This window comes from Ursus americanus, chromosome 9, assembly GCF_024610735.1.
Source record: "Ursus americanus isolate L20-20 chromosome 9, mUrsAme1.1.p, whole genome shotgun sequence".
In the NCBI taxonomy this organism is placed as follows: domain Eukaryota; kingdom Metazoa; phylum Chordata; class Mammalia; order Carnivora; family Ursidae; genus Ursus; species Ursus americanus.
Window position 1 is genome coordinate 63,550,798 of NC_142135.1, and position 63,950 is coordinate 63,614,747.

The window sequence follows — 63,950 nt, forward strand, 5'->3', positions numbered from 1 at the left end:
TTCCCATTCCTTTCATTTCTCTGGCCCTAGAGGAGATGGTTGCTTCCTGCAGTTAAAAATCTCTGTGCGTTCTCAGTGTTCCCTTTTGCTTTTTCGAGCTCTTTGACCCCTGGATTTGCCTGCCAAGCCAAATGGATCTCTGTTGATCTTTATATCATGGCACTTCTGTGGAGCATTTTTACTTTTCTGACTGCTCTGTCCTTCAAGTGCTCTCTTCCCTTCTGCCTCATGAGACCATTCTTTCTTGGTTCTGCTTCTCACTCTTGAGCTACCCCTTCTCAGTCTCCCCCACATTGTCTGGCTACCTTTAAATCTTGACTGTCCTCATCTCCCTCCCTGTCTTCTTTCCTCATCCTGCTCTACCTAGACCATTCCGAGCCATGGCTTCAATCTCTTATTAAGGATTCCAGTTCTCCAGCCCTGCTTAGACTTCTCTCCAGAGCTCACATTCCTATTTACAACTGCTGGTTAGATATTTCTATCTGAATATTCCCTTGGTTCTTTAGTCTCAGTAGTTCCCAAATAAATCTTCTTATCCCAAACTGCTCTCCTGCTATGTTCACCATCTGTCCCATCACCCAAGACAAAATGATGAGATACGTTTGGATTTCTCCCTCTGCCCTACATATGCCTTTACTTGCACTTAACATTTCTTGAGGCTGTGACTTCCCTCTCCAGCTCCTGCCATAGTTCAGATAATGCGAGTTAACACTTATAGAGCACTTAATGTGTTCCAGAACCTATATTAAGGTCTTTGTATACAACTCATTTAATCCTCACAGCAATAACTCTATGAAGTAAGTCTTACTATTATCCCCATTTTAAAGATGAAGAAACTGAGGTACAGAAAATTAATATGACCTACACAGTCACACAGAGGGTGGGCTCTTAACCGTGCTTTGGACAGCCTGTCAAGCACCTTGGATGAATCCCTAGCTTGCCTGAATCAATTTCCTTCTGTGGAGCTCTTCCAGAACCTTCCTCCACCCACCTGTCAGAGTAGACTCCCTTCTTTGTACTCACAGAGCGCTTACTATAATTTTGTTAATGTGTGTTCCTTGATGGGCAGTAAATACTTCAAGGGCAACAGGGATTTTACTTGTTCATTTTTATCTCCAGCATCTAGCATGGGGGCTGGGACATAGTAGAAGCACAGTAAATATTTTGGGGACTAGTAAGAATTTCAGTATTCTCTGGCCAGTTGAATTCAGTGGTTTGAGCCTGAACTGGGGTCTTGCTCTGGGCATATGTGTATCGGGGGAGGGACACACCCCAGGATAGTCACAGAAACAGAAGTCACCAGTGTCAGGTTGAATTTGGCCAGGTGATCTTGGTTGCCTGACAGTCTCTAGGATAATATAAGAAAACTTTGACAAGACAAAGTGTGTGACCTGCTCTTGGCTTTGAGAATCCTACCAAATGGTGGGGAAGTAAGAAACAAAACTCACGGCAAAGGCAGCATGCTAAATCAGCTCCGTGTGTCTTGTCTCATGTTGCAAGAAAAAAAGAATCATGCAAATGTTGTATAATTGTTTGTCTTCATTATGTGAGCTTGTTCCTCACTTCATTATGCACAGAATTTGCAAGTTGCTTTCTGCTTTCCTCCCATATCAAATAGCTGATTTGAAATTTCAGGAAAGGTACATATTAATTAGCAGACCTCCATATAGCAAATATTAATTTAGAAACTGATATGAAGCATAAACATCAATGTAATATCTGTTATAGAATGAGAAACCATATGTTTTCAAGGCCCAGAGATATGGGAAGGTTGGAATCTATTTTGAGGATCTGGATAAGTGCATTTTTTTAGTAGATTGTCCCCCTTGCTCCTGGGAATGACAGCAAAAGATAGATGGAATGGGATATTCAGCATAGTTTATATAGAAGAGGTGTGAGAATTAAAATTAAAGAAAAACCAAGAGCAAACAGCAAATAACTATGGATAATGTCTAGGTAAGTTTCCAGGGATGTTCCCACTGAGCCCAGATGTTTTAGTTAGTGTTCTTTTGAGTGACATGAACACAAACAGTGTGATATTCCTCATAATCACACCTTATGGTTAGTGCTGAAGAAAGAGACAAACCAAGAGCATGGGGTAAATATGGGGTCTGTTCCTTCGAAACCATGTGACCCCACCCCAACCCTCCCCAGAGCTCCTGGGACACCTGAGTGAGAAAGAGAAGAAGAAGAGAACAGAGGAGCTCTTTGGGGATCCCAGCACACCTCCGTGCATCAGCTGGGAGACATCAGCCAAATTACTTGCCCATTCTGAGCCTCTGGTTCTTCACCTATGGACTGTAGCTAATAACATCTCCTTCTTAGCAGAGTTTCAGTGAGATTAGAAATAAGGAAGGTAAAGGCTTCTGGAAGAAGCATAAACAAGGGAAGCCATTATTACACTGTTCTTGACCAAAAGGGAAGTTGCTGCAGTTTCCCAAAGTTCCCAGAGGAGAAGTCTCAGTGGCTAGTTCCTGAGAACCTGCTCAGACCCTTTCAGGGCACCCTCCCCTCAGAAGTTTTCTGATAAAATCCCAGCAGATACAACATGGGCTGGCATTTTTGTATTTCATTAAAACCTCAAGGCCCCAATTTTCAGTCATTGCTTATGTTCATTCTTCTGTTGATTCTTGACCCAAAGAAGGTGCTCTGTGTTGGAAAGAGCTGACATGGTTTCTGGGGCCCTGCCATTACTTTGAGGATGTGACTGAGACTTGTGTAGACACAAGGGCCCTGCTTTGAGCCATCCCCTTCCTGGTGCTCCCAACCCCATCCTGACCAGTCTCACCACCCTGGCCCTGTACCAGGGGGCCACCTGTGTATATGAGAATGGAGGTCTCAGTGGCACCATGCTCCAAGATCAGGAGCTGCCCACATGGTTAGGCGTAGAAATAGGAGCAGGAGGAGCATGACAACTCTTTTGCAGAAATCTAAATGACCCAGCTTCAGGAGGTTCAGTAAAAAGCCTATTCTTTTCCATCTTCCCTCACAAAAAACCCTATGAAAAGTTCAAACACCTAGAAAAGCCACTGAAGGAGCCAAATAAATATATTTATGCATTTTCTAAATTTAGACCAGTAGAGAGAAATACTGTTTATAAGTGCTTGAAAGGTGTAAACAATAAGAAGGTAAGAGGAAGCTAAAGGGCTGCATAGGAAACTATATCTCAGAATATTTGATGGAACAGGATGAACATGAAATTATCAAGGAAATGAAATCTGGAAGAAGCCTGCTAGTCTAGGGCTGGCCTCCTGGGAAGTTGTGAAGGCAACTGTACCTGTGCTATCCCCACCTCCTCCCTCTGAATAAAAGAGGGAGGGGATCTATTTGGGGATTGATTCAGGGAAACAGATGAGTAAAGGGGATTTTTAAAAATTATGATGAATGATTATTTTCTGTTGCTTGGCCTTAGAGCAGAGACTAAGAATAAACAATAGTAAAGTCAGCCAAGAACATTTAGGGTATGGAGAAAATAAATGAACTCTCAGCCAGCTTGATGTTAGTGGTCATCCAGGTCAAATTCAGAGAATCTGACAAGTCTATAGCTGCCTGTGGGGCACTGAAGGCTCCTATTAGGAAGTGAAGGACTATCTGACCTTAGAATAGAAAAGAGATGTACATGTTCTTGTATTTTATTTTTTATTAGGAATGTTGTTGTTTTTAACCCCTCCTTATAAATGTAAAATTCCCCTTTGAGTACACCTACTTTCAGGTAAATGGATAAATGATCAGGCTAAGAGTAGAAGTTTCAACACAGAAATAATCCTTAAGTGAGCAGACATCTACCAAGTAGAGTAACACCAGCCAAACAGATATTTCCCAACTCAAAATTATGCTATTCCTAAGTAAAAATCTGTCTTTGTTTGAGAAGACAAGGCAGAACCTGAAATGCATATTGTTAAGTGAAAGAAATCAGTTTGAAAAGGCTACATACTGTATGATTCCAACTGTATATCATTCTGAAAAAGGCAAAATTATAAGGACAGTATAAAGATCAGGGGTTGGAGAAAGGGAGGGAGGGACGAAGGCACGAACAGGTGGAGCACAGGGGATGTTCAGGGCTGTGAAGTGATTCCGTGTGATATTGTTATGGTGAACACATGACAGGATGCATTTGTCAAAACTCACAGAATATACAACACAAAGAGTGAACCCTAAGGTAAACTATGGACTTTTATTAGTAATAGTGTATCAACACTGGTTCATCAATTGTTACAAATGTAGCATACCAGTGCAAGATATTAGTAATAATGACAACAATAGGAGAAAACTAAGGTGGAGGGAGAAAGAGTATATGGGAATTCCTTGTACTTTCTGCTCAATTTTTCTGTAAACCTAAAACCGCTCTTAAAAAAATAAAGCCTATCAATTAATTTTTTTTCTTAAATCATTTGGGTGGCTGAAAAACCTCTGGTATTAGAAAATTTTAGTGATTACATTTATTTTATTAATAAACATTAAGCCTAATAAATATTGAGCTAATGCTAGGCTTTGAGAAGCTGAGATTAAATAGAATCTGCCTTCAGCAGTAACAACAACCACATCATTAGCTCACAACAATAATACCTAATATTTATTGATTGCTTCTTATACTCTAGGCCCTGAATTCACTATTTCATTTAATCCCAAAACCCTATGAGGGACAAATAAAGAAAGCAACATTTTATATTGGCTTGACAAATATGGAAATAAGTTTGGAAAATTTAAATAACTTGTCTAAGGTCACCCACCTAGGAAATAATAGAGTCAAAACTGTATTGAGGTAATCTGACAACTGCCAAATCAGAAGTCTAGTGGGCCCTCACAGGAACAGAGAGACAGGTAACATTCTTTATTCTATTTATAAGGCTGCTTTGAAGAGTTTTATTATTAGTGAAATCCTCAAGTAAAGATAGTAGAACAAATTCATTATAAACAGGGATTGGATATGGTTCTGCCTCAAAAAGCTGAGTAACTCTTTTTACAGAAGAAATCTATCAGATTATATAATTATATTTCTCCATACAAATTTGAAAAATCCGTTTATTACAATTGTTGTTGCTGTGAAGAGTACATTAGCACAAGACAGAACTTTACAGCTATTGAGAATTAAACTACAAGGAAAACAAGTTGGAAAATGAGGTAAGCCTCAAATATCTATATTTAACTTTATATGAATAGGAGAATTAAACTTCACTGCTGCTCAAGGCCGTTAAAATCTTTTTCATTTTCCTGGGAACACTGTTTCTCAGATCACTTCTGAAATTCATGCAAAAGAGAACAGTGACTGTGGCAAATGAGACAGATCCTTTCTTTCCTACATATAGGTTTCATTTAACCATCCTTTCAAGGGTTTGTTGACTCACAATTGTGAGACCACCTTGAATTAACATAGTCCTTCTCTTAAGTAGGACATAGTCAATCTAACCACCAGCAAACACCATGTGTAAGCAGTGTACCAGGAGTTACGGATGGCAGAGTGGGAAGTAATCTCACAAAGAGCTAGAAAACAAACAAGCACATACACATGAGAAAATAACTGTAGATCCTATAATGAAAGCTAACATCACATTTCCCACAGGTGGATGACAGAAGCCTTGGAGATGAAAAGAGCTTGCAGCAAGATTCAAAAAAGGTCTACACCCACAACCAGGAACAACATCTTTGAAATACACAGCTCCTAAATGTTGACTGCTCATTGTCTCTGTCCACCCTTACACCCCTCACTACCTCCTGCCTCTTGAGTGACCACATTTTTTTTAGTGAAAAACCCAGTATCACCCATTGCAATCAGTTTTGTCTAGGACACTTCTGCCTTCTCATACCCAAAGAAGGTGCTCCTTTGCAAGGTGGGCCCCACAGATTTTTGACTGGGTTAAATTACTATAGAGACTAACTCCTTCTCCTCACTAGGAGGTGTACAAACAGACCTGACCATTTATGGGTGGTGAGGGAGGGCTCTATAGCTCCTTCCCAGGTGACCCTTCCCAGGGCAGATAATCCTGAGAAGCATTGGAAATAGACATCTCCCCATACCTTGAAATCCTCTCTTCAAGGGTAAAAGTATCGTCTTTAAAGTTTCTCTGAGGAGTGGTAGAAAATGACTCAGTAGCTCTAGTCATGTACTTTAATATGGATGCCAAAGAAAGTGTAGGTGGACTCTGCATAAAATGCCTTGACTTACTATATCTCCCAACTAGTCCTGCAGTATACTTGCTTTGTGGTCAAATAAGTCTGAGAAATGTCGAAGACTTGAATATTTACAATGCAGGAAAAATATTTTAAAATACTAGAAATTTCTGCAGTAAAAAACCTTTATTTACATCCCCCTCCTCCGTATTTTCCCTTTGTAACACCAGTAACTTCCTAGGAGAGCTCTTTGAGAAATCTTTCTTTAGAGTCAAGAAATGTCCATAAATATAAATACCTATGCAGGGTGCTTGGCTGATGGATTTCTTTCTTATGACCAACTATTGTAAGATGATTAGTTCCTGCAAATTGCCCTTCATGACAGAAAGTTCACACACATCTTCTCACTGCCCTCCATCCATTATCCGGAGCCTAAAACAGAAAATTCGATGTATTATGATGTAAATAGAAAGGTCAGTCATGTCTATCAAGGCAAGGGTTTGTTAGAGAAGCAGAAGCGTGCCTCCTTTCTGTTGCTCTGAGTCATCTCCCTGAGTTAGTTACTTCAACTTTTGGAAAAAATAAAGGAACAAATAACAAAATCATTGCCATTTTCTGAGGAAGGGAGACGAGGCACCCAGTGATTTCTGGATGCTGAGAGAATTATTGACTGATGGGGAACTGAAAGGAAGCCCTGACCCTACAGATCCCTAAACAGGAGTGTGGCTGCCCACAGGTAGTGTCCCAGGCTCCTGAAGCAATCATAAGAGACCCTGCCATTGTCTTGTACAGCTCTTGGCATCACTGGCATGTGATGTTCATGCTACAGAGGCCCAGTGGTAATGACCTGCAGACCATAAGTTGTTTATCTGCCTCCTTGCTCCTCTAATCTCCTCTCTAACAATCTACTCTCTACTTCTCTATTCAGAGAAGTCTTTCCAAAATACATGGGTGTTTACCTCCCCTCCTTCGGAGATCCCATTAAAATGGTACTATAAACCCCAAATGATAAAGTGAATAGGATGTGAACCATAAGCAGGTAAGAGGGTTTAACAAACTTCTGAAATAAGGAAAGCAGAGAAGATGAAGTGGTATCTGAGGAAACAAGGCAGAGGGCTCAACTGTAAAGGGTCTGCAAAGGGGTAACTGAGGAAGGAGAACAGAGAAGATGGAGTGGTGTCTGAGGTTAAGAGGTAAGGTAGTCATTGCAGAAGGCACACAAAGGAGCAGGCAGCTGAGTAATGATCCCACCTACAGAACCCAGGAGGGACTCAGGACTTAGAAATTCCAAGTTTCGCCAAAGGTAGGAAGGAGAAAAGGGATCAAAATAGGGAAAATACGAAAGTCTATACATGGAAGAGTTAACCCCCCTTCCAACTTTTCTCATCTTTGTGGAGAATGTTGAACATTCATATATCTACCTGTTAGGCAAAAAGCAAAGAAATAAACATTTGTAAATTATGTTGTTATTGGCTGAATTTTATCCCCCCAGCATTCATTTGTTGAAATTCTTACCCCCAGTACCTCAGAATGTGATTATATTTGGAGCTAAGGACTTTAAAGAGGTAATTAAAGTAAAATGAGGTTGTATGGATGGGACTTAATCCAGTATGACTGGTGTCCTTGTAAGAAGATGAGATTAAGACACATTCACAGAGGAAAGACCATGTGAAGCCACAGGGAGAAGATGGCCATCTGCAAGACGAGGAAATAGGCCTCAGAAGAAATCAACCCTGCTGACACCTTAGTCTTGGACTTTTAGCCTCTAGAGATGTGAAAAAATAAATTTCTGTTTAAACCACCCAGTCTATGACACTTTGTGTTGGCAGCTTTAACAAACTAATACACGTATTTTCCTCAACTGAAATTGAATAGTGTCATAAAAAAGTTCTCTGTAATCTGACATTGATGGATATTCCTATAGTAGTGACTGTTTCACCATCTGATCACCCTTAAGGGACAGCTGCTTGGTGACAAGGTCCTTATTCTTCACAGATAGTTCCCAGCCAGCTTTGTGTCACATAATTCTTAAATATGAGAGTGCCACCATTTATACATAGGTTGCCTTAAGAGATTTAAGGGAAGTCTCCAACATAAAACAGAGAAATCAAGATAAATAAATTTTTTAAAATGACCATGGATGGAATAGATAATTCAGAGAAAGAAGGTTAATGTTTCCTAGTTAATATTCTTGAAGAAAGTTGAGAAAAGATTACACTATAAAGCAAAAATAAGAGCTATGAAGAAAGGATGGAGAAAGAATAAAAAGCCTGGAAGTTGAATATATGGCTGTAAAATAAAACTAATTGAAGAGCTGGAAGATATTTAGGAGCCCTCCCAGAAAGTAGAACACAAAAGAAAGAGCCCTAAAAGGGGAGAATATAATTAAACACAAAGGGCCAACAGGGAAGGAACATTGTACAATAAAAGTCCCAGAAAGAAAGAACAGAAAGTAGAGGAAATTATCATAAAAATAATGCAAGAAATTTTCATACACTTGAAGAGGAAGAATCCCCAAATTCAAATGGATAAATGAAAAAAGACCGAGTATCATTGTGAAATTTCAGAACATCAAAAACAAAGAGAAAATACTAAAATCTTCAAGTGAGAATGAGAGAGAGGAAAAAGTGTCCTATAAAGAAATGAGAATCAGAATGACATTGGATTTCTCATCAGCAGCATTGGATGATAAAACACAGGGAGCAATACTTTCAAAGTTCTAGAGGAAGATTGTGTTCAACCTGGAATTGTGTACCTTGGTAAAGTATCATTCAAAACAATTATATGGGTAAAATAAAATCATTTTCAGAAATGCAAGAATTCAGAAAATCTACTTACCTTACATCCTTTCTTAGAAAGTTAACTGTGGATGTGCTCCAGCAAAATACATTCAGAAATCAGGAAGAAATAAATCATGTGATTTTTTAAAATAATTTTTATTATGTTAGTCACCATGCAGTACATTCCTAGATTTTGATGTGAAGTTCCATGATTCATTACTTGCGTATAACGCCCAGTGCACCATGTAATACGTGCCCTCCTTAATACCCATCACCAGCCTATCCCATTCCCCTACCCCACTCCCCTCTGAAGCCCTCAGTTTGTTTCCCAGAGTCCATAGTCTCTCATAGTTCATTCCCTCTTCTGTTTACCCCCCCTTTCTTCTTCCCTTTCTTCTCCTACCAATCTTCCTACTTCTTATGTTCCATAAATGAGTGAAACCATATGATAATTGTCTTTCTCTGCTTGTCTTATTTCACTTAGTATTATCTCCTCCAGTGCCGTCCATGTTGCTGCAAATGTTGTGAAATTGTTCTTTTTGATGGCTGAGTAATATTCCATTGTATATATGGACCACATCTTCTTAATCCAGTCATCTGTTGAAGGGCATCTCAGCTCCTTCCACGATTTAGCTATTGTGGACAGTGCTGCTATGAACATTGGGGTGCATATGGCCCTTCTCTTCACTATGTCTGTATCTTTGGCGTAAATACCCAGTAGTGCAATTGCTGGATCATAGGGTAGCTCAATTTTTAACTTTTTAAGAGACCTCCACACTGTTTTCCAAAGTGGCTATACCAACTTGCATTCACACCAACAGTGTAAGAGGGATCCCCTTTCTCCACATCCTCTCCAACATTTGTTGTTTACTGCCTTGTCCATTTTTGCCATTCTAACTGGCCTAAGGTGGTATCTCAATGTGGTTTTGATTTGAATTTCCCTGATGGCTAATGATTTTGAACATTTTTTCATGTGTCTGTTAGCCATTTGTATGTCTTCATTGGAAAAGTGTCTTTTCATATCTTCTGCCCAATATTTTGATTTGATTATTTGTTTCTTGTGTATTGAGTTTGAGAAGTTCTTTGTAGATCTTGGATATTAATCTTTTATCTGTAGTGTCATTTGCAAATATATTCTCCCATTCCGTGGGCTGCCTCTTAGTTTTTTGACTGTTTCCTTGGCTGTGCAGAAGCTTTTTATCTTGATGAAGTCCCACAAGTTCATTTTTTCTTTTGTTTCTCTTGCCTTTGGAGATGTGTCATGAAAAAAGTTGCTGTGGCCAATGTCAAAGAGGTTGCAGCCTATGTTCTCCTCTAGGTGATTCTAAATAATGAACTCCATTGAGAATTCAATTCTGTGCATCAAATTTACAAAGTGACCAGTCTAAAAGCAGCATGTGATAGTGCTCAAGGAGAGGGGTCTTAAAAAAGAGAGGGAGGCTGGATAGATTACTTGTCACGATAGAAAATCTGAAAAAAAAAAAAAAACCAGGAACAAAATTAAGGCAGTGATTCTAGGAAAAATCAGACTGTTGAATATAAAAAAAAAGATTATTTGATAAAGCAAAAACAAGAAAGGAAATATAATCAGAGTCTATGACTTTGTTATGCAGCAAACAACTTTTTCATAGTCAATGATTAAAAACTATATTGCATTTTAGCTTTTAGATCAATCTATAGCCAAAACACAGAAGATTTAACTATGATTAGAAAAAGATTAACACTGACAATCTAGAAGTAAAAGTACCGGGAAGAAAGCCTGAGAGATCAAGGTGCAGGAAGCTGTTTGAAAAGCTGAAGTGATACTAACATTCTCATTTACCATCTGTAAGTTAAGAGATATTATTTATATTTGAAAGATCAGGAAATGATTCTGTAGATGTATTACTTAAAGGTACAAGGGCAAGATGTAGAAGAAAAATTACAAAGCAGGTCATTAGTTTGGTGATCTACAACGAGGAATGTATAGAAATTGCAGTACATCTCCTTGCAGTCAATAAAATGTCATTTAGATATAGGAAAATGTTTGGGATATTTTAAATGAAAAAAAGACCATAACATTTTAGTTATAAAATATTCATCTAGCTATTTCTTGGTGGTAGGCTTATGGGTCATTTTCTATACTTCATTCAACACATTTTCTGTAGTTCATCCATGTAGAAGGTGTATTGGTTATCTACTATGTTTTGTCACTGTGCCAGGGGCTGTGAGTATTGAATATGGAAGTTTTTAAAGACACTCAAGTCTCTGCCACACAGCTTACAGTCCAGAAAGGAAGATACATATTGTACCAGTAACTATTTAAAAATGTGAACTCTATAATGGAGGACATTCATGATGTTAGGAGAGCATTGAGCACAGGTCCTAAACCTAATCTAGAAATCTGGAAAAGATTCCTTCAACCAACGACTTTAAAGTTTTAAATAAGAGAGATTTGTTTTATTTTTTTTTAAAGCAGAGATTCAAAATTAGAAGCATATTGTTATCTCAATTATATAAATATATGTGCTCAGGAAAAATTCTCAAGGGACACAAAATATTAACTGAGATTATCTTTCAATTTTGGAATCTGAGGAATTTTATATTCTTTATACTTTTCTGATTTTTCCAAGTTTCTACAAAGAGGATGAGAGGCTTTGATAATAAAAGTTAGTGTTACCGATGAAGTAGTTAGGTATTTGTGCTGTTTGAGATCCTCTCCCTAGTCCTACCTATGGAAGCTGAAGGCAGTTACTAATCTATTCGAAGCACAGTTACCAAAACATCTGTCTACCCTAGGCATTTTTAAAGACTGTCATTGGAGATGGTAGGTTCCTTTCCACAAATGTTTCAGTTAGCAAACTTTGAGACTGTCTTTCTTTGCCATGCATTTTGCTAATAGAAGCACATGTTGGGATACTCCTTGAAAGTGCAAGGAGATGCAGATGACAGAGATAAACCCCACAGTTACCTGTTATTTCTGGTATTTCTTTATTTATTGGACTACTGTGCCATGTCTTTTAAATTTAACTATATCCTATAGTATGTTTTTATTGAAAAAATGTGGTTTAAAATGTAAAGTAATCCCCGTTTTTATGCCCATGTTCCTTGGGTTGTGTTTTTAGGTTCTAAAAGCATTTAAATTGGTTCTCCAATGACTAGTTATTCCTACATGTAGGATCAAATCTATCAGTGGTGATTTTTATGGACTTGGACATTTAGTTTACTGCACATTAAAGTTCTCTGCATCACATTATTTCTCCAATCACACATTTATATAATTATTTTGAGAACCACATAACTCTGTATTTTATCCAAAGATCTTTTTTCTCCAACATGAACTAAGGTAGAAGATCAAATTAATGCATCTTAAGTTGACAATACATTTACAGACCTCATGTTATAACTACAAAATTCAGCTGAAAGGTAAATTGCAGGGTGTGCACCTCTGGGTGCCAGGTGCCAGGGCATCATCAGCATGCACAGAAAATCTCTGTGCTCATGCCTTATATTAATTATAAGGAAAGTCTAGGATTGGTGTGTGAATGTATCGCTTTATCTAACTTCATCTTCTCACTTCTATTTGTTTGTGTGTCTCTGCTAGGAAAGGGGGGAGGTACAAAGGATATTGTTACATTACAGAAATAGTACAGGCTGCTAGTCAAAAGAACTGGATTCTAATTCTGACTTTACCATTAACTAGGTAACTCACTTAACCTCTCTGGTTTTCATTTAAACCAGGTCATCTCTTCAAGTCATTTCTAATGTAAATGTTCCATAATTTGATGAGATCTTACTTTTGGATAAATCGTGAGTAAGGGCTGCTCCGCCCAGTTCCTCCTCCTCTGGGATTCAGGCCTTTGTCTTCACCCCCATTCAGAGCCACTCTGTCCCCCACCAGCTACCTACTCCAGGAAAATCTCATAGCAAGAATTCAACAGCGATGAAACAACATCCTTCATATGGCCCAAAGGAGAGAGATCTGAAGGAGTGTGGGGTTAGTCAGAGTCCAAAACACGTATCTTCTCTGGAGGAACCTCTTAGGCCTTCCCAGCTTCACTCATGGTCTTATCCCTTTCCTAGTTCTTCTGTATCCATTTACCCAAACTTCTTCCAAATCTACTTCCACCTCCAGATTGACCTCTAAGCTGATTCGACCACTGGGGACAGTGAAGGGGTCATAAAGGAAAGTAAGGAAAAAGTTAAGATCCATTCAAAGGGAAAAAAAGCTCACAATAACAAAAAGCAAGTTTCTGTATGCCCCCTATCAACATAAAACACTAGTTTCCTATAGAAGCTCAACCATTTCCTATAATTCTGATTTTCTATTAGCAACCTACATCTTTCCCAGAAGACACATTTCTTTGTTGTCTTATGTACATTTCATCTAAAAGTACATTCCATAGCACAATGATCCAACTATGGGCTGACTTCTTTGGAAACTGCCAACATTTCTCTTTCTACCTTCCTTTTGTTTCTAAGAGCAATTGTGGAATAGTATAGACCTAAAATGGGAGTTGAAATGTGTATTGCATCATTTGTCGCGTAGCTACAAAGGAAGCAGCAGAGCTAACCAGATATGAGCAACAGGAGATTTCTGATAAATAACTCATGGTTATCTAGAAGCTGAATTAAATCACAGACACCACAGTTTGGAATTGCATTTTGAACTGCAAAATTAGAGGTAACTGCCTCCTACTTATATGATAGTGTCATTTTAATTTGAAATGTGAGTACGATTTTATAAGCTTAGCATTCCATTCTGTGGTAGTGCAGAAAGCATTTATGTATTTATCAGGTTTTCATGCATTTAAATTTGGAAAAAGAGATGACCAAAAAAAAAAAAAAAATCTGGGTGTCCCTGATGTGGATAGTATAATGGATGTTGATAGTATTTAGAAATAAAATGAATGAGATTACCTTTTTATGGGCTCAATATTCATCAATGAAAATATGCAACTGATGAATTCAGCCCTGTTATCAGTTTAAGACTTTCCCAATATAGAATAGGAAGTTAGAATGGATGCTTCTCTCACTGGGTTTGCATCAAACAGACCAAATGAAGATTGTACAACTCATGCACCTCTCACTTAACCTTCCTCTCTCTAATTTGGGAATAGAAAAATCCACAATTAATTTTGGATTCTGACAGGAGACAAAGGAGGAGCAGTGAAGTTCTGGGGGAATTTAAAATCTTGCTGCATCTCCAGCTGACCCTAGTTTGGGCCACTTCATCATGGAAGCATCTCCTGCCAATCATTTTTAAAAACTTGAGCCTCATTTCAAGAGACTTACTGGTCTTGCTTCTGCAGACTCATAATTTCTTTATTTGCTCTTGGGAAGAAAAAGCAGGTAGAGGTTTAAAAGCTAGATGTCCATACAATCCCATCTCCTTGTCATCATTCTTAACCATGCAGAAAGCTGATGGGACACTTTGTCTCTAGCAAAGGGGTATTTTCAGATACTGAGGTGTTGCCAGAGACAACTGGTTAGAGAAGTTAGGAGGGAGAGGAAAGAGGAGGATCCAGATCCAACCCTTATAACTGGTTGCTGCTTCCCCCATAGGACTGTGCATTGATAGACCTCCGGTCCCTCACACTTTCTTTTTCCCTCCCCTCTCATTGGATGTCTCTTTCTGACCCCAAATTTGACCTTTCATAGTAAGAGGTCAGTATGTTTTCACACTTGGGAAATCTCATTCAAGAATTTTTGTCAATGGACAAGTCATAAGAAGCCCTTCCATTTTAGGGCTCGTTGACGTCACCAAGGAGGCGATAAATATCTGTTGATATAATTGGATGTGAGATTCAGTGTTGAGATAGCAAAACTCTGCCCCTCGTTCCCTGGCAGGGCCCTATGATTTATGCAGGAGCAGAGGCAGCACGCAATCGAGCTGTCAAGAGAGCGTCAGCTTATTAGGCAAATGCTGCGTGGTTTCTGAAGAGGGTCGACGCTATAAAATCCCACTCCAGGCTCTGGTGTGGAGAAACTCAGAGCCCAAGTCCGTTGAGAGACTGAAGAGAAAGATAAGAGGGGAAGAGAAAGAGAGTGAGGACAGAAAGAGGGGAAGAAAACCCCCGAAAAAGCCCCGGAGACGTTCCTCTGCAGAGAGGCGGCAGCGCCCCACTCACCTGCAGAAGCACCTCAGAAGGTAGGGAGCGCCTAGACGGAAACGCGCCTCCAACTTTGCATTGCCTGAGCGGCCATGGTGTGCGCGGCAGAGCCGGGTGTCCCTGTGAGGGCATGTGTGTGAGTGTGTGTGCGTGCTTGTGTGTGTGTTTGCTGACTGTGTCTCAGGATTCCGGTAGTAGCCAGGATGTGTCAAAAGCAAACTTAGACGGCTGCTAATCGTTATTGGAACTGCCAGTTACTCCTCGCTGGCATTGTAGAGGAGTCCCCGCCATCGATCCGGACCCCTGAGAGAAGGACGCAAGGTCTGGGATGGAGAAAGAGGAGGAGGAGGCAGCAGTTCTCAATTTGGAGGACAACGCTGAAACATCCGGAAAGGGGAAGGGGGAGGGGGGTAGATGAGATCTAAAATTTGTAGATCTTCTGTAGAGCTCGGGGAATCAGTTTTTGGGGATCGTTAGGGGACTCAGAGACCCTTCGAGGGTCTCTAAAGAAGAAGGGTCACTCCAGCCTGACGAGGGGCTGAGCTTTGGTGCTGAGCCCTGTAGGCGTCCCCTTTCCTGTCCCCCCTCATTACTCCAACTCTAGAAGTCCTTGTTCGAGAGCTTCAGCACCGCGGACAGTGCCTGCCCGAACCCCTGAGGCACGTCTGTGGGTGTCATGTAGGAAGACCCCGAGCGCACCTCCCATTTGAGCTAAACTCTGACCAACTCTTTCTTTCTCTCTTCCCTTCTCTTATTCCGCTCTCCGCCCACCTCTGTGCAGCAGCGAGCGCCCCTAACATGCGGCTGCCGCTGCTCTTGTCCGCGGGCGTCCTGCTGGTGGCTCTCCTGCCCTGCCCGCCATGCAGGGCCCTCCTCAGTCGGGGTCCCATCCCGGGAGCCCGGCAGGCACCGCAGCACCCCCAGCCCCTGGATTTCTTCCAGCTGCCGCCTCAGCCCCAGCAGCCCCAACAGCCGCAGGCTCGGCCCGTCCTGCTCCGCATGGGGGAGGAATATTTCCTCCGCCTGGGTAACCTCAACAAGAGCCCCGCTGCTCCCCTCTTGCCCGCCTCTTCACCTGTCGCTGGCGGCAGCGGCAGCCGCCTTTCGCCGGACGAGGCGGCCGCCAACTTTTTCCGCGCGTTGCTGCAGCAGCTGCCGCTGCCCCGGCGCCCGCTCGACAGCCCCGCCGGTCCCGCGGAGCGCGGAGCCGAGAACGCCCTCGGCAGCCGCCAAGAGACACCGGAGAGGGAGAGGCGATCCGAGGAACCTCCCATCTCGCTGGATCTCACCTTCCACCTCCTCCGAGAAGTCTTGGAAATGGCCAGGGCCGAGCAGTTAGCGCAGCAAGCTCACAGCAACAGGAAACTGATGGAGATTATTGGGAAATAAAACGGTGCGTTTGGCCGAGAAGATGCAGCATTTAGCACAAAAAAAAATCTAAAAAAATTAAAATAATACAGTATTCTGTACCATAGCGTTGCTCTGATACCATTTGTTTATTTTTTTATAGCTTGAAGCCTAGACAATATACAGCAAGAGAGCCTATACTCCTTAATTAGCATGCACAAAGTGTATTCACGTGCAGTAACAGCAACAAAATGTTATTTGTATTGTCTACTTTTAGTTTCCATTTCCAGGTGTCTTTAATGGTGTTTAGAAAGTATAGACCCAGAAGGAAATGTTTTGAAGCAGACAGAAGTCACCCAATTTATTTTGTTGTGGTCTTAGCCAAAGAGAATGTCATTCTCTTGGGTGGGTGAAACAAAATCTGTAAGCTCTTTGAATCAACCTTTCCTTGTAAACGTTTCAGTAATAAAACATCTTTCCAATCCTTGGTCAATTTGGTTGTGTAAGAGAATGTTGAATATTTATATTTTTAATAAAAGCTGCAAAGGTGATCATGACTTTATTTTTCCTTTTCAATGTTCATAGGAGTAAAACTCTCAGCTCCTGGCTTCCTTCACCCTGACTTCAGCACAAGAGAAAACAAAACTCCTTGCATTAATTTCGTACTAAAAATACAAACATACACCAGTGGCTTACACAGATACTGCAATTGCCTCTCTGTTACCTCAGATTACTTCTCTGAGGTTAAGATAAATAATTTGGGAAGTTTCTTCCAGCTTTAAGACTTGATAATTCTATGAGTGGAATATCAATTCGTAATGGAAATAATAATTAATCCTGATTAACTATAAGATGTTAAATAATTGTAGAGGGCGGGGAAAGACAAAAGGCAAAGAGGAGAAGGGTTCGCAGGGCATTTCTCCAAACTACAGGGCCAACACTGCTTGTTTTGTTTTTGTTTTTAGTATGAGAAAGACTCACTTTATCAAGCTACTACTTTGGTACCATAAAATGAACTTTTTCTATGCTATTTTCCAGTGCCTACTTCTAAAAGGAGAAACTTGATAGCTGCTCCACTTAAAGCAATGAATTTAATTGCTATGAAATGGCACTTGGGAAAATGTTTCATATAAAAAAATATTTTGACTGTAATAAAAACTTCACAAATGCTCTTCTCATTTATGTCTATGCCAGTCCTAATCACTGTAATTCTTAAGAATATAAACTATGCATTTCTAAAATGGAACAGGCACATCCAATTAGTTTTACAATGCATTTATCTTTGGTAGTTGAGTTATAACTTACAAAAATTCAGTTGAATGTTTACTATTCCAAAATTAATTTGGATGTATGAACATGCTTCTTCCCTTGTGTCCTTTTGAATACACTAACTAATGTATTAATAAGATCACATGAAACACCGAATAAGTCATTATAAGACTAAGTTGTTAAAAACAGCATTTATTTAAGAGTTCATACGGAATAAAGTAATACTTATGTTTTGAAAGAGGCATTATGGTGGGACAAATAAAGCATGATTTAAATATATGTATGTATTTTAAATGTGTATTGTGTGTATATATATATTTAAATACATGCAGTTATTCTACAGTTCACCAGGTTGGTGCCTCAGTAGATACATAAGAAAGTAGACAGTTCCTGTAGGAAATTCTTTTTCAATTTAAGTGCTTGATATCTGCACATCTAAGATTAGAAAAATGTCACCAGAAATGTCCTAGGCCTTCAGCTGGACTATGAAAGTGTCACCAGAGTTAAGGAACATTTCTGGATATACATCCAGTGACACCTGTTATGGAAAAGAGGAAATCTTTGTAAAATGTTTCATATCTTTGGTCAATGATTTACCTTTTGTCCATATACTGATAAATCAGTCACTTCTGAATTAACACTGAATTTCACTGACCAACTGCATTGTTGAAGAAGAAAGAGAGTAAGAGCTACTATGATATTATAACAAAAGCCAGTGCCTATTAGAGACAAGAGTGTAGTGCACACTTTTTCAACACTTGCCATTTGTTACAGACGCACACACACGTATCACACCTACATACTCTTCATTAGGTTTCCCACACAATAAAAGATTTGCATAAGATCAAGTTTCTTTTTTCCAATCCTTTTGGCAACTGTTTTCTCAGAATTGTTTTCCCTCTGGAAAGTCATCTGGAATTAAAGGGTTTTTTGTTGTTGTTGCAGAAATTCTGTTCAGAGGTCCCTTTCATCACCTGCATCATGTTAATTTCATCTAGGTTCCCTGCTGCTGGTGTGCATCTCAGCCAGGCAGACAGAGGGCAGCAGCTGGAATGAACATCATTCATTCAGGGAGTTCAACCAGGAAAAGGAGAAGACATGACGAGCTGGCTCAGAATCAGCTCCATTCCCACTCCCTGAAGCTGCGGCCTGTACCTGGAGGGGAGGGTCCTCAAATCCAATCTGCAATAGAAGAAAATCTGGATCAGAGGAAGAAGAGCCTAGTTCTTTGGGGTTGGTCCAGTCACTTTTCTACTCAGGAGAAAGGATGATAATAATAATTATTATATAGAGCATAATTATTATTAGGGATGGAAAGCAAGCTCAGGCTGTCTTGGCTATGGCCAAGAGCCATGAAAATAATTCACGCTCATGATCCAAAAAAGGGCAGCAGTAATGCATGCAGTGGAAGGAAGTTCTTGGGAAAGAGTCCAGGCTATTTTTTTTAAGTCCACTTGTATACAATTTATGGAGATGAAAGTGTCATTGAACTAACAGGAATTTGCATTTAGGAAAGTCCACAGTGTACAACATGATGACCACAGTTAACACTGCTGACATATTTGAAAGTTTTTAAGAGAGTAGATCCTAGGAGTTTTCATCACAAGGGGAAAAAAATGAGGAAAAAAACCCATTTTTTTCTTTTTTTCTTTTTGGCATCTATAGGAGATGATGGATGTTAACTAAACTTATTGTGGTCATCATTTCATAATATATATTAAGTCAAATCACTTATACCTTAAACTTACACAGTGCTATATATTATATATGTATATGTAAATGGTGTATTTCTTTGCAAAGCTGCAGGCTTAGTTTTGAGCAAATCATGAATGAAAGAACTTTTTTTTTCTTTAGAGAATAACATCTAATGACATCAAAATTTCTAAAGAGATATCTATCTTTTATATAGATATCTCTATAAAAGGTATCTATCTTTTCTGGATACCAGACAAATACCGTTATGGTTTTGAAGTCATTGATCAATCTAATCTTATAAGTGAAATTTATTTCTGTTGTTTTGGGTTTAAAAAATAATAATGAAATGGGAGACAGTCATAAAGAAGTCTTGCTGAAATGCAATTTGATGTATATACTCAGACCCTTTGCATTTAAAGGTACTCTGACAAACACAGTTCTTCCTAGAGCTACCGAGGATAGGCTAACATATTCTGATGACTTCACTGGTAAAATTATCCCACTGGATTAGAATGGCACTGATTTCAAAGCAATGAGGTAGGCACATGCATTCAATGCAGAAGCCTGGGGTGATTTTGTGAAGTTGCTGAATGAATGGACGATAGAAAGCTGGCATGACAAAGCAGAATTTTGGTAAGTACGCTGTGTTGTTGCCACTTAAAATAGTTTCGAGTGAAAAATGAGTGCTTTTCCTACACCTTCCCAGAATTCACCCTAAATATATGTTTTGGGGTAATGTTTCAAGTTCACTAGAATTGTCCCAAGTCCTTATGGTTTGGGGAGTATCCTTCCAACTGCCATGTTGTTCCTTGATAGAAAGTTTAGAAGGGCCATGAAATCATACTTAGTCACAGCAGAATAAAACTGAAGCAAGTAGTTTTCCATGAAGGAATAGTTGAGACATCAAGTGAAATTGGGCTTTTTTAGAAATTGGGCTTTTTTAGACATCAAGTGAAATTGCTATTATGCTATCGGATTCTATTTGGTAATGGATTAGCTACCTCCGTGTCCATGAAGTTGATGCAGAAAAAGCAATATCCTGGCAGAATCCTGTGCCTGCTTGTGCACATGAAACTATTCTCTTCCCCACCGTAGTCAACCTTACTCTAACTAATTCTAAAAACAAAAAACCAAAACCAAACCAAAATAAAACAAATGAAATAAAAAAACAAACAAATAAACCCTCAACCCAAGTGATCTGGACATATCAGTCTGTAGAGACCTTTTTTTTAACCATGTTATAGGAATGAATACTGAATTCTGCCTAAACAGACCATCAGTGTGCATTTTGTAGCCTCTTTTCCTTGAAAGCAATCCCTAATCTCAAGGAATCTTCCATGACAGCTGTTCTGAAATATCTAAGGGGCAAAACTAGTTGGGTAAGGTATTTGCTGTAGAGGGATACAATCTTTGCAAAACTGCTGGTGGCTAACAAACCAGTTGGTACTGCTTTTGGGATTTGTGTATATTTTTGTGCTTTTCTGTACTTGAGATGAAAATCTGTCTTCCATTGAAAACGTTCTAGCTGGTCGTACCTGGCAACCTTCAAAATTTGGTATCCAGTAGTTTAAGTTGCTCCTTTTACATCCCTATGTTTCATGCAGTTATTAGATTTCTGTCTGAATGATATGGGCAGATACTGTCTTTCAGAGAGGAAAGGCCATTGCCAGAGTGGGTGCCAAGAGCAGAGATTTATCCTGAGTATTTTCAGGTGATTACACCATCTCTTTGGTCTTGTTTATGTAAATCTGGGGACCCACCAACCATCTCAGCAAAGAAGTTCTATGCCAAGAGGTTGAGCCTGGCATAGAATCCCAGACTAACCACTTACTAGCTATATGACGGATAAGTCAGTTAACCTCTGACTTAAAATACCAAGGTTTTTCTTTTTGCAAAATAGAGATGAGACCCTATCTCGCAAGGCTGTTATAAGTACTGAATAAATAAAGTAATACACCTAAAGCACTTTGCACATGCCTCACTTACATTAAGTGTTTTTTAAAAATGTGCATTTCCTCCTTCCCTCTTCCCCCCTCCCCTCTCCTCCCTCCCTCCTTCCTTCCTTTCTTCTTACATTAGTGAAGATGCTCCCCTACCATGCAGGATCACCTGGGAACTGCCTATGAGGAACTACATACAACAGCAGTGACCCCTAGTAAGGAAAGACAGTTATATTTGCAATGCTCATCTTGTCAGAATTGGTTATTATAGGATTTAATTCCTGTGGCATATTATAATCATGATTATCCATGACCTATCTGGTGTATTTCCAAGTAGCCCAACTTTATATATAGCTCTTTCCTAAAGGAAGAATGAGTTAAAGATTTAGAAACCTCCTTTCTATAAGTATAGCCCATTAAATCATAAGCAGACATTTGTCCTATAACCTTCCTCAAATAGAATGGTATATACGTATTCCTTTAAGTAGCTCTCCAAATGCTGGTTCTCTTCCATCACAGGAAATGCCATTTCTTGGGAATACAGATGTCCCATGAAGCTGAACAAAGGACAGAAATGACAAGCACTGAATTTCCCTACCGGCTTTTGAGTCTGTCCTGCATTTCAGTCTACTTTGAGATGTGTAAAAAGATGAAGAAAGGATTATTAGTCCTTTATTCTAAATTTTACACATTTTTGTCAAGTGACCAAACAAAGTTACAACCATCACCTAACACTATGCTGTATGTATCACCATGGGGCTTCAAATAATTCAAGAAATGAATTTTTGTCATAAAAAAGAGCAGGAAATGGACTAGAGAGGCAGCATTTTTCCTGTCTCAGCTGCAAGATGTGATTCAGTCAAGATCCACAAAAGACCACAGAGGGGAGTGACATACATTTGCTTAGGAGAAAGATTACTTTTCTTAGATGAACTTGACCAGGAATGCCGGGTATTCATGAGCCAGATTCACGCAGAAACAAAATCCTTTCCTTGGATTTGTTTTCCCTGTTACTACCAAATGTTTTTTGAGAGGAAAAAAATTAAAGTCAGATTATGGTATGAGGGTTTTACTCCATAGAAGAGTAGGGCGATGAGAGGTTCTTCCACCCAAAGCTGCATGATGTGCTGGCATCACCCTTGACAAGAGAGGTCATCTAGAACAATTTTTGTTGATGGGGATTAAGGAGCATGCATTCTTCCAGAGGCTTGTGGACATCTGTCTCTGTGCACAGGACAGTTCCAGATAATGGACAGTGTTTACTTGATCTGAACTGTGTGGCTGAGTGGTATTTTGACAAAAACTTGAGTTAGTTGCAACATTAAAAAATCAGGGGCAAGGAGGTGGAGAAATAGAAGCCCTTGTGCACTGTTGGTAGGAATGTAAAATGTAGCAGCTGCTATGGAAAATAGTGTGGTAGTTCCTCAAAAAATTAAACATAGAATTACCACATGATCCCTCAAGTCCATTTTTGGGCATATACTCAAAAGAGCTGAAAGCAGAGACACACAGATATTTGCACACCTATGTTCATAGGAGCACTATTCAGAATAGTCAAGAGTGGAAGCAATCCAAGTGTTCATCAATGGATGGATGGATAAGTAAAATATAGCATATACATAGAATAGAATATTATTCAGCTCCATAAAGGAAGAAAATTCTGACGTATGCTACAACATGGGTGAAACTTGAGGACAGTATGCTAAGTGAAATAAGCCAGTCACAAAATGACAAATATTTTGTGATTCCACTTACAGACTACAAGAAGTATCTAGAGCAGTCAAATTCATAGAAACAGAAAGTAGGATGGAGGTTTCCAGAGGCTGGGGGAAGGAGGAAAATGGGGAGTTGTTTTTTAATGGGTACAGAGTTTCAGTTTTGTGAGGTAACAAAAAATCTGGAGATTGGCTGTACAACAATGTGAATATACTAAGACTACTGAACTGTGTGCTCGGAAATGTTTATGATGGTAATTTTTATGTTATGTGGGTTTTACCACAATTAAAAATTAAGAAAAAAAATAGACTTCACATTAAAATCTGGATTTGCAGGTTCTCTTGACAAAGCAGAAATGTAGCAATCCAGAACCTGCCCTTTGGACTGGATATGCGCATGCGTGCTCGCTCTCTCTCTCTCTCTCTCCCCCCTGATTTCCATCATGCTCACTACTCCCTTTTGCCTCCTCTGCTGCAAGGCTGGTTTCAGTGGCCATTTTTCATTGTGCTTGTATAGTTGCTATGCTCAGGAGTAAAGAGGAAAGCAAACTAAATCTTGTATTTATGATTTTATTAACATTTTTCTTTTACCTGGCTTGCTTTTTCATCAATTTACCTTTTTGGTCTCTAAGCACACGCAAACCTGTTGCTCTTAACCAAAGGCTAGTTTTTAGTAGGAAAGTGTCAAAGAAAAGGGTATGAAATGCTCAGTGGAGTCTTTGGCTTGATTTTTATGCTAAATGCGATGATTTTTATTTTTTAAGCCAACATGCTTCTTGTGGCAAGATTCTTGACAATCAACGCATGAAACTGTCTTCAGTGCTCAACTGAAGCCAGACATGTCCCTGGGCACTTAGCAGAGGGATTGTCACTGGTGCAGTTCAGTGAACGTGCTCTCATCTTAGCGTGGGGGCATAGTAGCAGCTCCCTTTACCTAAATGCATCCTGCACCACATGATTCGCTGGCTGCACAAAACCAAACAGATGCTTTCCTGATATGCATTCTGGCACAAACATGGGTAGTCACATTTAAGAGGGAAAATATTTTTTTAGCTGGCCCAAAGCAAAAGGGTGAGCTCTCTGATCAGTAACCAGTGCCCTCAGGCTCCCTCAAGGCTTCCCAGAGGCTCCATGTGGTGCCAGCCTCTGCTTTTCCCCAAATGATCATTTTTTCTACCACCGGTGATCCTGGTCCATTATCATTTAGCTGCCTGTGCTCAAGTTCCTCAGCTTATCCAGGTGATAGTAATGTATCTGATAAACTAAACGACGACTAAGACATTAATGGATGCTGATGTCTTAATGTACAACCCTGTCACATAGCATGGAAATGTCTATGTCTTATCCTGAGGGACAACTGTGGTGGACATGGGAGCCACTACGTCATGCCATTGAAGGGATATTGGGGGCAGTGAGAAAATTTGTGTCCAAGCCCCCACCCTTGGGCCCCATCTCCTCTCTGCTGCTGTGAATGCCAATCACAAAATCAACCTGACAGAAGGATCTGGTTATTACTGTTTGTTAAATGCCAGTCCTCCTTGGCTAATTCAAAAGGACGCTTGCCCATCTATAATGAAATCCATTTGCCTTGAAGGAATATGGATAGAAGGGTTAAAGCTAGACTTGAGGCTGCTGCTTGAGTGGGCAACCACCCTGTTTCCTGAACCTGCTAGGCTGGGTCACAGAATCAAAGCCAGATGCTGGGAACAGGTGTGAGTAGGATTGCTGAGGTCATGCTTAGAATGCTTATTCAGAAAGATTCAAGCACTGGCCTACTTCCTACTTAGCATTCCTGAACCGCAGGCCCTTGGATAGCTTAAGCCTTATGGATTCCAGACTGGAAAAGAGAGTACGTCCAAGAGCCTGAGCCAGGCATCCGTGTCTGAGGAATAAGTGGGTGCGTGGTCTCTAATTCACAGCTGAGGGTCTAAGCCCTGGAAATTCTGCTGGGCAGGTCTTCCACCATGGGCATTTCTCTCACAGGAATGCAGACATTTCTGCTTGGCAGCGGGGCAACTGAGATGCATTAGGAAGCACAGAGCTGTGTAAATATAGCATGCTGTCCATGAATGCTAGAGGAAGAAGAAAATAGGTACACTCCAAAAGATCTATAGAAGGAAAACACCCACTACAAGCATTTTTTTCTTGGGAGGATCTGCAGCTGTACACACTAAGTAAAGAAATGGGTGAAGGGAGGGGTGCCTGGGTGGCTCAGTTGGTTAAGTGTCCAACTCTCAATTTCGGCTCAGATCATGATCTTGGGGCCCTGGGATCCAGCCCTGAGTCTTTGGGCTGTGCACTCAGTGGGGAGTCTGCTTGAGACTCTCCCTCTGCCTCTGCCCCTCCCTGCCATACTTTCTCTCTCCTCTCAAATAAATAAATGAAAGAAAGAAAGAAAGAAAGAAAGAAAGAAAGAAAGAAAGAAATGAGTGAAGAGATTTGATTTCGGGGCTTTGTTGTCACTAACTGCTGCTTCTTGCTAAGGGGAGAATAGGAACAAGAATAGTTTCCTCAGACTTATGAAATGAGAGGAAATTAAACCCATCCATTTTTTCCTAACCCAGAGGAAGATTTATAGTGTATACTGTTTGGTTTGTTTTAAACATGGTATTTAGGCATTGATGGGGTCGGCGTGGGGAGCAGGAAGAAGCTAAAACACTGGTATCACAGCCTGGCAAACACTGAAAGCCAGCCTTCTTCTCAGATATGGACCTGATGATCATGTGCTCAGTATAGAGTGTGTGTTCTCACCCACTATGAAAGAAGTACTGAATGACAACACTGCTAATTAGATCATTAATTCCTCACAGACAGGAGCTTCTGTGCCTTGTGTTAGACAAATAGGCCAAACAAATTCTCTTCTAGAGTCTTGGGAAGTTGATAGTATTGTTATGCCCAACTTATAGATGAGAAACCTCAGGCTCAGGAGGGCTGAGGACCTTGCTCAAAGTAACTCTAACTAAAGTGCCGAGAATTATTAATAGTGACCACAAATCCAAAGAGAAAAGCTAGTGCTGTTGAACGTGTGAGACTCACGGGAGGGGCCAATTCCACCATTGGAAGTCAGACAGAGAGAGGCAGGTTGGTCAGCAGTGTGGGGTGCAACTAAAGGATCGGGGTACTGTCATCGCAATGGTCAGCCACATGCCTGCGAGCAGTGGAGGCCTAGAACGACCTCTCTCTGTGCTGTGAGGCTGTGCCAATGCGTCAAGAGCGGTGAATCAAAGCAGGGGAGCCTCTGCTTCAGTCATCAACCCAGGTGAGGTGGGGATTCACTCACTTGGCTCAGATGCGAGCTTGGTGTACAATATATTGCACGCTCACACTCCGGGGGCGGGGCACGGGATCACTGGGCTCTAAGCTCCTGCTGCTCTGTGACCTTGAGCAAGTCAGGCATCCTCTATGATCCTCCACCATAAAATATGTAAGTGTAACGATTCCTACTGTACAGGGTTGTCGTGAGGTTTGAATGAGAGAACCTCTGTGGAAGACTTTGTAGGTGATAAAGCAACGGACACACACTAGTTACAGCACTACTGCCACACGGCGTTGGTTTTCCAGATGGATTAACGCGGTGGTGGGTTAATTCTTCGTGGGTGGTAGTGGAAGAAAAGGTATTTCATAGAATTCACTGAGATATGTAAACAAAGATAGAAAAAAATCCACATAATGTGCAATACTAGCAAGGGTCTTAGGTTAAATCAGAATAACAAACAATTTTAAGACACAGGAAGCAAAACTCAACTAGCTATGTTGTAACAACATCCCCAGAGAGCTCTCCCTGGTGCCTGCGTTCCTGTTTTCACAGAATTGTAGGGCTGCAGGCACAGGTTGCCAGGGGAATGAATTCATGATACTGCTCACACACAACTTATATTATATTTCCCTCTTTCAAATGAATACATCCATTTTAGCTTCCTATTAAGGTAAACTTTGCCAAGGATGCTATTTGATCCTGAGAAATATAGCCTACAGTTTTAGTATAGATATTTTTTGTCCTTTTAGTAAAGCCCCCAAATTGACAGTTATTAGGATGTCACTTCCCCAACAGGAAAAAAAAAAAAGGCCAGAAAAAGAATTGCAGTTGAAGAATACGAATGAGAAAGCAATAATGTTAATGTAATGGCCTCATTAAAACTTCCTTAAGAAAAACCTTACTCTCTCCTAAAGCTTTTTCTATGTAAAATGACTGCATTTTATTATCATAACTTCTTATAATTGCTAGAGTTACTAAGTCCTGTACAGTGTTATGCAGTAAATGTAGGCCAGTCCTGAGCCCTGATCAATTTTCTCTCTATTTTTACCAAGGTTTATTCCAGCATAGTCAGGCGCTGGCATATCAGCGATTTGTAAACTTGAATCTCCTAATTTGTAAAAAACACAAGCAGTCGCTCTCAGTAGGGATTTCTGTTTGAAAATAATTTGACACCCTGAATCCCTCAATTAAATTTAGAGAACATAGTTAAATTTTCATTCATTTCAGTTTGTTTTGGAAAATTAAATAGATCATTTCAAAGAACACGGGACCTGTAGTCACACTCATGGGAAATCATGTTCTTGGTCTCCTGCTTTATTTTTTTAAATGTTCTGTAATACCTTGTGAGATTAATCTCACTCAGAAAACCAGCTTTCCAGCACTCTAGTCTCCAACATCTCTGACCTCTCAGTCTCAAGTGGCAACTAGAGTTGATATTTGCCCTGGAAATCAGAATGAGGGGTCAAAGATCATTTGCATGAAAATAATTTTATCTTTTCTCATGTGATACCTGTGGAGACCCAGGATTCCACATGCTGCTTCTCCTTGGAACTTCGGCCTAATGTTCATTCTGATTTAGGAAAATATGAATATTTTCTAGGAGACCGAATCTTGAGATGATGAGAAATTCAGTAAGGTCTCAGATCTGGGGATACATATATTGGTTTCTGAGCACCTAGGAAATAAACCCTTCAAGAAAGGTAAAGAGTCTGCAAGCCCCTGCTTGTTAAACCATAGGCTGGCTGGCTTTCTTCCTTTTTTCCTTCCTTCCTTCCTTCCTTCCTTCCTTCCTCTTTCTTTTTTCTCCCTCCTTTCCCCTCCCCCATTCTCTCTCTCTCTCTCTCATGAAATGTTTTTTTATTTTTCTCTGGGAGCAGCTTTGTAACCTCACAGGATAACATTTATTGTATCTGAATTGGGGACTAAGATGGTATGGCCTGGTTTTCCTTGGTACCACTGGCCCACTGGCCTTGACTTCCACACATTCCTTTTGCTATTTTAGAGTGAAGAGCTTGAAGGTGTAGGGGACCCATGTGGTTCCTAGGTTCTGTGCCTAAGCCCATGATACGCTAGATAGGAAAGAATTTGGAAACACTTGAGGCAGTAGAAGGGATCGTGTGCACCTGCTTGTCAACACTTGGATTGGGAAGCTTGGATCTTCTTAGCCAAGAAGACAACTTGGTGCTGGGAATCCCTGGCCCATGATAGGGTGACCTCTGCAGTTCTGTAAAAACTGGTTTAGATAAGACAAGGATTTAATTAGGGCCTAAGTGTGTCATGAAAATATACAGAGACATTAGCTTATACAGCAATTTACATCAGAACTAAAAATAGGACACCATAGACCAGTGACAACTAGTCATTGAATCATAAAGTTCAGCCTACTCACTTAAAAGCATTAGATAGGTCAGCTATTTCAGCTCCTGCTATGCTTGGCCCTGTACATTGCCGGGGGAGGGAGGGGAGACAGGCTGGTTGGACTGGGGCTATGAGGCCTTCCCTATTGCCAGACACCTGGTGCTTCTCAAGGATTGTCAACACCTTTCTTCTCTAGGCTCTCCCTACCTGCCTACTAACTTAAAAGATAGTACATGTGTGTGAGGAAGCTCCTTATACCCATTAAAGCTGGCAGACACATACAGAAGAGGGAGATAGAAAAGAATTTTGTTTTGCTTAACACTTCTCTTGGGATAAATTCTTCAAGACAATAGAACAATGCTAAATGTGAATCCAGCTAAACAGAGTTTCAAATGCATGAGGCAAGAGCGATAGCACTGCAAGAAGATATATACAAACCCACAGTTATAATCAGATATCTCAAACTTCTTCTCTCAGCAATTGATAAAACAAGTCAACAGAAAATCAGTAAGGATGTCATAGACTTGAACAACACCATGAATTAACTGACCTAATTGACATTTATAGAACACTCACCTAACAACAGAAAATACAATGTTTTCAAGGGCATGTGGAACATTCACCAAGGTTGATTGTATTCTGGGCCATAAAACATATCTTAAATTTAAAAGGATTGAGATCATATGAAGAATATTCTCTCTCCACAACCGAATCAAACCAGAAATCAAACAGAAGGATATCTGGAAAATCTCCAAATATCTAGAAAATAAACATGACTCATCTAAATAACTCATGGGTCAAAGAACAAATCCTAAGGTAAATTAGAAAATATTCTGAATTAAATGAAAGTGAAAATACAACATATCAAATCTTGTGGGATGCAGCTAAAGGAATGATTAGATGAAAATTTATAGCATTAAATGCTTATGTTAGAAAATAAGGAAGATTTCAAATCAGTAATTCAAGTTTTCACCCTAAGAAGCTAGAAAGAGAAGAGAAAATTAAACCCAAAGTAAGCATAAGGATGAAAATAATAAACAGAGATCAATGAAATAGAAAATTCACAGAGAGAGAGAAAACCAATAAAACCAAATAAAACCAATAAAGTGGAGGACTTACATTACCTGATTTAGAGACTTCTATAAAGCTATAATAATTAAGACAGTGTGGTATTGGTAGAGGGACAAACATACAGATCAATGGTTCAAAATAGAGAGTCTACAAGTAGACCTGAACATATATGGTCATTTGAATTTCTACAAAGTCATCAAGGTAATTCACTGGGGGAAAGGATAGCCTTTTCAACAAATGGTGTTGGAACAAATATTTACATAGAAAATAAGCAGACAAAAAAATCCTTGATTCTTATCTCACAATACAAAAATTAACTTAAAATGATCTTAGATCTAATTTAAGAGTTGAAACTATAAAAATTCTAGAAGAAAATGAGAAAAAATCCTTGTGATTTTTGAGCTAAGCAAAGATTTCTTAAGATACAAAAAGCACAAAGCATAAAGGAAAAAATGACAAATTGAACTTCATCAAAACTAAAAATGTTTGCTCCTCAAAATACACTTAAGAACATGAAAAGGCAAACCACGGGGGAGGAAGGAGAGACAGGCTGGTTGGACTGGGGCTGTGTGGGAGAAATACTTGCAAACATGTTTGATAAGAGAGTTTTATCCAAAATAATGAGGAACTTTTATAACTCTCTATTAAGATAAACAACCCAAAGAAATTGGGCAATTGTGAACAGATACTTCATCAAATATTAAAATGACTTAGAAGCACATGAAAAGATGCTAAACATCATTAGTCATTGAGGAAATGCAAATTAAATGACGTAGAATACACATCCGTTAGAACGGCTAATGTGTAAAAGATTGATACTACCCACCGGTATGCAGGGAGGGGACTAACTGCAAAGGCACACAGGGCACTTTGTAGAGTGATGGAAATATTCTACATCTTAATTGTGGTAGTGGCTATATAAGGCTACATATTTGTCAAAACGGAACTGTAACACTTAGGTGGATTTTTAAACCACACATTGTTCATCTCTTCATTCATCTAGTATTCTGTGGTTACCTCTACCGTGTACATGCTAAGAATTTGCTCTACTGGGCCACCCTTAGGTGAACGTTAGAGTTGAACCATCATGGATTTTATGGAGTTTATGGCATCAAAACGGGTAATCGCCGCTGCGTAAACATTCAGCTGGAAGGGTGCCCAGGAAGAGATTTAGAAGAGTTTGGGAAATGGACATTTATGGAAGAGCTTCAAGGCAAGACATATATTTTGAGAAATGCAACAGGCTGTCTATTTCACTAAGAACCTGTTACTATTGTCCCTTAGCGTGGCTTGTGTCAGGACTGAGTCTGTAACCCTCTCAATGAAAACATCCTGAGACAATTTATAATATTCTTGGTACTAAATTTTTCACTCTCCACATTGTAAATCAATGAATCTTTTGAGTAGTTGCTTCATCTTCCCAGTGAGAAAACTGAGGCTCAAAGAAAGTAAATGCCCAGAGTCGGTGCAGAGAAGCAGCAGGACAGGAACCTAAGTCCTTTTTACTAATTTCATGCCCGAGACTTGGCAGAATTTCTACCCAACTTGTTTGTCTATTTTCAGGCTTGAAGAATGGAATGTGAAAGTAGATTCTCTATTCTTAAAGAAATAGCTATGTTATAGTAAAACTTCTAGGTTCTCTTATAACCACAACTTCGTACTCTGGTGAAATATATGAGTTGAGGTTCTTTATAGAGGCAGAAATTGCAGAGATTTTTCTGTCAAAGTCCCTATCCCCAAAACAATGGGCTGTCCTTGGGGTGTGGGGAGGGGGGAATGGGAGGTCCTCTGACCTTGAGGCAGCTGCCATGGTCCAGCTCAAGTATCAACCAGAGCAGCTGCCAACTTAATCCACCAGATAGGAAGACATTTCTCTGGAAATCCCTGTTCCCTGAACAACTCCCATTAAACAGTTTGGACAAATTCTTCCACACAAGGCCATTAAGCCTCATTAAGGGAGGGAGGAAGGGGAATAGGGAGGGTCTTTCATTATTGCTGCTCCCACTTCTGGAAAAATCTAACTACCACATATATTCCCAATAAAATACTCAATCGTCCATGACTGTGGGTGGTGGGAATGATCGTTGCCTGAACACCCAGGAGTAATTTGCATGTAAGTTGTATAAGAAGAGGAAAGACAATGGAGGGAAGCTGACTGGACCCAGAAATGGCTGCAACAAGGCATGCCCAGGAGATGAGGCTCACAGAGACGGCTTTCCAAGGGCAGCCGACCTGCCTTCTTCCCACCTTATTACTGCGCTCTCCTCTAAGATTGACTAGGATGTGATGTCACCTTTTCAAAATAAATGTAAAAATTAATACATGAAGTAGATCAAATGTTATTTCCCCCAAACTCTCTTTGCGTTGACTGAGCCTACAGCAGGTATGGCCTAGAAAGGTGGAAACTTAGAGGGCAAGTTTGCAGCTAAAGACCAGTTCATGTCCAGGGGCTTTCACGGGGTTTTCTGGGAGAAATAGGATGTTACAGGATTCAAAGTGCCTCCTGCAGAAGTCTCTCTCCTATGGGATTCAGTTTTGCCACAAGGCTAAACCCCAAACTTGTTGAGAAATTTATCTTTTCAAGAATGAGGGCTGGGAAGGCAACAGTGATCCTCTCATCTAACAAAAAGCAGAATCCCAGTTTGCCACTAGTGGAGACTGCTGATGTCTGGTTTTTGCCATGACCAGTTTCTAACACATAATCTGCCTATGTGATTAGGTGAAGAGAGAAGGTACGGGATAAAGTGGAGATTGTATGATATCAGAAATCACAGGCAGCAGAGGCAAGGGCAGCTTTCATTGTGTGAATGGCTGTGAAGAAAGCACCTGGAAATGGAACATTTGCCTTCTTAAAAATCTGAAGGTGACTGAAGTGAGTTTACAGATCAGTAGGTGAGGCTGAGATGCTTGAGGTTCTCAGGCAACCTTATTCCCTGACACATAGTAAAGAGAGGTAAGACCACCTGGGAACCAATGAGAACTTTTGTATCACATCCCAAATGTCCAGGGAAAGATTAATGATAAAGTGTGAAATTCCAATAAGGTAACCTTGCATTGGACAAATATTAATCTAGTGAGTTGGGTTCTGAGGTGGTGAAAGTAAAGCAGGTCTGCAAAAAACTCAGAGTCTAGGAATCTGGTACTATGGTGAGGTCTCTATTGATCTGTCCATATTTGCAACAGTGAATGCCAATCACCCTACTGCAGAGTGCTTACATGTGTCTCACCCTTATCTTAGCAGACAGGCATGTGAATGTTGGGGTACATGATGTGGGCTCAGTGGATGGCAGACAAGAAGCATGACTCTCCCCCTGCAGCCTCAGAGAAGCATTACAAGAATATACGGCAACAAAGCCCGAAACCTAAATTCTCAGAATGTAAACTGAACTCTTCAATTATTCAGATCCACAGTTATTCAGGATATTCCCATAAAATATGAGTTTTCTCTCTCCCCCATTTGCCCCACTGAGTCCATGGCCAATGCTTCCACCCACTACTCTTCACCACAAATAATGAGCAGACTATAAGGACACTAGAAACATTCTAGGGTACACATGTTTCTGGCTGAGTGTTAGACACTGGGTCAGATCCGATTCACCCATAGTTACGGACATGACAGGGACCCATGGAGATCCTACTGTCATTTGCTGAACAGACAGCTAATGAGGCAGAAAGGAACTATGATGAGAGCTTCCAGAAGGGTCAATGTCAACCCAGGAAAAAGTCAATGAGCCAGAAATAGCTGAGGACTTTCAGCACCAGTCACTCTGAATCGCTTCTGAGCTACAGGCTCAGGGAGCTGGGCCTCAGGTCCAACACGGTCATTTACTCAAAAGTACATGAGGTTTGAATCTTTAAATATTATTAAAATGATAATCTTCAAAAGGCTGCTAAAGGATAAGATGTCAGTTCTTATGCAAGTCTTATAATAGTAGTTAAGAAAAGCCTTGGCTCTGAGAAAGGTATCTCAAAGGCCGTTGGCTTTATGACTTTTCTTTGGTTCTCATTCTTTATGTCTGGTGGATGAACGTTGATCTTCCTGCTTTTTATTCATTCAGATCTCACCCGGCTGAAATCCCCTCGATGCTGCTGCACACACAATACCTTTCTCTCCGAGATCTCCTCTCTCACGTAAGACTGTAGCGTCTGAGGATTCAAAGAGAACTGAGAAGTCACCCGGCCCACCTGCCCACCAGCTCAAGAATTGCCTGTGGATCTTTGACAGGAGTCATCTGGCCACATCCTGGGTGCTGCTGGTGTGAGCCAATGAAGTGTAGCTACTTAATCTATGGAAACCCTATATATTCCTGAACTAGTCCTTTGCTGGGCCTCCCTCTACTTGAAGAGCAGTGAATCCTCACAGCACTTTTGCGACTGGCCTCCCCTCATGGCTGTTTTAGAGGGTCCACTCTTACTGGATGACTGAATAATTGCCCACTGAGTCAGGAATCCCCTCCATGCAGGATTAGATAACGGAGCAATTCTCCTCAGGAAGGCATCTTGAGGTGATTGCACTGTAGGGAGCTTGAAGCCATGAGTATTATCTAGAACTTGGTTCTTGCTTGATGACTGAGCCTGAGAGTTGGGGAGAAATTTATCTCTGAGCCTATAGAGTAGGAACATTATGGAAGAAACTGCATGAGATGTTAGTTAAGGGAAAAGAAAATATATCCTACCCATTAAAGTAAAAATCAAGCACTGAATCTGACGCCAGATGTAGTGAAGTATAAGAAAAGCCAAAAGTGCTAGGCAGATTGCTAACTCCTGTGAGAAAACAAGAAGAGAGCTTCACTGATATTATCACAAATAATATTCTTCATCACCATTTAGATGGATTTTGCATTTGGGCTTGGAGCCCTATTACATGCTCCTTTTATGGGGTTTTGCACCATTGTTTTCAGAAAACAGTTCCTCCTGACTCAACTTCTACTAAATATGCAAGAAATCCAATTAACTTTCTGGAAATAAAGTTCCCATAAATTTTCTAGAAAACTTTACTCTCCATTTTTTAACCAAAAAACTACCTCAAAATGTTTCCTCACACTAATTATTCTTGTCATTTTTCATTTATGAAAATAAATATGACACAAAAGCACGTTACTTTCAGTTTTCCCAAAATAATTTCCCTTTATTACCTCATGAAATTAAGGTTCACTTGAGCAGATACAGTCAAGATAGTAACTTTCTGATTTTTGAAAAATGCCACTTGTTCTTTATAATCACCTATGACCCAGGAGCACAGAACCAGGGAATATTTCTTTGACATCCCATGTCTGGGCAACACTCACATCCACACATCATTTAAGAATGTTCATGAATGTGGAGCAACCATGAGCATTCTTCCTTGTGAAGAAATTATAGAATATTTCTTCTAGGGACTCTTTGAGCCATGCAAACATCTAACCCATTGTAGGAAAAAGACATGGCCTTCAAAGTACGTTATTAAAAGGAAGAAAAAAAAAAGTATTAAGTGACCCTTAAAAAAACTTCAATGTAGGAAAACCTGTGCTTTTCTGCTCCCAGCAGCACATGTTTAGGAAGTGCTAGTTTAATCAAGCCAAGACGGTCTTTTTCTAGCCAGAGCCAGCGCACTCCCAGAATCCATGAATCAATTAGAGGTTATTTTTCAGAGCGGACTTAGAACTTAGTTCAAACGTGCTCCTTCACGGTTGCTGGGAATGACACAAAAGCAGGGGATTAGTCTTTGGAAGCCCAGGGAGGACACAGAAAAGGCTGAGCAAGGGTAAGTGGCCGTGGCGAACGGGAACCTGGGCCAGCAGCCAGGCACCACAGACAAAGCAGCTTTCAACTGCATGCGTCAGGGCCAGGCGTGCTTGTACCCCCTCCCCCGGGAAGCCAGGTGTGGGGCCACCACGTATGGCTAGAGTGAAATCAATCTCTTTTCTTTTTTGTTTTACCAGCCTTAAAAAAAACAAGCCTAAATTGGAGGATGAGTTGTTTCTGTGATTTTCCCACAGCCAGGCTTTCTTTCTGCCCCCTGGGAAACCCTTCTTTCTTGCTGTGACCCCAGCAGGACGCTAGGTGGCATGGGGGAGCATTCCGACACAAGAGCATCAACACTAACCTGAGAAGTAGCTGCAGGTGAACTAGTTTCCTTACCACTCACTGCTGCCCTCTCACTGGCTGCAGCTTCTGCCACTTCTGCCTTCTGCACATTCGAATCCTCAGAACCAGGAGGCCCTATGTGTCCCAGACCTTCGCTCCCTGGGGTGGGAGGTGGGTTGGTGGTGGCTTTCCGGGTTTGGCCTTTATACCAACTAGGGTAAAACAAGGGATCCGCAGTGTCCGTTGCTGCAGGGACTGGAGTTTCAGACTCTGTGGTCTGCTGAGAGCCAGTGGGCACAACCTCCCCCTTAATCGGGACAGATACATTCAAAAGTAAAAAAAGAGGAAGAAGAAGAAGAAGAAGAAGAAAAAGCAATCGGTTTTAGTTCCCTTTAGGTTTGAAACCTGTGAGCTCTCTGTGCAGTGCTGATTAGCGCATGTCTAGTTCATCCCGCCCTCTGCAAGCGCTCAGGGAAGGAGAGCTGCCAGTGCCCCTCTGTCTGGGCACCTTCATGTGCCCCCTCTTCTTTTCTGCACTCGTCCTTCACTAGATGGTAGCCTGGACAGACAGACAGCACATGCCTCAAATGAAGGTTGCTTATAAAATATCCGATATAGGAGAAAGGTCAATCTGTGGGCCAAGATTAATATTTTGACATTCCAGGTGAGCTCCCCAAACCTCTTTCCTAAAATCTCAAATTGATCTTACTGGTCAAATCCAACTCTCATTTAGTTACCACACCTCTTTCAAACTCCGTGCAATTAGTATACCCAGAATTTCAAGAATCTGGAACCATAAATAGTATTTCACCCTGGTTTCCTATGGAGACCAAGCACAGAATATAATTCTATAATTCAGAGTTTCCCCTCAGAGGTTTTGTTTCGATAAACAATTTGAACCCACTTTGAAAGCAGGTGCAAACCAGGGCACCTTTTTGATGAATCTACATTGCCCACAAACTCCACAGGTCGAGGAGGTGTCACGAAGTCGGCATAAAGGCTTGAAAACTGGACAGTGACATCTTAGAAACTAAGGGTCAGCCAATCAGATACAGAATTTGGGATGAGTTATCTCCTAGGAAATTTCTACAAAAATTCTGTTAACACATAATCTCATCAAATGACAGATACATAGAAAATTCGACGTCATTTGTTTGCCCACTTAATGAAAAATATAGTTGTATGTCAGGGTCAGCGATAAGGACATTAACTAGTATGACTTCTCTATTTATTTCCTTTATTATCTGCAGAAAATTCAAAGTGCTGAATTTTTATTTCTCACCCCAGATTAGTTCTCACCCTGTACCTCTTATCTGTTTTCAGAGCAGACCCAATCTTCATGACATTGGCTCTCTATGAACGAACATGTTACACACATACCCCTCTCCCCTGCACACAAAATTTCCAAACATTGCCTCAGATTCGAAGGCAGTATTGGTGGGAAAATTGTGTTAAACTCGGTCTCACCAACCAATTATAACAACACCAAACCTGTTGAATCACCTAGAGGAACTTCCCGCCTGACATTGTGACTGCCCTGAATTCTTTTGTCTTCCACATACAAATGTCTAACCTATAGCTACCCTCTTCTTAAGGCAGAATACATCATTTAGGCTATTCAGCAAGGAGGCACACCTGTGCGTCCTGTAGGAGGGGATTGGTGAGTGGTTACCTGTGTCACTGGGGCATCTGCAGCGGGAGGCAGGGCTGGAGGTAGCTCTGGAGAGGAAACCGGAAGTGCCCCTGGGGCAGCCTGGAGCTCTGAGGCCAACTGAGAGGGCTCCAAGGCTTTCTCCAGGCTTTCATCTTCTCCTGACGACTCTGTTCGAACGTTTTCTACCTCTTCCACTTCTACTTCCTCCCCTTCTGCTTCCCCTCCTTCTCCTTCTCCTTCTTCTCCCTCTTCTTCATCTTCATCTTCTGGTAAGGTAATGTATTTTTAAAAATCATTATAATTACCACTGCAGCTATGGAATCAATTAATGGCCAGTACTTACGGTGAGATTAAGGTCAGGGCTAGGGAAATCTTCTCCATCAGACTCGGGACTATGGCCCAACTATGCCACATTCTAGTTAAATGTGGGCTGGGTTTGTCACTTACTTATCTGTGTCAAATTAAACGGAAATGCAACTCTTCCCTTTCTCAGAAAACATACAAAACCCTGTCTTGTTTTAATATCTTATTTCCTCTGTTCAGTGAATGCTGACTTTTGCCATAGTTAATGCCATGAATCTTCCTAACACATTGATCTTAATATTCCCTCAGGAAATATTAAGGAGAGACAATATTAAGTAATTTTTTAAAAGAGATTCATCCTGGATACTTGCTTCTAAAGTTATATCTGTACACACTGATACAGCTTCATGGTCATTAGTGGTCTAGCCAAGGAGTCTTGTCATCTAAATAGGCTAGGATGAATCAAGACAATCACAGTTTTGGTCAGTTCCAAGGTTATTTTCCTCTTTTCAATTATTTTATGAGGACAGATTTTCAAAAGGGTGATCTCTGGACCAAATGGTAGAGATGCATTTATAACTCACGAAATACAGGTGGTCACAGAGAGCCCGTTTTGTTTCCAGGTGTGACTGTTCTGTGACTCATCACTATTCTTGCCCTCTGAAGTCTAGTTAAGTGGATGAGCTACAATATCTATCCAAATGTCTTCTTACATTTTTCTTTATCTCATCCTTAACCTTGCGTTTGATGACACTTCACGTCATTGTGGTTAATGCCTTGTGTAGGGTTGATGTTGAGACATCATTATCACCATCAATTATTAAGTATTTGACTACTCAGAATCAAATGCCCAATAATGGCATTATAATAGGCACTTTGCTGTGCAAAGCTAGCTAAACACTGTCAACCAACTATATGAGTCTGTAATGAAATAGAGTTTCACATTGGATTATGATCTTTGCGTAATTGTCAACATCCATTCTGGAGGTGATTCTGAATCCCCTTTTTCTCCTGCTGAGCCCAGCTGCAGCTCTCACACACCTGCAACTTTGGCCCAATGGTCACAAGAAAAACAAACCTCTGTAAAAATCAATTTCGCGGATGATTTTTTCTTCTCTATTGAGGTTGACTGTGAAGTGGTTCATGTTCTCATAACCATGTTCTATTTTCTCCATCTGAAATGCCTTCGATGCTTCAGAAATTCTGCAACAAAGACAAGTTGCCACTTTCTGTCACTGTCTAATGTTTGATAGCCTTGGGTAAAAATGAAAAGTATGCATTTTTCCATAAAATGAAAATTACTTACTTTTGTAACAGGGTTTTGGCATTCTGCGAAAGCAAACAAAAGACAGACCTACTTAAATTCTTTTCATCAAAGACTTAATTCTTTCCTCTGCTGACTCTGAAAATCTCAGAGTATAGTTTCTAAAGGCTGTGAATAACTGCTGTTTTATACCAGAACCCTCTTATGTTTAAGTGATATCATGGTCCCTTAAATATATGCTTATGAAGTTGTTTAAACAGATGGAGACATGAACACATAATGAGCTTGTATTTTACTTGGTAAAATAAATCAAAATGAGATGTACATAAAATAACAAAAATATGATAACACCCACTTCTCCAGCACCCAGCTTCTTGGTTCATTCCGTTAGGTACCGAAAGGATACTTACCTGCAGAAACACTGCCATTTCTGGCTCATCCATGAACTGGATTCCAGATTCAACCAACTTCGACACGTTTTCCAAATGATCAGAATACTTTTTGATCAGAGCGCGGACATGTTCCAGTTTCTCCTCTTGGGTTCGGGTAATGACTTGGGTCATCTCATTTTTCCTCTCCTCCAGAATGCCATACAGGTAATCAAACTTCTCACAAAGTTCCTGTTTCTGTTTTCTGCAGCATTCCTGTTAGTTGGGTTAGCTCATGTTAGAAAGTGTTTGAAAGAGTGTCTATTTGGAGATATCACCTGGATGTTTTGGGAGATAAGAAAATTTACTCATATGGAGTATTTTTTTCTTTTCCTTGAAGCTGTCCTTTAGACGTAGATTCCCATTGTGTTGATGCTTTGAAAATCTCGTATTTATCAAATCTGATACATAGACATGCCAAAATCAAACAAACTGGCTAAATGGATCAATGATTTTTCACTATGTTCTTTATAAATGGAGAATTTCACAGAAATTAAGACAGATTTTTTTTTTAAATTATATATTTGTTAAATAGCTTATAGACTTTTATTTTGCCTTAGGGTGAGTGTGCATATATGTATGTGTGTGTAAGGAAAACACCATGATATTTCCTAGTTTGTACCTTTCAGTCTCTCTGTTCCACCTACATTACTCCTGTCCTAGTTTCAGTCCTACCATGGAGGTTCTGAGGCTTCCCACTGGCCTCTGCATCTGGAATTTACTTCAAGCAAACCCATACACTACAGCCAAATTCATTTTCCTGGAGTACATTTCCCTGGGGTATAGTGCTTTTTCTCTGACTACTCTTTGCCCAAAGAATAATATTTAAACTTCATAACTGACTTTCCAACTTCTCCATGACCTGGTTCCAGCTTTCCTTTCTAATACTATACTATTCTTCATCACATACCCTGTGTCCAGCAAAAACAAACACTCACTTTCTTTGCTCACCATTTCCCCTCTGTTTAGAATGTTCTTCCCCAATTCACAGCTGCAACTCTAAGTAATCTTAAAGACATTGTTGGAATACCACTTCTTCCGTAAAATGTTCTTTAATCTCTGACTGAATGCCACCTTTTAGTTCTTCTGAAATCCCATAATAGTTACCACCAATGGCATACACCTGTATCCATCTAGTCCTCTATTTATCCAATATTATCTAAGACAGGGAAATACTGGATTTGGTCTTTGATTCCCTGAGAGGAAGTCTGTATGGGAAATCAGACTTGTGTTTTTGCATTGTGTGGCTGAAGCATCTCCAGTACAATTTACCTTCCTTTTCTCTGAGTCCATGTTTAAATCATAATTAACTTTCCAGTTGGTCTGGTCATTGGTCTTTTGGTTTTTCAAGCTCCAGTAAGCTTGGTGTGTATATATATGCCAACTTCCTTGGACCTGACCATCTCTGCATCCAGGACCTTTCCAGCTGAGAACAGGCTTTGAGACACAATGATCCAACATAGCTCTCCTGTCCAGTGGAGGCTTCTTGGGAATCCAGCCAATTTATCTGACATCTCTGACCTTTGTGACCCTTATTATGTGTTCTTTCATTTTAGTAAACTCTGGTTTATTTGGTGTCAAGTATCACTTCATTCCTATGTGAGAGTTTCTTAAATATCTAAAGTATACTCTCTTTAAGGATAGAATCTGGGTCTACCTAGGACATATACCACTTTGGACAACAGATGTTCAGTATATATCTGTTGAAAAGATATACAAAACTGTGTATCATTTCCCCAATTTCTCTACTGTTCTTAGAGTAAGGAGAAAGATGGATAACCTAAACCAAATTGTTCATTATGAAGATACTCCACAAACGTGCAGGAAATACACCCCTCAATCCACTGCCTCCCTTGGAACACAGTCAATCCTCATCATATTTTCTGACCAATAATAATGCATGAAGGAGATCCAATGATTCTAATCATTTTAGTAGTAATTACCAGTTAATGCTACCATCCACGTATCTGTTCATTCATTTAGCAATCAATACTTGGGCGTATCATTTGTGTCAAGCACTGGGCAAGGTTCTGGGAACCCAACAATAAACTAAAACATAATTCCTGTTCTCAAGGAGCTTAGGTTCACTCGATTAGAAAGACTATGGACCAACAATATAATAGCAACCCAGTAGGCTGAATAATTGAAATATGTTAGAGATTTATACCAGGTTTTATAGAAGCATACGGGTGGGGGAAATTCAAGGGGAGGAAGGGTGGATGGCTCAGGAAAAACTTCCTGGTGGAGGTGATGCCCAGCTTTGGCCATAAAGGATGAGCAGGAGAAGAGGAAGTGTGAAGAGGTGATGAAAATGTGCGGAGCCTTGACACTTGTCAAGGTAACAGGACAAGGGCCCACAAAGCATGTCTAGACATGGAAATCACTGGACTTGCCAAATTTGCATCCATTTCCAGCCCTTTAGCTTGAGATTTGGATGCTCACGAGGCCTCAGAGCTGAAGCCTGTTAGTAGCTTCCCAAACTGTCTTTCACTGTATTGCTTTCTCTTTTAAGCTCACAGGAAACCTTGTGCCCATTGCATTCCTGAAATACGCCTCTTTGATGATCAGAAGCTCTCCTGTTAACTGCAAACATATGATGATTTCTAGCTTATTTTTCTAAAAGAAATTGTGCGCTTGAAACATGTATAACAAATAGTAAGATGTGATACTGGTAGAATATTTTTATTTCTTGAAAGTTTTCTTCTGTGTGATTTAATATGTATGAGAACCTTCAAATTCACAAGACCCAAATTATTTATAATGAGACTGATGCTAAGTCTAATGTGTCATGGCTAGTGTTTTATTTAGTGGTCTAAATGAAATAACCACTTTATTTTTACATTATTTTCAATTACAAGTGTATTTTGTTTTCACTCAGGTTTTCTAATAATTTTTACTCTATTAATTTTAATAAAATTACTCTAATTTTAATAGCAACTATTACTTATAGTGTAGGAAATGCTACCCAATGCACAGTTGATGCTTGATGATGATGATTATTATAAGACTACATGCTGTATAAAACCCTTATAATATTACCTGACACATTATGGGTACTATATCAGTGCTTATTAAATTTAGATCCAATTATCCTTAATTTGAATTATTCAGTTGTGGAATTTTGAAGTTGCAGGGAATGTCAGAAATAACCTGCTCCAAAGCAATCATTTCGTTCACGTGGAAACTGAAGCCCAGCAGACTTAAATCATTTTCTCAAGCCATTCTGCCATTTATTGTCGGTTCCGGCCTAGAGCCAAGGGTTTTGAACTCCTGGGTCACAACTACTCCTACCACACCCTGCTGTGAGATACTTGAAAGTAATTTGAAAAAAAATTTATGTGAACTACTGTGAACCAAATATATGCCTTAACAAATCAACTCTGCAGCAAGTAGGCTTTTAAAGAAACCTCAAATCATTTCAGAATTATATTCATTAGTTCATTCCTTCAGCGAAATGCACTAATTACTATGTACCAGGCATTAGAAGATCTAAAAACCTGCCATAATTTTTCCAGTGTTCATGAGAAGGGTAGAAAAATTATTATATTTTCTAACAAAAAAAAACTTAACTTCTTTTTTTCTCTTACTTAATGTGCCTTTAGTATAATTCTATGCAAAATATGGTAAGAGTCAGACAAATCTGTTTCTGAACTAGGAAAAATATGCTTCTTTCTTGGAATTCGTACTTACAGACTTTTAGAAACAAACTTAAGATGTTCACGTTAACCTAATGTCAGATTCAAATGAGAAATACTCCATGAAATTAAAATTCTTCTATTTTTTTCATACTCTCTGAGGTAGAAGCTATGCATGAGAGACTAAGCTGGGCGCCCTTTCATCGTTCTGCACTACGAGACCTTCAAGTGCTATGAAAGTCAGTTAACAACAAACACCTCAGCTTATCGACTCACCCTCTGAGGTAATTAGGGAACAGGTATATGCTGTGAAAGAAAAATATGCTCTTAGAAGCCAGCTTGCTAGTGATAGTGATTATTCTGAATTTCAGCACCTACTGTGCCTTTGTAAATATGGACCTGAAATGCTTTCAACAGTGACTTTCTAGTAACCTGAGAAATGGAATGGGAAAAATGCGGACTTCTGCATCATCGAAATGTCTGCAGGTAACATACTTTAAAGGATAATTGTTACCTGCAAAAGCATGATAGCAACCATCTTTATCTCTTCTCCACAAAAACTTCCTCACCTCAAAGATTTCTTTTTGCTTTTAACATTCTTTTTCACTTATTGCAGTTAAAAGCGTTGGTTAAAAAAAAAAAAGACTTCAGTAAGAATCCTTGGCTGTGTATCTTCTCCCTACCCCCACTTCTCTGGATAGTAATTGAATCAAGATATGTACTTTTTGGACTTTGAAGTTTATTTTTTCAAATATTTTCCATTTTCTTCCTTTTGATATCTCCAGTTCTTATTTCCTGTGTGTGTGTATGTGTGTGTGTGTGTGTATATACCCATGTGCACCTGTGTGAGCGTGTTTAGCAATTGAAGTGATTTCCATCATAAATGCACTGGGTATTGGCTCTAAGCATATTCTGATGCGTAGCCTCCACTGCAACATGATGTATGTCCTAGGTCTGCCAGGACAGTTAGAAGAACAAAATAAAAGTTGTCTGTAGTCCTTGAATGAAAACAAGATTCATCCCATCTCTAAGGTGAGCCCAGTAGGGATGCAATATACCAAAAAGGGTGATTTTATAAAGGGAAAACTACGCTGTCCATATTAAAATTGTGAAATAATAACAGGTGGGATATCTGTTTCCAACCAATGTCATAATATCTGGCTAAAAAGGAAAAAATGCAAGTAATCATTTGACCATTTCCTTTGAAGTGACTAGGTAATCTTTAATATTTATCTAAAACCCATTGTTTAGCTGTTGCTTTCATAGAAATGTTAAAACTGACACACTCTAATTTTTAGCCTCCTTTATAGTTTAGTAGCGATAAGATACAAGATATGCAGCTGCAAAGAGAAGTGTTCCATGGAAAAAATCAACAGCAGAAAATCTTTTACTAAAGAGTATAGAGCCTGCCATTCAAAGTACCATCATTCCATTGTTTTTAATGGCCAGACTTTCAGTGGCTCACTTTCTCCCCAAGCACTTGTTACTCTCCGAAATGATCTTGTCATTTATTGGTTTTATTGTCTAACTTCCCTCCTAGAACAAAACTTTCCTGAGAGCAGGAACCTTTTCTGTTTAGTTCATCACTACTTCCCAGAATTATGTGTGCAGAATATGGCACAGCGTGCACACATGAGAAAGATGGTCTGAATGACTGAGTGAATGAATGAAATATGACTTGTATCTAGGGATATTCAGTCTTCAAAAGTTTCTGTGTTCCCAGAAAATAGATATGTAAGTAGGTACTCCAAGCCTCTGCTTCATTCAGTACTCAAAAGAAAACAGCAAAAACAGCTGTGCAACCGTAGGGAGGCCACTCAGCCTCAGGACAGTTTTCTTATTTGTACAATAAGGGATGGGATTGGGTGATGGCCAAAGTCCCTTCTGACTCTACAGTTCCAAGACTCTGTGACTTGAGGGAAATGTAGAGATATTTCAGAGTCTTCAGGCTATAAAATGTCTCTTTCCACTCCTGGCAAATTTCAGAGTGGTCATCTCCAGCATGAAGACATAAATTATACGTCCTGGCCCTGCAACGCCAGTCCCAGCTTGGGAATGTGCCAGGGCTATGACAGGAAAACCTAAGACAATTGGAACTGCTGCTCTTACCATGTAAGGAACATGCCTCTGTGACCAAAATAGAGCTGAAGATAAGCTCTTCGCCCCACCACTTGTCACTGAGCAACTGTGGCTCTAGCCGGCTCATTCACATACCCACCACATTCCCCCACCACTCGTCGACACCCACTCTTGTTCGGTGCTACGGCTCTGGGTTTGGGAGTGCACACTCGGCTTCATTTGAAATACAGTACTTCAGAATTCCCTTCATTAAGCCCAACAGGGTTTTCTCTCCCCACCACCCCCAAAAGAAGGGGGGCAGGAAAGCAGACAGCAGGTTAATAACACTAAAGGAAGAACTACATTCAGATAAGAAGATTTTCCTGAGGAAATCAGCCAACCCTTTGCTCGTAAAGCCTTAATTCCTAGCACTTGGGAGAAGTCCCATGAGGGCAGACCAGGACGAGAAGCTGGGTCTCTGCCGGGCTACACTAGAGGCGACAAATGAGAATGACATGTTCCTTCCAGGCACAGGAGCTGGAGTTCAGCCCCTCTCCTGTCAGTGGGGTGGCTTGTGCAGTGCTCAGCAAAGCAACGCTACCTAGCGGCCGTGGGGCTTGGAACTCCCAAATTCATGCTGTTTTCCATTGTATCATGTTGCCATCTGCTTCATGTTAGAAGAACAATTATGTTCTAATTTATGGGATCTCTAAAGCTTACTCCTGGGGTGTCTGTTCAGACCATTTAGAAGCTTCTTGAGTAAACTTGGTAAAGCAGAGTCCTGCGAGTCTGTACTGACTTGAGCCCTCTGGTTCAGTGAAAGCCACAAGAGCATGGTGTTGTTTAACTTGCTCCTGTCTGCAGTGGAGAGTCAACGTGTTTCCCAGAAGAGCCTTAGCCTCCCTTGTACCAATAGTTTAAGTACCTCCAAGACTCTTAGATCAAGAATAGGACTAATATCTTCTACCATTCATGTTCAGTTTTTCCATCTGACTGGGGTTGCTTAGCCCCACATCATAATTGATCAAGACCCTGATAGTCTTATTCTGACACCATTTAAAAGATGTTCCCAGTGCTCCAGTGGTTCAAACAATTATTAGCATCGTTACAATAAGTGTGCTCTTTGCAAGCTGACTGTGAGAGTACCATGAGGTGACTTAATCAAGCCCCTGGCACGTGCCTCTTACCCCAACTTAGGCATCACAATAACACTGTGAAGAATGTATTATTAACTCCACTGTACCAGTGAGGAAGTTGAGGGACAAAGAACTTAAGTCATTTCCCAAGGTCATATAGTTAATGGCAGCTAAAATTCAAATTCTGAAACCTGGTCTTTTAAGCATATGTTATATTGCCTTTAAAATGTCGCCTTAAAAATTTTTGCATGCTTATTAAAATGATTCTTACTATATTTAGACTTCATACTTGTAACTGCATGGACAATGTCCCAAAAGCTGTTTGGGTAAAATTATTGTTTTGGAAGTACAATAGATTTGTTTTCATTGCAAAATCATTGGGGGATCTTATGAAAGTTGTCATTTTTCAGATAATGGAAATGCTCAAGATCAAATATTTATTATTCAACTTGTAGCTGTTTCCTTTAGACATGCATCCATACAAAACAGGATTATTTCTATGCCTGCCTGCCTGCCTCAGGAGGGCCCGTATTAATAGCCTACTCTCTTGGGTGTCCAGTGACATAGGATAAGTGCCCTTTGTAAAGACTGTAAGATGGAAGTTATGATTTCTAGGGATGAGGAAGGAAAGCCAAGCACATTTTTCTGGAAACAGAGAGCTCCCAAGGCAGGGTACTTGTCTACTCCAACCAGCAGCCCTCTTTCTGAGGCCCAGCCTGTCAGAACACTTCCTGGCCTGGAAAGGCAAGTGTAGCTCTAGACCATGCTGGGCTTGTCTAGAACAGTCTAGAAGGCCCTCCAACAACCTACAGTAGAGAGCTCTACAAATACCTCAGGCTGAGCCACATTCAGCCAGGAGTGCTAAAAAGACCGAAGGCTCCTTCACCCACCGTCAGCCCTCAGCAATGAGAAAAAAATGCGGCTCCCCGTTTTGACACAGTTCAGACTGCCCTTTTGTGACTAAAGTCCTTCTCAAAGCCACTCTCAGAATCATTGTAAACTCACGTCAACCGCATACGTTATTTTTAAAGGATAATAAGGAGTCCACAGTGTGATTTAGCCTAAGCTCAACAGCTCTCCAGGGCTGGTCCTGGGCCAGGTGCCTGACTGGACCAGCCCTGCAAGACATTACATGATCAGGGACAAAATTAGAGATGTGCAAGGAATGGGCACTCCTACCAAAGGGCAGGTGTCAGGGCCCCAAGTGGGAAGAGGCGAGGTAATTAGGGAAGGATAGTGCCCACCCGGGGACTACTCCATTTCCTGTCCCTAAGGGGTTCTTCACCAATCAGAGGAGAGAATTCTTTAACAACAGCTCCCCACCCCTTGGCCAGGAGCCACCAATGGCGTCCCTGGAAAATGTTTGCAGGCAGGTGGTGAGCCAAGCCAGGAAGGAAAACAACCACCCCAGGGAGAATGGGAGAACAGGAGCCCTGTGACGTGAACTCTGGGGCAGAATTCACCTGCTGTGCAAGGTAGGACCATTTCACTCTCAGTCAAGAACCTGCGGTGCTTCACGACACCTGCCTCGCAGGCTGGCAGCGCAAAGAGCCTCTGGTGTTTTGCCCACGGATATGGCCCTGCCTCAATGGAGATCACCTCGGGGATTACGGGCGCACCACGGGGCCATTTGCGGCAGTGTCTCTGGCCTCTGGCCTCTTCAAATGGAGGATATTTGCATCAGATAGGGATCAACAAATCAGAGACCCCCATGAGGCTCTGAGCTAATACCTACATCTCCAGATGAGCCACCTAAACTGAGCTGAAAGAACTGTGCTTATCTGAGCCACATTCATTCGTTCTTTATCTTACTGGTTATTAAAAATGTCAGGCTCGCTTTAGAAAAATGTGAAATATGGGAATACATGAGGAAGGAGATCCACTGTTCACTGTTCTTGACCTTTTGGTTTCTGGGGTTTTCTCTCCCGATAAATGTATATGGAGGGTTATTTATGAATATATACATTCTATACTGTTTTTATTTCCTTAAGGCAAAATCTCAGAAGTGAAATAAATAGGTAAAAGGGATGGACACTTTTAAGACTCCTGCCAATTTACAGCTTCATCGGAAAGCCCTCCAGGGAACAATTATGCTCCTCTCATAACCTGTGAAGATACTTGTAAAAGGGTGTCATGTTCGATGAATGTTGTGTCATGTTCGATGAATGTTTTTATCGGTAATAATAGAGGTAATAATCCTGACCTCCACTGCCAGGAAGTTCCTCCTGATATCTGCACTAAATCCCTTCTGCTGACTTAACTTCAAACCTGTTCCTTCTTGTCTTGTTCTCAGTGAAAGCAAAAACAGCTGCTTCCTATTGTGCCCCTGGCTGGCCTCCAGGAAGAGAACCAGTTGTCAAATCTTTCCTTGCCCTCTCGGTGTCCTCTGATGCTGGCTAAATAGAGCCTGAGTTGTTTGCTTAAGGCCAAATGTGACCCACAGAGCTTTTCTCCTGTTTAAGTTCTGTAGCCTCTATGTCTTGGACAGAGGTCTCTGATGAAGCCCTGACCAGAGATGAGTATAGAGATTACCTCACTCGCCCACAAGCAACATACTCCTATTTATACACTCAAGATTCAACATGGTACCACACTGGAGTGCTGATTCACGGCTTACTAAGTTGTATTTGGCCTTTACTGTAAATAAGCAAAAAGAAAAGAGTTTATATTGTTCATTTTGTAATCTCTTTGGGCTCTTCACCAAGAGAAAACTTTTCTTCTATAAATGGATCCCAGATTTAGGATCTCTTCAGGAATATGAGTATGGAGAAGAGAGGACGTGATTTTAATGATGCGTAAATCTAAAATGAGATGATTATGGCCAGTGTCTTGAAATCATCATCTAGGAGCCAGCCTTCGGCTTGTGATCGAATTTGCCTTTCTAATGATAACCTAATGAAAACAGGGCACTTACCAGGCACTCACCATATACTAGACACTGTGCTAGGCATTTTGCTTATGCTTATTTAATTTCTCACAGTAACTCTATAGAATGGGTACTATGTCCCATTTTTCAGAGGAGAAAAATGAGGTATTGAATGTACATGAGAATGGATCTTAAAACCTAATGCTTAGTTTAAAAAAAGTAAGAAGCAGAATGAGAAATACAGCACAATACCATTTATAAAAGTAAAAGGTGTGTATATAAAACAATAACGATTTTATGAGAGCATAGGTAAACAGAACAGCAAACATGTTAGAGTGGTTATTTACAGAGAAGAGAGTGGGAAATGAGAATGAAAGGAAATAAATAGGTAACAAGAGGGGCCTTGCCCACAGCAATAAGGACAATATGCCACAGACTGAGCAGTACCATGCCTCCACATTGCACCTGAGGTCCAACTGAAAACAAACATGTAACCCCCAAACTTCAAGCAGGGAGATGGTAATAAGTGGCTCCGGGTTACAGATCCAGAAAGCCGCACTCACCCAGCTGTCTCGCACCTGCCTCTGTGCAGCCCGGCTTAACTAGTCTGTGAATCTTTAGTTCTTGACAACATACCTGCCGCATAGCTAAACCTCTTTAGGCTTCAGCATTTTGCCTTCAGCAATTACACAGTTTATATCTGATCTGGAGGAAGGGTGGATTCACAGTATTTCTTATAGGCCAAACTTAAATGTGAGCTGAGCGGCCAGCTATTCGCGCATTTGTTCAAGTTTGTACTGAGTGTTTATTATGCGCGAAGCACCGGGCCAGGCAGAGGGCAGGGACGAATGAGCGAGAACTCTGGTATCAGTGAGCTCCCAGCTACTGGATCATTCTCCAACCACGGTCAGACACATCTTTCTCCTCCTGCTGTCCCGCTTCGTGGCTCCGCTGGCAGGGCGCAGATAGGTAGCTCGAACCTGCGCAGGAATTTCCACAGCACTAACCAGCGCGTCTTAAGACCATTGGACCGCCACAAAGAACTTGTGCTATTGTGGTGGAAAACACTCATTTCCATTACTGGGAACTGATTTTTCTTGTGGCTAATCTTTCAAAATGGGTTGACCAAGAAGAACAACAAATGCCAAAATCACCCTAGTAAGTGTGGCCAAATCTGCGTTGTTGACTCACGTGGTAACTTCTCTTCCTGAGCCGGGAGAATGTTTGAGAGACATATGAGGAAGGAGGTCGTTCTGTAAGGCAAGCTTGTGTGGCATGAGGCAGCCACAACCCCCCGGGGGTTCAGGCTTCCTTTATGCTTGGTTGGAGTTGCTTGACTTACCTCAATAGTTTTACAGGTGTCCTCCAGCTGGCTGATCACTCCCTGGACTCGATCATTGCTTCCCACAAGGACAGCGATGCCATCACTGAGCTCAGACTAATGAAGGGGAAAGGAATGCAAGATTTCAGGAGCTTTCTAGTCAGCACTGAGTGCGGATAAATCACAGTATTGTCCTCAGGGATTCCTAACCCAGAGCCCATTGAACCCCTTAGGAGTAACAGTGAGGCTTAGAAGGCCCGTCAACCTCCTGGTCTTGTAAATAAAATTCTGTATGGATGTGTATATAAGTGCATTTGTCTGGGAAGAGGTTTCGTAGTTGTCACCAAACTCTTAGTGGAGACTGTGACCCTGCTAAAAAGAATTGTGAACACCGAATCACAGACGATAGCTAGAGCATATTATGTACCTTCCATGTGTACCAGACTAACTCATTACAAACTTGAAGCTGGAACATCTGACTGGCTCTAGGGGAGAATTGTCAACTGGCAATTCCTCTCCTCTTTCCACTCAAAGGGCTTCCATTGTTTGTACTTAGCCCTTTCCAAGACTGGCTATGGACCACCAGGCAGCACTGAATGGGGTCTTAGGACACCTACCTGCTTGGTCCAACTCAGCCTTTAACTTCTTTATGATGTTGGGCAAATATGCCATCATTTTGGACCCTACTTTTCTCGAATATAAAGTGAGAAGACTGGACCAGAACTGTGGTTGGAAAACATTTTAAAGCTTCAGAACCCTTTCTTCAAAATGAAGCTAATAAGGAAACCCAAAGGAATTGCCTGAAGAGGAGCAGGGTGGAAGTCCTGCCAGTCTGTCCTTCTGTCCATCCCACGTGAGTTTCTAGGGCTCTGAGGGAAACAAGTACCATTCAGTTCTAACATGCTATGACTTGAGCGAAGTGGGTAGGTATGGAAGGGAAAAGGGGAAATAAATCATGAGCGGATTGAAAAATAAGTAAATGTTATAGATACCTCGCTAAATCCTGCTTCTTTGGCATCTAGTACTCACTGGTTTAGCTTTCCAATTTGATTCCCACTGTGATCCTCGCGGTAACACACTGACCAAATGTGGACTCTGTGGCTTCACAGAAAGCAGCTGAGATATGGAGCTGCTCCAGTTCTGGGGGCCGGGAGCGGCTGCATCTGTCCGAGCACACCACTGCATGTTTATTTGCATCAGATGGGCACGTTGCTACTTGCCAATGGATGAAACCTGGTTGGCAGGTCAGTGATAAGCTGGGGACAAACTATAGTTGGTCACAATGTGAGGGTTGAGGCTGAGGCCCTGGGATGGGGGCATGTGCCAAACTCAGAGGGGGCCTATCAGCAACTGGCCTTGGTGCAAAGGCTAGGAGGCCAGTTTAACTTAGCCTCGATGCGTAATACAATAGCAGTGGGGGAGAAACGGCCTGGGAGGGTGTGGCAAACAGAACCTTTTGTTAGCGAATGAAGAATTCCTGCGCCTGCAGTGGAAAGTTATCCTTTTCATATCTATAGTCTGAACTTCAAATGGCTCAAATCAGGTGCCCACACACGGCTTGTCTTCAGCAACCTCCAAGGTGCACAAGAAACAGTGACCCTTGCCCTCTGCGCACCTTCCCAACCCTTGGCACCCCTTTCTCTCTAGCAGTCCCCTTCCTCTCCAGGGAATCTAGCCAGTGGCCACGTGCTCACCAGCACATCGCCCCTTCCGCTCCTCCCTCTGTGCTGCTTGGCCTCAGGGCCATGTGGCTTGGTTGGTCCCCTTGAGCAAAGGGAGCCAATCACACAGGCACTTGGAAGGGGCTGCAAAAGAGGAGCCACAGGGGTCGGAGAGGCTCTGTTACCTTCTGCCTCTGGAACACGTGAGTTAGGGGTGCCACCTGGCAATCCTTGTGTGCCCCAAAGACCTTGCACAGAGAGCAGGTGGGCACTTCACAGTTCAGACAGTAGATGTTGATGCGTTCCTCTTCATGCTCCTCACACATGGGCTGGTCAGACTTCTTTTCTGGTCTGGGAGGAGGTAGGCAGATCAACATGTCAACTCCCAATGGGCCGAAGCAGAGAGGAGTGATGAGCATTGCTATTCCAGAAAATGCCCAGCATTGCTATTCCAGAAAACGCTACCCTTCCTGTGCTCAGAGCCCTCCAAATTCCGCTGCCCTGTGGTTAGCGGTGGTGTGCTGATAGATCTCTAACAACCAGCCCGGGGTGAGGGGGTAGGACTCAGACACTCTGATCTGTAGCATTTGACAATTTCTGTGGTGAGTGTCCCCATCGTGGCTGATTTCAAGTTACTGAAGGTTTAAAACACGTCTAGTGGAATTCCTGAAAGCTGAACACTGGGTTTTTGTGTTAGGAGTGTGCTTCAGCCCTGTCTCTACACACTCACAAGTCTCTTGAGGTACTTTCCAATTAAGTGTAAAGAAGGAGCCAAGTTGCTGGTAAACTAAATCTCAGGTTTCCCCCAGCTTTGCAGAGACGCTAGATCCCAACTCTGTAGGCTCTAGCAAACGCCCTTCCCGCCGAAAGGAGGAGGGGGGTGGGCTGGAGGAGCCCTCATCTCTGATTATGAGTCTAGGCGCTGCTGGGAAGCAGCTCTGTGTAAGAAGGAAAATGTCAGCATGTGATTCATTCATTTGTTTGGGTCTCTTTCTGCCGCTAAGAAAATTAAATGTAAATAACTTCCTGAGTGAGGACTTGACACTGATTAAGAGTGGTTAGTAAGTGCTCGGTGAAGGTAACAGTACTTTAAGCAATAAGAAAAATGCAAAATGCTGTTCTGGGACGTGGTGGTAACCTTGGAAGAAAGGATCTCACAGATAATCCCCAAGACTCAGTTTTCCCGTACAGTTCAGCACCAGCCAAAACTTTTCGGAACTGCAACAGGTAATAATGGGGAGTTAGATTTGTGTGTGTTAGTGAGATGATAACCAAGTGATGGGAATTGAACGCATGAATTGGGAGTGACAAGTCCTTGCTTTTTAAGAATAACCTGTTAGTTGTAGAATCACCTGGAGCAGCCCAAGTTCACAGCGCATTGCTATTAAATGGTAGGGCCCGGTACCTTCAGCGAGGCTTACGTATTATGATCAAGACCAAAATTATGCCAGTCGTGGTGTTCTAGGCCCTCTCTGGAGAGCATGGTGAGAGATGTGGGTGTAGCCTACTTCTGCAAAAACCTGGAATTCTTCCATATCCTAGCTAAAGAGCGAGGTTGTAAATAGTTTTCAGAGGTACCTGAAAAATATAAATACAAATCTATAACCTTTCCTCACATTCCCAAACACATAGTTATTTAAAAGATTTGGGACTGAATTTTGCTATTGTTTTCAAGATCCGCTTTTTAAAAAACTGCAGGTTTTAATGGGCCATGAAATCGATTATTATGGGCCATGATATCAATTTCAGGGTCATGACCAGCACTGTTAAAATCAAAATAAAATAGAACAGTAAATACTGTGAACTACATGTAGTAAGAATAAGTAATGATAGCCGAGTCTTCTGTTTCTGGTGTACATAGATGTGTACGTAGGTACATACGTGTGTGTGTGCACGTACCTAAGCACATTGGAAACAAAAGTATGTATTTCATATCTATTTGTCTCTATATCTACCCACGTATGTAACGGTCAGCGTATCACAGTGTAAAATGTGCTTCTGCTGTGAGACAGGAATACAATGGTTGGGAAACCATTGCTATTGATGTGGTACCATGTAGCCGCAACCCCAGAACTCAGAGAAAGGCGGAGAATATACTGATTTACATCTATAAATCACTAGGTAGGAGTCAAGTCAAGAGATTGGGCTGTTGGGAGAAGCCCTGGGTCTGGTAAGGAAATTGTATGGGCTTCCAGCTTCAAGATTTCAGAATCTGGTTTTTGTAAAAGCAATTTTTCTCCAGTATTATAGCAATATGTTTTCCATAAAGTCTGTGGCCTCCTGACTTGAATTTCTGCTATATTCTTGGAAGTCAACTGAGAAAAGTAAACTCTGCCTGGTCTGTTTCCTCCACCAAAATGTGAGTTCCACGAGGGCAGGTTTGTCTTCTTTTTTTGCCCAGAACAATGCCTGCACAGAATGCGTACTCAGTAAATATTTATTGAATGAATGAGAAAGGAAAGAGAATCTGCCAGATTAATGGACAGTACTCCTTGTGCTCTAATGTAAAACCACTCACCTGGGTAAGGCATATGAAATATGGGGAAAACCCAGGGTCACTTGGCATTCATGAGCCCCGAAGGAAGGGGCCAGACAAAATTCTGAAGACTCCATTTATAAGTGACAAAGCCCTCTGGGGGTTATCTAGAGACTAGGAGTGGTGGTTTGCTCTTTGCTTGGTCAAAGGCTTCTCCACCTCCAATATCTTCCCTACCATGTATCTCTGTCTCGTGATAATAAATGTCGAGTACGTGTCTGGAGCACATTTACTGGAAAATGGCACAGGTGATGCTTCAGTGGCTGATCTCCCTGCAGCATTTCCTGAGGGCAGCCTGTGGCCCACGTGCTATTCTGATGTCAACAGCTCTGACCAGAGACCACATCTACGATATATATAGTGCAATTATATACAGAGTATACAGAAACACTAAAAATGTGTCAATAGCCGTAAGGCTGTATGTTTAGTCTTGATTGTGATTATTTTTCCATAATGTGATACAGGCTGAGAACTACTGCCCATGTTCCTTACCAGATTTTTCTTGTTTACGTAGCAACACAGGCCCAGAGACATCCCCCACTTATAAGTGGGTATATAATAGAAACCTTTAGACGGCTTAAAACATATAACAGACTTGGGTCAAACGTGGCATAAATATGATGTAAATGCACTTTCATGAGGTGAGAGGGTCTGAGCTCGCAGCTGGGGCTCAGGGCTCAGCTCCAGAGGCGGGCAGTGGCCCCTCGCCATTCAGTGCCGGCCAGCCTCAAGGAGTCTGTAGCCTCTCTGGCCTCAGGTTGCTGGGACCATCGTGGAGCTTCCCGAAGGGTGGGCATCTGGTCTTGGCGAGGCATGGCAGGCGGTGCCCTCAGAGTCAAACTGATCTCCAGGTTTAATTCCAGCTCCGCTTCCCCATGTGGCGGCTGTGTGGCCTCGGGCAAGTTACTTAACCTGTTTCAGATTCCGCCTCCTTTCGTATCTGAAAATTGGCCTGAGGGTCTTCTAATTAAATATGGCAGAGTGAACCTATGCCTCTTTTGTGTTTCCTGTGGAAATCCCACTAAAATGAGAGCGACAAAATCTTAAAAATCACATTCTAGTCGAAATCAATAAGGACAAAAAACAAGCAAGATGACAGCAGATGAGATATGTCGACCAAATGTTGGCAGTTGAGAACATCTGTATGAAAGGAAGTAACCTTCTGGAGTTGCATCTTATCTCTGCTAAGGGCCTGCAGGGGAGAAGCCTGCACGAAGCAAGCTGACCTGAGCTGCGGAACCCGGGAAAGGCTCTGGGACTTCGGAAGCCAGGTACTCTGAAGGCAGGCGTGTGTGGGAAGCTGCAAAGTGGAGCACTTTCTGCATATTTTGGGAGATTACTTGAGGATGTTCTCCACAAAAACAGCAGAATAAACCAGCAAAAGAAACATAGGTTCTAGGAAACAAGGATTCAACCCAGGGAAGGGTACAAGTAGGCAAGGCCCAGCCATGGGAGGACACTGTCCTGATCATGTGCAGTGAAAAGTCGATAGAGAATGTCTAAATCAAAAGATCAAGAAATGGGGGTGCCTGGGTGGCACAGCGGTTAAGCACCTGCCTTCGGCTCAGGGCGTGATCCCGGCGTTACGGGATCAAGCCCCACATCAGGCTCTTCCGCTATGAGCCTGCTTCTTTCTCTCCCACTCCCCCTGCTTGTGTTCCCTCTCTCGCTGGCTGTCTCTATCTCTGTCAAATAAATAAATAAAATCTTTAAAAAAAAAATCAAGAAATGGGTGTATAGTTGTAGGATACAGATGTCACTGGGTGATAAGAGAAAAACTACTAAAACAAGTGGTTGGCTCTGGGGAGTGAGACTTGGGGGTGGAGAGAGAGTGGGGTGAGAGTGGAGGCCTCCCTAGAGGTCTTGTACTATTTCAGTGTTTAAATTATGTATATGAGTTAGCTTCAGTGAAATATTCAGAAATTTTAACAAGGTAATAATAATAATCACAATCTCACAACATTGTTGTGAGAATTAGAGAATTATACACGATTCATGTGTAAAGTTGAAGTACTCAGCACGTATTAGTTTTACTTACTATAAATTAATTATTATAACTTTCATGATTAATACTAGTGAAATAAATTCCTGTTCTTGTCACCTCCCAAACTGTGGCTGGTTCCTGCAGAAGTCTAGGTAAGAAGGCCAGGTGTTGTCAAGATCTACAATCTCCAGTCTTTCTGTGGGAGGTCAGAGTTGACCAGCCCCTCTCCTTTGTGTCCCCACCCCAATTACTGTGAGCCAGAGACGGGTTCATCTCACTCTGTATAGCCAAGGTTATTCTAAGGTTGCCTAATGGACTCTGCGGCTCAGACTTCTGGGCTGGCAAGGCTGCCCGCCTCCAGGGAACACCTGGGTTTATGCCCAAACAGAAACACCTGGGCCCTCTTTGCAACTTGTAGTTTTACCACCGAGTAAAAATGTCCCAAAGGCAGGTCTCAAGTTCAAGAAATAACAGCGTAAGTAGAACTTGATAATCAGAAAAACACCACTAGCGCACGCAGTTATGAGCGTCATGGTTGGACATTCGGTTCGTTACTTTTATACAGTTTGTTCACCTGGGCACTTTTTTGGCAAATGCACGTGTAGACTTTATGGTTAAAGTAAGGATGTATCTTGTGGTTTTGCTAATGCTACAAGTTTAAATATTTCTTCTGCTCTGCATTTCATAACATTAATGCTGTTATTTCCCATATTTCAAGCTCTCACTGTAGCAAGTAGCAAAATGCAATAGAACATGGAAGAAGCTTTGTGGTGTTGCTTCGTCAGTGGGCGCTTACAAAGTAACCATTCTGTGCAAGACACTGTACTAGGCACTGAATCAGCTGTTATATATAAACACCATTAATAATTGTCTGGGTTATTAATTGACTGGTTATTTTTTTTAAGAGACAGTGCGTGTGTTTGCATTTTAAATAACGTAACACAATCAGATCCGATCTGTGAAGCAACAGCAGCAACAATAGCACTTTCCTTCTTCTCCAGAGACTCTGGAAGCAATGGAAATAGCTGACTCCATGTCTCTGCAATATGTCATCAGCAATTACTCTTCTTCCCCAATTTCATCTAGATTCTGGCACTATCTAATTTAGCTTGAATCTTAAGCAGAAACTAATAGCCATAATGATTATAATAATTATATGTTAGATTTATAGAACAGCTTTCCTTCTAAGAGTGCAAGGTTCTTAGAGCCCTGCAGATGTTCCATAAATACATGTCTCCTAATAAGAATCACAATGAGTTCATTTCCAGATGGTCTCAATATTGCTATCAAGCTTTGTGGACCCGACTGACCTGCGTACAATTGAAAAAGGGCTCTTCACACCGTGCCTTCTAGGAATGAACTCCTGCAGCGTTGTCTCTAGGAAAGGAACTCTATAGCCAATGTGATTTGATGAGGAAGAAGCTTTTGTTTGTTTTTTAAATGAATGGATGCATCTACTGAGTATCTACCAACAGGTGAATGCTAAGAAACTAGAGAGGCAAATACACTCTAGACACTAGAGAAGCATAACCTGAATGCCATCCCCCCCACCCATGTCTCTAAACTTTAACTTGCTAAAGGACAGGACTGTGCATTGCTTTGCAACTTCCCAGAGTCCGTACCATAACTAACAATGTTAGAGAACTTTGTTTTTATTGTGATCATCTAGACAATTTTCAGATGAGACTGTCTAAACTAGGACCTGGACTATTTTGGAAAATGCCATTTCTATTTGTTTTCCTTGAGGTTTTGTACTATAAATTTTCTGCTGTGTAGACTCTGGAGCTACAAAGGACCTGTGAAGTGCAGAGACGTCTCAAACATACGTCATACAAGGCTTGGGTGGGCCGCAGTACGCCTCTTTCAGTATTACCGAATGGCTTAGTGTTAGTGAATTACTTCATTCTTAAATCGATACGAAGGCCTCGGGCACCAGCTGCCTCCTCCTTCCATGCGCAATTCTCACATTGGGAAGGACTCTCTTGGAAAAAGATTTTCTGAGAAAACAATGTCTGTGATTGGCAAACAAGCATTTGGTGTATTGATCCGTTAGAACAAACAAACAAATAGACAACGACAAGCTTCAAATGGGGTTGACACACGGAGGAACCATACCTGGTGGACTCCTGCTTGTAGATGTCAATGATATTTTCCACCAGTAGGTTCCTCTGAAGGCCATATATCCCATGTCTGTCCAGAACCACTTCGTGTCTACAGGACGGGCAGCGAAACCGGCCCCCTGATGCCACGGTGGTACCCCCTCTTGTGGGCAAATACGGGTTAGAGGCCTGTTCTTGCCAAGCGAGAAAAGAGGAATTGAGTAATGCCACACGTAGTTTTTCTGAGACTTCTTTTCACTCTGTTACTACGAACGACATCAACTTCTACTTTAAGCTGGCCATGAGATAATCCCTTAGGGCCTCCTCAGCAAGTGGTCCTAAAACACAGGGCCAGCACTTACCCACAGTCAATGGCCACGTACCACGTTCAGCATGAGGCACTTTCCATCCAGTGTTTTCATAACCAAAACTTCCGGCCAGAAACTCCAACATTAACACCTTGGGCAGCAATTCATTTACGATTTTGAAACAGATTCAATGTTTTGAGGTTTTTTTTTTTTTTAAACAAAGATGATTCTTAGCATTTAAGTAAAACTAGATTTGGGAGTAAGGAGGAGGCAGACAGCAAAGCACAAAGGAAATCATTTAAAAAAATGTTTTTCTTAAAACGAATGCTGCCTTAAAAAGTTTTCTAAAAGAATTTGCCTAAAAGTTAAGCACTTGATTCTGAGAAAAGAGACTCTTTTTACCCCCCTAAATTCCAAACAAACCTACCTGGAAAATATCACTGGCACATTTCCTACACAGGTTATGCTGACACGGGAGAATAACCACGGGTTTCGTGAACATCTCTAAGCAGATAGGACAGATGAGTTGCTTCTCCAAGTTATCCATGGTCTGCTGCTCTTTGGAAAAAGACTTATAATTCAAAGATGCGCTCATCTCCTAGCCGTCCCTCTGTGCACTGCCAGGGAAAGGGTGCTCCGAATGGTTTCTGCAAGTGTTTCCTGGAAATAATTCCAAGGATTGGGTGATCAAGTGTCCTTTATGGTTTTCTCAGTGGCAGACATTGTTTCAGGCCCAGGTTCAGAGGAGGTGTCGGACCTGTTTTTAGCAGCGGGGGGTCACGTGACAGTGGGCTGACTTGTCCATATAAGCCAGTGACAGGAGGATGGATTCTGACAGGTGACAGAGGACAGAAGCCAACATTCCTGCCCCAGGGAGTGAAGAGAGTGGGTGGGAAGAAGGATTACAAACCCCATTTAGACAGGGTGGTGAGGAGAGGGAGGTCGAAGCTGACTGTTGTCAACAACAAATGCAAATGTGCATGCCTAGTCACTGAGCCACGCCCTCTGTGAACACTCAGTAAGACCGAGGTGACGGCTTGCTCCAGGACTGGGGAGAATGCGGTCCAAGAGTCTAACTGTATAACAAATGCTATTTCTGCCTTGAGAGCTCAGGAAGCGAGTCACCAAGAGTAGCACGATCATACTGTCTTAAATGAAAACACACAAAACATGTCTCGAAATTCATTCTCCTGGCTTTACAAAGGCAATCATCTAAAGACATGCTAAATGTTGATTTTTTTTTTCATCTTTGTGAGAGTTGTGGTCCGGGAAAAATTCTGATTTAAAAACTGAATTCAATCCTTTTCACCATGAAAGTATCTATGAAAAAAAATCCAAACACCAGTCGATGTCCCATTTTTTTAAAGTTGTGAATAAAATTCTGGTAAGTTCTTTTTTCTTCCGCTTTGGTCTCCTTCCTCCCTAAACCCCTCTTTCATCCTGTATGCCTACAACCCCCTCCTGACACACACCAAAAACACAAAGAAAACTTGACAATCTTTATAATTTAAATTTAGTTTGCAGCAATAATCAATAATGAGGTAGTAACTGGCATGTGGGGTAGGAGACCCATTATTTCATCTTTCCATAAAGCAGGGAACAGATACCAGTGCTGCTGCCAACTGAAGTAAAAATAGAGTCCTGCTTCCATACCTGGATTTTCTCTGGTCTGAAATCCCTCCTACACCTCTTTGCATTGGCCTCCTCCTCCAAGTTGGTTTTTTAAATGACAGTCTTCCTGGTCATTTCTGATGTTCTTGGTGTGCTCTTGAGTCATAAATAGTGATCATGATGTTTGCCAGGATTTTGTGAAAGAACTGTTTCATCAATATATAATTATTTAAAAATTAAAAATCAGGGGCTCCTGGGTGGCATAGCAGTTAAGCGTCTGCCTTCGGCTCAGGGCGTGATCCCGGCGTTACGGGATCGAGCCCCACATCAGGCTCTTCCGCTATGAGCCTGCTTCTTTCTCTCCCACTCCCCCTGCTTGTGTTCCCACTCTCGCTGGCTGTCTCTATCTCTGTCAAATAAATAAAAAAAATCTTAAAAAAAATTAAAAATCAGATCAAAAATGAAAAAGAGATATGTATCTGTTTATATGTGATGAATTTGCAGGTTAATTTCTCCTTGATTTAAAAATATTCAAACAGTGAACACATTTTGTCAATATATTGCCAGTATGCACTTAATCACAAAGAGTAGGCCAGTGTGGCTGGTTATTTGTGGTCTTATTGCTGTGGGCACTAAAAGCTTATTGAGAATCTAAGAAGCTCGATTAGCTAATAATAAGTTACGTGTATTCATAAACATTTCAGGCATCTTAGGAGAATTTTGTGATTCCTTTCAGTATATTTTAGCAAGTCCAGGAAAGAAGGGAATTGGTGACATTGTTTTTACGGAGTTAATTCAGTTCACCCAGCCTAGGCAGTTAACTGTATTATCATTACATGGGCTATGGAGGTCTGAACGCAATATGTGAGTTCTTTTCTAGGAAAGATAAAGTTTCTACAGTAAAAGACTCTTCAATCTAAGGAAAAGCACTTGAACTAGTAATGTACAATATAGCCAAGACTATCCTTATTAGAGGAATTCATTCTTTCAAACAATATTCACTGAGTGTTTATCATGTGTCCCCATTGTGCTCAGCTCCGTGGATGGAAGGACAAGCGAGACACAGGTGATTGTCCTCAAGGAGCTCAGTCTAACAGTGGAAATAAGACACTCATATACAGAAACATAGTACGAAACAAAATGTGCTAAAGAGCCACAGACTTTCAGAGCTGGATTCATCAGGAGGGCTTCATGGGTGGGTTGATCCTCTGAGAACTTAGGCGAATGGGTGTATAGTCAGGTGGGGCGTAGTTGGGGCTTTCCAGGGCAAGGCACAGAAGCAAAGACAGCAAGGCACAGGAGTGCAGGGAATGCTCAGAGCGCACGGTGCTTTGGGCCCAGTGCAGAGCATGCTGCTGGCACATTGGCAGGCCACAAACACCAGGCTAAAGAGTTTTTAACACTTAAGAAATTAGGCAACAGGAAGTTGTTGGAAGTTTCTCGCAGAAACATTTCCGCGAGAGGTGTGCATTGGTGGTTGGGATAGATTAGGGTGAAGGTGACCTAGATAAAGACCAGATGGGAGGTTGTCGCCAATAGCCCAGGTGAGAGGTCATGATGCCCTGGCGCTGGGCGATGGCAGTGGGGAAGGAAAGGAGGAAAGGGACTCTGAGGCTGTGAAATTAGGATCCACAGGGCTGACTCAGGTGCTCTGAGTCTGAGCAACCAGCGATGATACAGTGAGAGGTGCACAGTGAGTCAGGAGACAGTCCTTCCAATCCAGCTTCCATGTCTACCTCGCTTTGTGGTCTTGGGAAACTGACCTCACTTAGCTGAATTTCAGTTCTTTTATCTGTAAGCGAGTGGTGTTCATAACGTAGCTTAACATTATTTGTGCGGGGGGGGGGAACCTTTGAAACAATATTAATTTTAACATTAAGAATCTTCAATTCAATTATTTAATGTAAAGTTGATCTCTTTCCTCTCTGTTTTTGTTTCTTGCCTTGTACTTTTTCTTAGAACGGCCTCTAGGAGGCGACCCAGCAAACTAGCAAGAATCCCATAGGCTTAAAAGTCAAGTTGGTGGCTAATTACCACTTTCCCCTCTTCACCTCTTTTCTCCATTCTTTGCTCTTTTCCACTCTCAGAGACCAGCAGGGCATGAGGTAGGCATGTGAATTGAGAGTGGGACATGGGAGTAGCACTCTGCTCTAGGGAAAATTTTAGTCTGCTCCCAAATCTTTCACAGAGTTTGAAAGATAGGGAAAATTCTGAAACTGAATCCGATTTCAAGGCTCTGGGATTTGGAGTGGATCTGTGTCTCCACAGAGTCATGACAACCAGCTCAGTCTCCTGAAGGTGTCCTGGCCTGTATAGGAGTGATGCACAGCCTTCTCCCCTTCCCAAACCCCCACCCACCACAACCAGGACAGAGGGTTGAAACCAACTGGGGGCAATTACCCAGGGAGTTGGTTTAGTTGGAGGCCCCAGTTGCCCCTCATTCCCAAGTCCTACCAAACTAGGACAGGGTTATGTTTACACACGTTGAGAAGCTGAAGCCAAACCTCCACTGCTCTCACCTCCTGGAGGACCAGCAGTTTCCCAATTCCCCAGATAAGTCAGAGGAAGCAAGATGAGTCCGTAGGAACCTGACTACATGCCCAACAGCAGACTTGGCATTAAGGCATGAAAACAGAAAGAGAAGACTTTTGACCTCTTTCAACCTCTAGCTACCAGGCCCAGTGGGCCCAGACTTCAGGAGACATAGCATAGAAGTGAAATGTGGGTTTTAGTGTGTTCATCTTGGGAAGGAAAAAAAGGGGGTTCTAAAATCTGTTACTTTTAGGACTGTGTTTGACCCTTGAACAATAACATATATGGATTTTTTTTTGTATAGTGCAGTACTGTAAGTGTACTTTCTCTTCCTTATAATTTTCTTAATAACATTTTCTTTTCTCATGTTGCCTGGGGAATGACAGATCCGACATTAAACCTCCAGAAACCTGGTTGAAACCATAACACTGTGGAGGAGTGCAGACCTCCAGTCCTTTATTGTAAGAATATAGTATATAATACATGTAACATACAAAATATATGTTAATTGACTGTTTATGTTATCAGTAAGGCTCTGGTCAGCCGTAGAATATTAGTAGTTAATATTTAAACAGTAGGATATTAGTAGTTAAATTTGGGAGGAGTTAAAAATTATATGCCGATTTTCAACTGCTTGGGGGGTCAGCACACATCTCCACGTTGTTCAAAGGTCAACTGTGTACTGCCACAGCAAACATAATAAAAATGTACAGAGTACTGATCATTTCTTATAACAGCTCTCTATAATAGGTATTACAATTTCCACTGAGCCGACTGTAACTCAGCCAGTTAGTTGCCTAGTCAAATGGCTGCTAGTTGTGAAGCAGATTCGGAGGAACATCTTTTGACTACAAATC

The 63,950-nt window shown here is 41.3% G+C and overlaps 2 protein-coding genes across 7 annotated transcripts; one reads left to right on the forward strand and one right to left on the reverse strand.

Moving 5' to 3' along the window:
* Nucleotides 1–15,554: 15,554 nt before the first annotated feature.
* On the forward strand, nucleotides 15,555–16,503 carry CRH (corticotropin releasing hormone). Its single transcript, XM_045789010.2, has one exon. The coding sequence runs from the start codon at nucleotides 15,779–15,781 to the stop codon at nucleotides 16,367–16,369; it is 591 nt and encodes a 196-aa protein (XP_045644966.1). The 5' UTR covers nucleotides 15,555–15,778; the 3' UTR covers nucleotides 16,370–16,503.
* A 17-nt stretch (nucleotides 16,504–16,520) lies between these two features.
* On the reverse strand, nucleotides 16,521–59,709 carry TRIM55 (tripartite motif containing 55). 6 transcript variants are annotated; one of them, XM_087864856.1, is made up of 11 exons: nucleotides 59,378–59,709; nucleotides 58,659–58,831; nucleotides 52,209–52,374; nucleotides 50,384–50,479; nucleotides 39,329–39,562; nucleotides 38,961–38,983; nucleotides 38,733–38,857; nucleotides 37,370–37,617; nucleotides 35,752–36,004; nucleotides 34,308–34,395; nucleotides 16,521–18,778 (listed from the first exon to the last, which is right to left on the reverse strand). In XM_087864856.1, the coding sequence occupies exons 1-11, from the start codon at nucleotides 59,543–59,545 to the stop codon at nucleotides 18,673–18,675; spliced, it is 1,680 nt and encodes a 559-aa protein (XP_087720982.1). In that variant the 5' UTR covers nucleotides 59,546–59,709; the 3' UTR covers nucleotides 16,521–18,672. The 6 variants fall into 6 exon arrangements, with proteins under 6 accessions (XP_087720982.1, XP_045644962.2, XP_045644964.2 ...); XM_045789006.2 differs by having other exon boundaries at nucleotides 35,717–36,004; XM_045789008.2 differs by lacking the exon at nucleotides 34,308–34,395.
* Nucleotides 59,710–63,950: the final 4,241 nt, after the last annotated feature.

Excerpts from the sequence above, each read along its gene's own strand:
- CRH (XM_045789010.2), top strand. The coding sequence starts at position 15,779 with ATGCGGCTGCCGCTGCTCTTGTCCGCGGGCGTCCTGCTGGTGGCTCTC.
- TRIM55 (XM_087864856.1), bottom strand. The coding sequence starts at position 59,545 with ATGAGCGCATCTTTGAATTATAAGTCTTTTTCCAAAGAGCAGCAGACC. Across the intron at positions 58,832-59,377 it reads GTGCCAGTGATATTTTCCAG|GCCTCTAACCCGTATTTGCC; the intron begins GTAGGTTTGTTT and ends TGGCAAGAACAG. Across the intron at positions 39,563-50,383 it reads ACACCTGTAAAACTATTGAG|GAATGCTGCAGAAAACAGAA; the intron begins GTAAGTCAAGCA and ends CCCAACTAACAG.